We start from the raw sequence: 72,089 nt of genomic DNA, 5'->3' as shown, positions 1-72,089 counted from the left end.
CTTACTCCTTCAAGTCTAGCCACAGGTGCAAAAGTCTCACCATAGTCAATTCCTTCTTCTTGGGCATAACCTTTGCAAACTAGTTTTGCTTTATTTCGAATGACCTCACCTTTTTCATTCAGCTTGTTTCTAAAAATCCACTTTGTATCGATTACATTTTTGTCCTTCGGTCTTGGGACTAGTGTCCATGTGTCATTCTTCTTGATTTAATCAATCTCTTCTATCATAGCATTTATCCAATCTTCACTGTAAAATTCCTCTTTCACTATCCTCAGTTCAAATTCAGATATCAGACATGTGTTTTGTCTCAGTTTGTTCCTTGCCATCACTGGATCATCCTTATCTCCTATAATCTGACTTGATGCATGATGTCTTCTGACATACTTGGCTAATACAGGCTCGGTAGGCTCTATATGATCTTCTTCATCACTCAGTAACTGGATATTTTCTTCATTTTCTTCACTAACTCTCTCGGTAGGACTTGTCGGTTGAACATATACAAATCCTTCATAATTTTCTGGTTCTTTGGAATTTCCTTCATCATTTCTTTTTGCAAATTCATCAATTTTCACATTTGCACTTTCTACTATTTTGTTAGATGATTTGATCAGACATTTAAATGCTTTGCTTCTAGAAGAATAACCAAGAAATGTTTCTTCTTCACTTTTCTGATCAAACTTTCTATTTCTATCATCTTTGTGTACATAGCATCTACTTCCAAAGATTTTAAAATAATTTACATTAGGTTTCTTGTCATACCATATTTCATATGGTGTCTTCAAAGTTCCTTTCTTCAGTTGTACTCGGTTCAGGGTGTAAACTGATGTGCTTATTGCTTCTCTCCAAAATGTTTGTGGCACTTTCTTTTCAATCATCAGGGTTCTGGCACAATCCACAATAGATCTGTTTCTTCTCTCAGCTATTTCATTTTATTGTGGAGTTCTCGTTGCAGAGACTTGTCTTTTTATACCATGATCATTGCAGTATAAGTTGAACTCATTAGATGTGAACTGTCCTCCTCTGTCTGATCTAAGACATTTTAGTTGTCTTCCTGTTTCATTTTCAACTCTTGCCTTGTACTATTTAAACATTTGAAAAGCTTCTAATTTTTCTTTTAAAAACATAACTGACATCATCCTTGAATAATCATCCACAAATAATATGAAATATTTATCACCATAATAACTTTGAACTTTCATAGGACCATAAAGATTAGTGTGCACAGGATCTAAAATTCCCTTAGAAGTGTAGGACTTACTTGTAAAGCTTGATCTTGTCATCTTACCCATTTGACATCCTCGGCACATAGCATTCTCAGGTTTTTCAAGACTTGGTAGACCTCTTACTTGGTGCTTCTTGCTTATTTTGATCAGATTATCAAAATTTACATGACAAAACCTTTTATGCCATAACTAGGTATCATCTATCTTTGCATACAGACACTTATTCCGAGTTGAGTCAAGGTGAAATGTGTTACCTTTTGTTTATGTCTTGGTAGCAGCTAACTTTCCATGCTTGTCATGAACTTTGACAATTCCTTTCTGAAATTCTATTCAGTAACCTGTGTTTTGTAGCTGTGCTACACTCAACAAATTATATTTCAAACCTTCAACCCAATAAACATCATTACATTTAGCATTGTCAAGGAGTGTTATAGATCCTTTACCTTTTACTGGACATGGTGCATCATTACCAAATCTTACATAGCCTCCATCATAATCTTTTAACATAACAAACTTGTGTTTAACACCTGTCATGTGATGTGAGTATCCAATATCTATGATCCAAGAATCATTAGTATTTATGTCAGATATTAGGGATTTTTCTTCATACCTTTCTTCATCTGATCTATCTTTGATAGCCACATAAACTACTTCCTCTATATCAGTTTCATCTGATTTATCATCATTGGATTCCTCATCAGCTATTAGGCATGACTTTCTATCTCTTCTTCTGAAATGTCGGTGTCCTTTGTAATGATTATCTTTTTGTCTGTCATCTCGATAATGTCTCTTTTCTGTAGAATCTTTGTCAGGACAGTTAGAAGCCATATGTCCTATCTTATCACAATTGAAACATTTCAAAGGTAGTTTTCCTTTATACTTACCTTTGCCTCTCGGTAACCTTCTGGCTAATAGTGCTTCAAACTCTTCTTTCTCTCTGATTTCCTCATAAAATTTGTGTAGTTCTTCCATGTTTTTCTGAAATCTTTCACTTGCTCCACTATGATGCCCTTTAGTGTACTTACTTATTCTATCATTGTAATCATTAGATTCACCAATATGAAAAGAACTAAATGCAGATTCAACTTTATTTACTGATGACCCGCTGTTATCAAAATTACTTAACTCAAATGCATGTAGCTTACCAATAGTATCATCCAAAGAAACTGGCATATTGGGTATAGACCTGAATTCATTGATTGCAGAGACTCGGATTGCATAAGCTAGTAGAAGGGTTCTTAACAACTTGTTATATCCTTTTCTTCAATAGTTCCACTTGCTCCTTTGATTTGATTGACAATCTCCTTTAGTCTTGTACTGTACTGGGTTATGTTCTCACCTTCATTCGTCGTCAGAGATTCAAGTTGTCCTCTTAGACTATCCACTTTTGCTCTTTGAACATGCTCATCACCGCCATACACAGATATTAGCTTGTCCCACATTGCCTTGGCATCATTGTAGCCTTCTAGATCATTAAACTCTGAGTCGGTCAATGCAGATGTTATTTCAATCATTGCTTGTATATGTTCTTGTTTTGCTTTTATCTCTTCCAATGTCAATGGATAGGTGCTCGGTGCAATGAAATCATTCTCCAAATAATATACAACATATTCTCCAACTCCTGATAGGTGCAGCTTCATCCTTTTCTGCCATGTAGAGAAACTTGACTTGTTCAGCTTCGGTGCATCTCTCTTATACATCTTTGGATCTTTTCTCAAGTACCTTTAAACTTTTCTTCCGGAGTCCAGAACTCTGATACCAATTGATAGTTCTGATACATAATGTTAAGTACAGATGCCAAGCTAACAAGATGAGATGGGGGGGGGGGGGTGAATCATACAAACTTAATCTTCCATAAAAATAACAGATTCAACCTTGGTAACATAAACTTCAGTAATATAACCAAAACTGCTAAAAATGCAAACTCAAAAGCATATAAACATCATAACACTCATAAAACCAGATTTAACGTGAAAACCCAAATAGGAAAAAATCACTGTGGGATTTCAGACCCACTAAGAAATATACTCTTCTAGAGTATGTTCGGTTAAAAACAAATCCTGTTAAAGATTACAAACACATTGCTAGATGTGACCTAGTTAAGGGATTTCCCTCAGATCTGTTAGGATCTTCACCTTGTTAGAAGTGACCTTGTTAAAGGATTTCAAACACTCAATCAGAATGTCACCTTGCTAGAGGGTTTTACAAATAAGACTGTTAAGTCCACTTGGTTAAGAGATTTTCTGTCACTTCACAAAATAATAGTAATAAAAATCTATCTACAACTTCATATCAAAAAATGCTAAAGTAGATTCTTATTTGCTCAATACAATAAGACTTATCTTGTCCATCTATTGGTCTCTATACTCTGTTATTCAAACAAGTCTTCAAGATTCTGTGCTCGGTAATCACTACGTAGCATCCCTGTGCATACACTTGCCCGCATGCATTGTTTATCAACAGTTCCTTATTTATAAACAATTTGCCAACCGATTAATCTCCTTGATCACATATCCCATGATCAATCATAGCCATCAGATCTTCAATCTTGACTAGGTTCAATGTATCCTTCGATCTGAAAACGTTTTACCCCACCTTGGAACTTACATACATTTCTTGGAACTTGTGCTAGGGTATTGCGGTTCAATCTGAGCTGTAGATCTAATGGTCGATTTTCCTTTGCCATAGATTCTTTAAAAAACTTCATGCATGGCATACCAATCATTTAATCAATTCCAGCTTATCAGCTTCCTTCATTAAATAATGCTTGTAGTCACATAAATCTGTCCAGTTTAATTAAATGAATATTTGCTATTTATTTGATTAAAAATCCACTAGCCATCAGTTAATTAAATTAATACTTAATTAATTCATCTTCAAACATTCTCCTATTAATTAAATAAATAAATTAATTTATTTTAATTAATTCCATGACATGATGCATTTTATTTTAAATGCCTAAATATGATTAAGTAAAAATTATAATGTTATGATACTACAACTTATGGTTTTAATAACTGCACCGTAATGCAATTAAAAAGGGATAATGAATGCAATGTAAATGAATCCCAAAATAAGCATAATAAGATACTTAATAATGGATGAATGAATGCACCTTTTAACTAATGAATAGATAAATGAATGTATGCAATGATAAATGATAAAGGATAATAAAATGATAATGGATAACTGACACTAAATGAATCCATATTAAATGGTTTAATATAATCAAGGACAATTTGATCATATGAATGAGTCTAACCCTCATGTTTATGCAATGATGCAAATGAGTAATGAAGGCTAATGTTAATTAAATGAACTTTTATGCAACTTAATTTAAAATGACATGAATGTGCAAAATGCAACTAAATGTGATGATGATATGATTATGAAGAATGCAAGTTTTTTGAGACTTTGCATGATGAATTGATGATGTATCAGAGTACTCGGTCATGATTGTATCCAAGACCAGCTTAATGTTCACATAACTGTTCATATGAACTGCGTTCACATTTGCATATAAATCATACATATGAATGAGTGAATGGATGGGTGATATGCAACAGAATGCAATATATAATCAGATGAGATGAAATGACGATCCATAGTGCTCTATTTTCATCATTGAGCTTTTAAAATGTTGGAAGAGAATACAAGCATCTTGACATAATGATTCAAGATGACTTGAGTATTTCTTTCATGGATTTTGATATAGCAAGTTAATACAAACAACTTGATATAAGGGTCAAGTCGACCAGAGTATTGCTTGCAGAACAAACAAGGATCATCTCCGTTCATGCATGACTTGGATCGTCCTCCTTGATCTTGATTTGATCAAATCCCGAGACAAGTTCATACCATAATAAGAAACAAAACCTTTATCCAATTGGTTGAGGAGGAACCAAAGAAAGAGCATTGTTCTTGTAAGCAAATAGTATGTACATAAAGAATAAAGAATATGGATCCTTGATCAACATCAACAATCAAACTATCTTCAACAAGGATGCATCCTTCCTTACCAAAAACAAAGACAAAATATCATTTTCTTTGACAAGAAAATTGTGTTAAGTTATCAAATACTTGGTTGATTTGTGAGTAATTCATTCATTTATATATATCAGGTTCCTACAACATTGTTTGTGTATCTTCGGTGCATTATTCCGATGAAGTTCTAGGGCATGTACTAATGGTGTCTATGTGGGAAGTTCACTAAGCTACGTGATCTTATGAAAAATGCAGTCATAGATCACTATGGCTTGCTGACTATAGCGTATACCTCAACCATATGAGCATGAACCATTACAAAGGATACATATTCTTTATTCTTTATGTACATACTGTTTGCTTACAAGAACAATGCTCTTTCTTTGGTTCCTCCTCATCCAATTGGATAAAGGTTTTGTTTCTTATTACGCTATGAACTTGTCTCAGGATATGATCAAATCAAGATCAAGGAGGACGATCCAAGTCATGCATGAATGGAGATGATCCTTGTCTGTTTCGCAAGCAATACTCTGGTCGACTTGACCCTTATATCAAGTCGTTTGTATTAACTTGCTATATCAAAATCCATGAAAGAAATACTTAGGTCATCTTGAATCATTATGTCAAGATGCTTGTATTCTCTTCCAACATTTTAAAAGATCAATGATGAAAATAGAGTACTATGGATCATCATTTCATCTCATCTGATTATATATTGCATTCTGTTGCATATCACCCATCCATTCACTCGTTCATATGTATGATTTATATGCAAATGTGAACGCAGTTCATATGAACAGTTATGTGAACATTAAGCTGGTCTTGGATACAATCATGACCGAGTACTCTGATACATCATCAATGCATCATGCAAAGTCTCAAAAACCTTGCATTCTTCATAATCATATCATCATTACATTTAGTTGCATTTTGCACATTCATGTCATTTTAAATTAAGTTGCATAAAAGTTCATTTAATTAACATTAGCCTTCATTACTCATTTGCATCATTGCATAAACATGAGGGTTAGACTCATTCATATGATCAAATTGTCCTTGATTATATTAAACCATTTAATATGCATTCATTTAGTGTCAGTTATCCATTATCATTTTATTATCCTTTATCATTTATCATTGCATACATTCATTTATCTATTCATTAGTTAAAAGGTGCATTCATTCATCCATTATTAAGTATCTTATTATGCTTATTTTGGGATTCATTTACATTGCATTCATTATCCCTTTTTAATTGCATTATGGTGCAGTTATTAAAACCCATAAGTTGTAGTATCATAACATTATCATTTTTACTTAATCATATTTAGGCATTTAAAATCATAAAAACCCATTTGTCTCCAAACATTAGTTCATACCATTTTACATATCCATTATACATATGCATTCATTTAGACCACATCATATAAAGTTTTGTACTTTACATTTTGTTTATCCATATTACATCCATCTAACAACATCTAGATGCATACACATACATAACATTATTTATCCAAAAATTGCATTAACATCATTACATGTCATTATCTCATCATTATATCAAAAATAGGAAACACCAAAATTCTGTTCATAAATCCTCATAAAGCATACATTATCATCATGGCATTACATACATAAAGCATCACATCAAATCACACAAGAACACATATATAAACCTGCATTCATATATCAGTATCGAACATTATCAAATCTTCATAAAAAATGCACATAGGAATCATCTCATAAATGCATACATATACACGTATCCATCTAAGCAATAAAAACATACAATCACCATCCTGCATAGCATCCATACATATCAAATACATATCATCAAAAAATGGGATCTCCTCATATGTATCATCTCATGTATCTGAGTACAATGAAGTCTACAAAATCAACTACCAAGAGCCATCCAAGATACAGTCCAAAAATAACATTGATACAATACATATATGCAAAAATGCTCTCTCAAATGCCACTTTGACTAGATGCTACACCACCATCACCACCTGCTTCCCCACTGGTCACATCACCACCTGATCCATTTCTCTGTGGAGGCCCCATCAATCCCCCACTAGCTCCTGCACCCCCTGACCTATCTCTCCATAGAGGACCCATCACACCCCCACTACTCTGCATCCTCTGTGATCGCTCTAATCTAGCCTATCGCATCTGCGAATAGCTCAGTGCTCATTGACTGGATGGTACCACCTGCTCATATAGGCCCCACCAATAATCAACCTCTCCACCTACCCTCCGTACCTCCCTCGCCAATGCCTCCATAGATGGCCCTTGTCCCTGTACTCCCTCCAGCACCCTCACTCTCTCCCGCAACTGGATCACCCTGTCCATGGCTTGATCTCTCTCCTGCAACACTACAGTCAGCTCTGACTCCCGTGCAAACAACTGCACATCCCTAGCTGCAACCTTTGCCTCCAACTCCTCCACCCGTGCATCAAATGCCTCAAGTTGAGACTGGAAATGTACTATCAGTCACTCCCACATATCTCCACCTGATCCCTCTCCTGTCTCCATAGCTGCCTCACTAGTATGCCCCTCTCTAGTGGCTCCCTCCCCTCTCTCCATCAGTATCTCCCTCTCCATCTCTCTCCCGCCCAATCTCACTCCTCCCTGCATCAATGGTCCTTGCGATATCCACAGTGGCAATCTGCCTCTCCCTCTCTGCTGAATCCGACTCCCCAACCAACCACCTCCTCCATCACCTCCTCCTCCATCTCTACCATCTCCTCTCCCTCCTCCACCTGCCATCAGTCCTCGACCTCCTGCCCTCCTCCATCTCCATCCCCTCTCATCCTCAAAATCAGGCACCAGCTCTACTAGATCGGATATTCGTAGAATCAGATGTGCCGCCAGGTACTGCGTGTACTCATCTGATACCCCTGCATCCACGACCCTTGGTCGTATGTCCCAAGGTCTCACCTATAGTGTCCGAAACTCTGCCAGTGCCTGGTCATAGGCAGCACTAGCCCCCATCCATATCTCTCTCATATCACCTGAGCATACTCCCCTGATCCACTCGGTAACCCCTGTCGCCACCCAAACTGTCTCAGGACTCTCCTGGGCACCTATCTCTCTACATGGTACGAGGTCCTCCCAATGAGGAATTGGGTCATGAACACATAGAGCAGTGCCTCTGCATCATCATCCCAAGGCTTGCACTCCAGGTACAGTCTCAATATAACTGCATCCAAATCATCTAATGCCTGCCGCCACCACTCTAACTTCCCCAGGTGGGGCTAACCCATCATACCACTATACATAAACATATATGGCTGATCCACTGCGCGGAACCTAAGACTCACTGGTCGAGTCACTGGTAGATGCTCCCATGCCCAGATATGTAGTAGCATCACTCCCACTGCTAAGGAGCCCCTCCCACCATATACCATCTCATGCAGCTCTTGATAAAGGTGCGCCAGCACGCACAGTCCCTAGGTGAATCGGGTCCCCTCTATGATCATCTGCTCTATCACCTGTCCCCATCCAATGGCTAGACCATGAAAGCACTATCAGGACATAGTAATCCTCCCACAATGTCAGATACGACTGCTGGTAAAGGCTCATATAGGGTCGTAATCTCCTCCCACGAAATGGAGCCATCATCAATAAAAACATCCTCATCGAAGAACCTCTGTACTACAAGAGTCCCCTAGGATCTGTCATATATCACCAACTCCCCCCGAATCAGAATATGCAGAATGCACTAAACATCCTCTAGGGTCACTGTCATCTCCCCCTGTGCAAGGTGAAAGGTGCACGTCTTGCTGTGCCACCGCTCTGCTAATGCCGTAATCAATCCGTGATTCATCTGAATCACGGGCATGTGCATCACATCATATAATCCAGTTGCGGTAATATAATTGATCTTGGCCTCTATCAGCCGATCCCGCAACCCCTGTGTTACCGGATGTCTCTCACGTAACTGCACCACGCGTAGATCCTCCTACACACGGACATCAATCACTCCTCAATCAGTTGTTTTGTTTTCAAAACTTTCTTAAGTTTAAACCTAATACTATCAACAGATACTTTGATCAAGTATCTTCGGGTCTTAATAGGTAAGCAATCATGACACACCTAGACTTCAACAGACATTTTTTTCTCCTAAATGACCTAAGTCTCATCAAGTTGCTATGGTTCAAAACAACTCCCACTTCGCCTCCCTATCCATCCATCTTTAGCATCGAGAGATTTTCACACAAATTGGGGCATTCCTTATCTTGCAAACAAAAGCGCTACTTATCTACAATAGCTCTAAAACCCTAACCACAACACTTTAACAGCTATCCAAAAGCGCTAAAAATACAAAAACGCTACAACAACATGACAACAGTGCTGCTTAAACACAAAAGTGCTCAATTAAGCACTCCATAGTGCTTAAACATCAAAAGCGCCTAAAATAGCCTACAATAGCGCTAAAAATTGCAAAAGCGCTCAAACAACACCTCAATAGTGCCATTGCAGCACAATAGCGCTAGTTAATTGGACAATAGTGCCAAAACGTATTTTCAGCACTATTGTTCCGACTCAACTTGGACTCAGCAAAAAGCGTATCAAAATTACATAAAAATTAAAATTTCAAATTTGTGTACCACTGGTCCGTAGTCGTCTGGCCGCTGGAACCAATGGACTCGCTCAAAATGGTGCTCTGCAACTGGTACCGATATCCTGACTGCTGCTCGCTCCTCTCAAAAGACAATCTCAGAGCTCTGGTTTCACACCGGTCGCGGTAACAAATGATCCTGTTTTCACCCCTTTTTCCCTATTTAAACCCTTCACAGTCACCATAACTTTCCCCCGCTCACTGCTGTGGTCCCCGTAACCTTTCCGAGCCTCCCATTTCTCCATTTTACCCCCGATTTCTTCTATTTTTCATCCGCGTTGCTAACTTCTCCTCTTCTACCACCCTGCCAATTTTCATTCTTTTTCGAGAGATTGCCCAATTTTTTGAAATTTTTCAGCTCATGTCTCGAGGGGGCATACCACCCATTAAATTTACATTTTATGGGGCATATTTCTTCACGCTTATTTTTTCTTTCTTTGAAATGACACGATAAACCGCACCATCTCAAAGAGGGGCAAATGTAGTCACATCAATCTGTTCAGTTTAATTAAATGAATATTTGCTATTTATTTGATTAAAAATCCACTAGCCATCAGTTAATTAAATTAATATTTAATTAATTCATCTTCAAACATTCTCTTATTAATTAAATAAATTAATCAGTTTATTTTAATTAATTCATTAAACCAAATTCACAATCAATTAAATGAATAAATCATATTTATTTCATTTAATCCCCTATTCCTCTTTTAAATAAATTAAATCAAACATTTATTTAAATCATTATCCCCCCCACTTGCATTTTCCTACAAATGCAACTTGCACACATTTATTGAAATAAATTAATTTATTTTAATTAAAAATCTTATTTTCCCTCACCCACCAAACCCACTTGCAAATCTAATCCCCTTCTAGATTCTTCTAAACCCCTTCCTAATTAGCCTAATCCATCCCCTAATTATTGTCACATTCCTAAGCAACTTAGAGTCACTTCTCAAAGACTTCAAAGTCTTTGAAAAACATTTAATTCTTTGTGTGTTCAACAATTTAACCTCCAAAGTCTTCCAAGATCACTAATAGCTCTTACATGACCATTAATGGCTCTTGCATAACCATTTATGGTTATTTCAACTTGCACTCATATGTCTCCTCAAGCATTTATTGCTTTGACCATATTTATCCCTCTTGCCTTTGCACAAGAGTTTACCCATTGGATAAAAGCTTTATTCTTTGAATAAAGAATTTATTCATTCAACTAACCTTGACCTTAACTCCCAAAGCCATGTCAAGCATTTAATGCTTATTCCTTCTCCTCTCAACCTATCTCACATCAACACTTGTCATCTTGGGATTGGGTTGAAAGCCCTCACATGGATCTCAAACCATTCAATCTTGACCCCTGTTGAGATTGCTCAATCTCAACCATCCATTGCTCCATTTTTCCAATAAATAGAGCCCATTTCTTCATAATCCAGATCCTAAAAACTTGTATGCATTTAAGCTATATGCATTTTGAGAGAGCATTTTTAGCATAATCAACTTATATATTGTCATTTTGGTTAAAATAAATCATTTTAGCATCAATAGCTTAATATTAGCTTCCTTATTTACATTTAGAGCAATATTTCAATCTCAAACCTCCATAAGCATCCATAGTGCAAAAAATTGTTGAGAGCTACACTATTTTGGAATTTGGAGAGGAGAGGAACAAGGGAGAAGAAACCAAGAGCACGTTAGGAGGTATTTGGAGATGCCTCATCATATTTACCTTCTTAGTTAGATATTTTATCATGCTTTTGATATCTCTTTTGATATGCTTGTGTAGGAAAGTATTTTGTTTGTGATTTCTAACACTAACGGTTTCCTTTCTTTTCTTGTTTGTGTCTTGACATCATGGACTAACCTTCCCTTTTTGCAGAGCATCAATGCTTATATTCATTCAATGCATTTTGTTAATACTCGATTGCAACTTGGTAAATACTAAACTTCACTCGGTAGACATTCTACCTTCATTAACCAATAGCGATAACCTTAGGGTTTACCAACTAGGTTCCTTAGGTTTTACCAACTAGGTTATTTGCTCGGTAACATAGTATAGTATTAACCTGACAATCAACAACATATCTAGGATATCAAAACAATCTAAACATCACGATCTTATCATTTTCTAACTCAGTAATAGTTGCCCATTGAATAACTTATTCCTCCCCTTATTCATCACATTCTTTCTGTGTCTTTTATTGACATCTTTATACTCATCAAATCATACTTCTTAAGATATGGCAACATCATACTAAATTAGAAAATCAATTTATTGACATCAATGACAAAATAATAATATTACCACAGTAAACATCCTTGATCAGTTATATCCATAATTATCAACAACCTTCTCAATATCTTAATTGAAATGCCAACAATCTCTCCTTGTCTATTATAATGCCAACAATCTCCCTCTTTGGCATTGATGGCAAAACCAATTGATTTGACCTAATTAATTTAGATTGCTGTGAGATTCTGAAATGTTAAAATGCTCTCCCCCTGTTATCAGTCTTCTCCCCCATACATTAGTCTTCTCCTCTTTTCTTCAGTCTTCTCCCCCTTTGACAACAATGCCAAAAAGTAAAGAACTAAAACATAATTTCTTCATGTATGAAGTGATTTCCTACTGTTATGTGTCAACTTAGTCTCGGTAAAAGCATTTTGTCTTCAATTCTTGTTCCCTGTTATTGTTTCCAACACACCTTTAGAAAACATCCTAAAGTGTGTAAATCAGCATCAACTCCTAAAAGATATAATGTGGAGTCATTGAGTTGATGCGTTCACCGAACTCAGTTAGTGAATAGAAGATAGGGGTAGGACCCCTAACTTACTTTTGAGATACTCAAAAGTGTCCCTTGGTAGTGGCTTGGTTAAGATATCTGCTATTTGTTCCTTTGTGCTAACATACTCCAACACCAGTTTCTTCTCTTGAGCTTCTTCTCTAAGATAATGATATTTGATAGAGATATGCTTTGTCTTAGAGTGCATAACAGGGTTTCTTTGAAATGTTAATGGCACTAGTATTGTCACAGAATATAGTTACTGGCTCGGTAACTTTCTCATTTATACCATCCAACAGTTGTTTGATCCATGCTATGTTGGTACAATTTAATGTTGTAGCAACATATTCTGCTTCTACTATTGACTGTGAAACACATCCTTGTTTCTTGCTAAGCCAACTCACTAGTCTTTCTCCTAAAAAGAAAGCTCCTCCACTTGTGCTTTTTCTATCATCAATGTTGCCTGCCCAATCAACATCAGTATAAACTTTCAAATTAAAGTCATTTCCTTTCTGATATACTAAGCCATAATCTTCAGTGCCTTTCAAGTATCTAAAAAATTCTCTTGATTGTTGTCATGTGTGTTTCCTTAGGATCTGCAGAAAATCTTGCAACTATACCTACTACATGTTCTATAGCTGGCCTGCTGTGAACAATATATTATAGCTTTCCAATCATGGATCGGTAAAGTGTCTCATCAACAGATGCAGATTCATCAGTCTTTGATAATTTACAGTTGGTAGTCATAGGAGTACTTACTGGTTTTGAATCCTCCATTCCAAATTTCTTCAAGATTTACTTTATGTGCTTCGATTGAGTAATGAAAATCTCATTTTTCATTTGTAGTATCTGTAAACCTATAAAATACTTTATCTCACCGATTAATGACATCTCAAATTCTTTGCTCATTTCATTTCTAAAGTTCTTGCATAGAGAGTCATTTCCACAAAAGATAATATCATCAACAAATATGGCTAAGATCAGTATTCCATTTTCATCATTCTTCATGTACATATTGTTGTTTTCACTTGTTCTTATGAAACCAATCTTGATTAAATAAGAGTGCAGTCTTTCATACCATGCCCTAGGTGCTTGTCTCAGACCATATAAAGCTTTGTTCAATTTACATACCTGATCTTTATTCTTGTCTTCAAAAAATCCTTCAGGTTGTTCAATAAAGACTTCTTCTTCTAATATACCATTCAGAAATGCAGATTTGACATCCATTTGATATACCTTGAAATTTTTGTAAGCAGCATATGCCAACAATGTTCTTACTCCTTCAAGTCTAGCCACAGGTGCAAAAGTCTCACCATAGTCAATTCCTTCTTCTTGGGCATAACCTTTGCGAACTAGTTTTGCTTTATTTCGAATGACCTCACCTTTTTCATTCAGCTTGTTTCTAAAAATCCACTTTGTACTGATTACATTTTTGTCTTTCGATCTTGGGACCAGTGTCCATGTGTCATTCTTCTTGATTTGATCAATCTCTTCTGTCATAGCATTTATCCAATCTTCACTGTTAAATGCCTCTTTCACTATCCTCGGTTCAAAGTCAGATATCAGACATGTGTTCTATCTCAATTTGTTCCTTGTCATCACTGGATCATCCTTATCTACTATAATATGACTTGATACATGATGTCTTCTGACATACTTGGCTAATACAGGCTCGGTAGGCTCTATATGATCTTCTTCATCACTCGGTAACTGAATATTTTCTTCATTTTCTTCAGTAACTCTCTTGGTAAGACTTGTCGGTTGAACATATACAAATCCTTCATAATCTTCTAGTTCTTTGGAATTTCCTTCATCATTTCTTTCTGCAAATTCATCAATTTTCACATTTGCACTTTCTACTATTTTGTTAGATGATTTGATCAGACATTTAAATGCTTTGCTTCTAAAAGAATAACTAAGAGATGTTCCTTCTTCACTTTTCTGATCAAACTTTCTATTTCTATCATCTTTGTGTACATAGAATCTACTTCCAAAGATTTTAAAATTACTTACATTAGGTTTCTTGTCATACCAAATTTCATATGGTGTCTTCAAAGTTCCTTTCTTCAGTTGTACTCAATTCAGGGTGTAAACTGTTGTGCTTATTGCTTCTCTCCAAAATGTTTGTGGCACTTTCTTTTCAATCATCAGGGTTCTGGCACAATCCACAATAGATCTATTTCTTCTCTCAGCTATTCCATTTTGTTGTAGAGTTCTCAATGCAGAGACTTGTGTTATTATACTATGATCATTGCAGTATAAGTTGAACTATCCTCCTCTGTCTGATCTAAGACATTTCAGTTGTCTTCCTGTTTCATTTTCAACTCTTGCCTTGTACCATTTAAACATTTTAAAAGCTTCTGATTTTTGTTTTAAAAACATAGCTGACATCATCCTTGAATAATCATCCACAAATAATATGAAATATTTATCACCATAATAACTTTGAACTTTCATAGGACCACAAAGATCAGTGTGCACAAGATCTAAAATTCACTTAGAAGTGTAGGACTTACTTGTAAAGCTTGATCTTGTCATCTTACCCATCTGGCATCCTCGACACATAGCATTCTCAGGTTTTTGAAGACTCGGTAGACCTCTTACTGGGTGCTTCTTGCTTATTTTGATCAGATTATCAAAATTTACATGACAAAACCTTTTATGCCATAACTAGGTATCATCTATCTTTGCATATAGACACTTATTCTGAGTTGAGACAAGGTGAAATGTGTTACCTTTTCTTTGTGTCCTGGTAGCAGCTAACTTTCCATGCTTGTCATGAACTTTGACAATTCCTTTCTGAAATTCTATTCGGTAACCTGTTTTGTTTAGTTGTGCTACACTCAACAAATTGTATTTCAAACCGTCAACCCAATAAACATCATTACATTTAGCATTGTCAAGGAGTGTTGTAGATCCTTTACCTTTTACCAGACATGTTGCATCATTACCAAATCTTACATAGCCTCCATCATAATCTTTTAACATAACAAACTCCATCATAATCTTTTAACATAACAAACTTGTGTTTATCACCTATCATGTGATGTGAGCATCCACTATCTATGATCCAAGAATCATTAGTATTTATGGGAGATATTAGGGCTTTTTCTTCATACCTTTCTTCATCTGATCCATCTTTGATAGCCACATAAACTACTTCCTCTGTATCAGTTTCATCTGATTTATCATCATTGGATTCCTCATCAGCTATTAGGCATGGCTTTCTATCTCTTCTTCTGAAATCTCTGTGTCCTTTGTAATGATTATATTTCTGTCTGTCATCTCGTTAATGTCTCTTTTTAGTAGAATCTTTGTCAGGACAGTTAGAAGACATATGTCCTATCTTATCACAATTGAAACATTTCAAAGGTAGTTTTCCTTTATACTTACCTTTGCCTCTCGATAACCTTCTAGCTAATAGTGCTTCAAACTCTTCTTGCTTTCTGATTTCCTCATACAATTTGTGTACTTCTTCCATGTTTTTGCGAAATCTTTCACTTGCTCCACTGTGATCCCCTTTAGTGTACTTACTCATTCTATCATTGTAATCATCAGATTCACCAATATGAAAAGAACTAAATGCAGATTCAACTTTATTTACTGATGACCCACTGTTATCAAATTTACTTAACTCAAATGCATGTAGCTTACCAATAGTAGCATCCAAAGAAACTGACATATTGGGTACAGACCTCAATTCATTGATTGCAGAGACTCGGATTGCATAAGCTGGTAGAAGGGTTCTTAACAACTTGTTCTATCCTTTTCTTCAATAGTTCCACCTGCTCCTTTGATTTGATTGACAATCTCCTTTAGTCTTGTATTGTATTGGGTTATGTTCTCACCTTCATTCATCCTCATAGATTCAAGTTGTCCTCTTAGACTGTCCACTTTTGCTCTTTGAACATGTTCATCACCGCCATACATAGATATGAGCTTGTCCGACATTGCCTTGGCATCATTGCAGCCCTCTAGATCATTAAACTCTGAGTCGGTCATTGTAGATGTTATTTCAATCATTGCTTGGATATATTCTTGCTTTTCTTTTATCTCTTCCATTGTCAATGGATAGGTGCTCGGTGTAATGAAATCATTCTCCAGATAATTTACAACATATTCTCCAACTCCTGATAGGTGCAGCTTCATCCTTTTCTCCCATGTAGAGAAACTTGACTTGTTCAACTTCGGTGCATCTCTCTTAGACATCTTTGGATCTTTTCTCAAGTACCTTTAAACTTTTCTTCCAGATTCCAAAGCTCTAATACCAATTGATAGTTCTTATACTTAATGTTAAGTACAAATGCCAAGCTAACAAGATGAGATGGGGGGGGGGTGAATCATACAAACTTAATCTTCCATAAAAACAACAGATTCAACCTTGGTAACATAAACTTCAGTAATATAACCAAAATTGCTAAACATGCAAACTCAAAAGCATATAAACATCGTAACACTCAACAACAGATTTAACGTGGAAACCCAAATAGGGAAAAACCACTTTGGGATTTCAGACCCACTAAGAAATATACTTTTCTAGAGTATGCTCGGTTAAAAACAAATCCTGTTAAAGATTACAAACACATTGCTAGATGTGACTTGGTTAAGGGATTTCCCTAAGATCTATTAGGATCTTCACCTTGTTAGAAGTGACCTTGTTAAAGGATTTCAAACACTCAATCAAAATGTCACCTTGCTAGAGGGTTTTACAAATAAGACTGTTAAGTCCACTTGGTTAAGAGATTTTCTGTCACTTCACAAAATAACAGTAATAAAAATCTATCTACAACTTCACATCAAAAAATGCTAAAGTAGAATCTTATTTGCTCAATACAATAGGACTTATTTTGTCCATCTGTTGGGCTCTATACTCTATTATTCAAACAAGTCTTGAAGATTCTGTGCTCGGTAGTCACTATGTAGCATCCCTGTGCATACACTTACCTACATACATTGTTTATCAACACTTCCTTATTTATAAACAATTCGCCAACCACTTAATCTCCTCGATCACATATCCCATGATCAATCATAGCCATCAGATCTTCAATCTTGACTAGGTTCAATGTATCCTTTGATCTAAAAACATTTTACTCCACCTTGGAACTTGCATACATTTCTTGGAACTTGTGCTAGGGTATTGCGGTTCAATCTAAGCTGTAGATCTTCTTGCTGATTTTCTTTTGCCATAGATTCTTTAACAAACTTCATGCATGACATACCAATCATTTAATAAATTCTAGCTCATCAGCTTCCTTCATTAAATAATGCTTATATTCATTCAATGCATTTTGTTACTACTCAGTTGCAACTCGGTAAATACTAAACTTCACTCGGTAGACATTCTGCCTTCATTAACCGATAGCGATAACCTTAGGGTTTACCGACTAGGTTCCTTAGGGTTTATCGACTAGGTTCTTTGCTTGGTAACATAGTATAGTATTAACCTTACAATAAACAACATATGTAGGATATCGAAACAATCTAAACATCATGATCTCATCATTGTCTAACTCGGTAATAGTTTCCCATTGAATAACTTATTCCTTCCCTTATTCATCACATTCTTTCTGTGTCTTTTACCGAGATCTTTATACTCATCAAATCATACTTCTTAAGATATGGCAACATCATACTGAATTAGAAAATCAATTTCTTGACATCAATGACAAAATAATAATATTAAGACAGTAAACATCCCTGATCATTTATATCCATAATTATCAACAACCTTCTCAATATCCTAATTGAAATGCCAACAATCTCTCCTTGTCTGTTATAATGCCAACACTATATAGAGCCCTTGGCCCTCAACAAACAACATGAAAGCATTATAAAAATCCTAGCAACCACTTTGGATAGGAATCTCCCAGCGTGGCACTCCGCGACACACTACCCAGCAAAAACAGGCTTCAAAGTTGTTACCTCAACTGCATCATGGCAACCTGTATACCTGCCAAACAAGAAAATAGTGGCACAAGCAACATTTTGGTTCATGAAATATCACGGAAGACACATGGCAACTCGTGGGAGACCCAAAGTCAAGCACAAAAAGAGGACTAGAACATGCAACGTAGGGGCACCAAGTGTCACTACCTTTACACGGGGGATGGTGGGGCCAAGAAGCACATGTTGAGGAAAAGACTTGAGCCACGTGGTAGCTCTATGTTCTCTCAACACTAGGTGAGAAAGGAGAGCCGCTTAGAGAAACGATGAGTCAACACCTAGCATGCACGCTAATGAACAGGAAAGCGGGTCAAAAATAAAAAGAAGGCGCTGCCACTTAGCGAAAAAATACCGTTCATGAACGATCATGAAATAATATTAATAGTAAGCTTACAAATTTTGAGTTGAATAATTTTGACAATAGTGTGACAAAATCTACTGAATCTACCTTTAAAGCCTAGTTACCAGTTCATCTACTAGAAAAGGAAAAGATATATGTCAAAATCATGAGTGTAGGTCAAGTCATGGAAGTAACCGAGGAAATGAAGACAATGAAGATCAAGTGATGGAACTTGAGTCACTGTTAGCAAAAATATTTCCAAGAGGCACTGGTAAGTATAAAGGAAAGCTACCTTTGAAGTGTTTTTCTTGTAGTAAAATTGGTCATATTGCTGCTAATTGTCCTAATGTTGACAAGAAAGAGAAATTTAAAAATTATAAAGGAAAGGGCAAAAAGAAATGTTATGTTGCAGTAGATGAAGGTGTGATTGATGAGGAGTCTGAAGATGAAGATGACAAAGAGGAAATTGTGTTTGTAGCCATGATAGAGGAACTGATAGATGAAAAGGCATTGGTATCTCATATGGAGAATAGTGATGAATGAATTATAGATAGTGGTTTCTCACACCACATGACTGGAGACAAAAGTAAGTTCATAACCCTTGATGAATTTGATGGTGGTGTTGTTAGATTTGGAAATAACTCTCCCTGCATGGTGAAAGGTAAAGGTTCAATTTCTCTAAATGGGAAGAGTAATGTTGATGATGTGTTTTGGGTTGATGGTCTAAAGCATAATCTTTTAAGTGTTGGTCAGCTCAATGATAAAGGTTATTGCTTGAGTTTAAAAGTTGAGTCTGCAGAATTCTTGGAGGTAATGGTGAACTAATTGCTACCAGGAAGCAAACTAGAGGTAACTTATTCCATTTGAATAGTAATGTTGATAATTGTCTAGCTGCAAGAATTGAAGATAGTTGGTTGTGGCATAAAAGGTGTTGTCATGTTAATTTTGATAATTTTGTTAAGGTAAGCAAGTCAAGTGTTGTAAGAGGATTGCCCCAACTTGCTAAACTAGATAATGTGATATACAAAGATTGTCAAATTGGTAAGATGACCTCTATTTCTTTCAAGAGAAAGAATTGTACTTCTAAGAATATTTTAGATTTGGTACATACTGATCTCTGTGGCCCTATGAGAGCAAAGAGTTATCATGGTGATAGGTATTTCATGCTTTTCATCGATGACTATTCTAAAATAATGTGGGTGACATTTTTGAAGGAGAAATCAGAAGCATTTAGTAAATTGAAATCATTTAAAGCTCTCCTTGAGAATGAAATTGGAAATAACTTGAAGTGTTTAAGATCAGACTGGGGAGGAGAATTCACATCTGATGAATTTGTTAAGTATTGTGATGAACATAGTATCAAGAGACAGATGTCAGCTCCGAGGACACCATAATAGAATGGCATACCAGAAAGGATGAACAAAACAATAGTTGAAGCTGCTAGAACCATGCTATTACAAGGTAATGTACCTTAAATGTTTTGGAGAGAAGCAGTTAGCACTGATGTATACACTTTTAACCTGGTACTAGTAAAAAGAGGTAACAATAAAACACCCTATGAGTTATGGTATGGAAAAAATCCTTGTGTAAGTTATTTCAAAATTATTGGGAGTTAATGTTTTATTAAGAAAAATATTCACACTAAGAAATTTGATGCAAAATCTGATGAGAGAATCATTCTTGGTTACTCTACTAGAAGTAAGGAATATAAATGTTACAATAAGAAAACAAAAAATATTATTGAAAGTGCTAATGTGAAGGTAGATGATCTCTCTAGAAAGTCAGAAGGTACTAGCAGATCTGAGCCTAAAAAAGATGATGAGAAACTTGTGTTTATTGAACCAAAAGCACAAAATAATGAAGAACTGACAAATGGAGAATTAGGTGCTCAACTAGTAAGTGATGACAATGATGAAGAAAAAGAAGATCAAGAAGCAGAAGATGCAGAACCAGTACCAGTATTGCCTAGGTATGTCAGATTAAACCTTTCACAAGAGCAGATAATTGGTGATAAGAATGTTGGTGTGCAAACAAGGAGGAAAATAAGAGAAAACTCCTACTTGATATCTACAATAGAACCCAAAACAGTAGAGGAAGCACTAAAAGATGATGACTCGGTTAATGCAATGAATGAATAATTAGATAAAATTGAGAAGAATCTAACATAGTCACTTGTTCCTAGATCGAAGGATAAGAATGTAATTGGAACAAAATGGGTCTTTAGGAATAAGTTGGATGAAGAAGGAAAAAATGTAAGAAAAAAGGCAAGGTTAGTCTGCAAAGGGTATGCATAGGAAGAAGGTGAGGATTATGGAGAGACCTTTGCACCGGTTGCTAGATTAGATGGAGTGAGAATACTACTAGCATTTGCTTCATATAAGGGATTCAATGTTTATCAAATGGATGTCAAATCATCCTTTCTGAATGGGATCTAGAAGAAGAAGTCTACATTGAACAACCAGATGGATTTTATCTATCTAATGATAAAGACATGGTATGTAAATTGTATAAAGCATTATATGGTCTAAAGCAAGCACTGAGAGCATGGTATGAGAGATTACATGCACGTCTGATCAAAATTGGATTTCAATGTACCAGTGAGGACAACAAAATTTATTTGAAGACTGATGGAGACAAGATGCTGATAACATAAGTGTTTGTAGATGACATAATTTTTGGTGGAAATGATGATATGTGGATGGATTTTGCTGATGTAATGAAAAAGGAATTTGAAATGTCTCTAATCGGTGAAATAAAGTTCTTTATTGGGTTACAGGTCCAACAACTAGATAGTGGTATCTTTATTTGTTAGAGAAAGTATGTCAAGGAGGTGTTGAAGATATTCGACATGGAAGACTGCAATCTGGTAGGAACACCGATGGTGACAGGATGCAAGTTGTCCAAACAAGATGATTCTCCCGCTATTTATGAAAAAGAGTACAAGTCTATGATTGGTAAGTTGCACTATGTTGTTCATAGTAGGTCAGACAAATTGCTCATGTTGTTGGATTAGTTGCCAGATTTTAGAAAGAGCCTAAGGAGACACATTTGGTGGTAGTGAAGATAATTTTTTGGTATCTCAAAGGCATAGTAGACTATGGTTTATGGTATCCCTATAAAGGAGGTTTTACTTTGGATGTCTTTACTGATGCAGATTGGGCAGGTAATGTGGATGACCAAAAAAGAACAATCGGTGGAGCCTTTCTTCTTAGTGGAAGATTACTGGCATGGACGAGCAAGAAACAAACATGTGTTTCTCAATCTATAGCTGAAGTAGAATATATTGCTGCATCCATGAATTGCATGCAAGCAATGTGGATGAGACATGTGCTAGAAGGATTCAAAATAGATATGTCTGAACCGGTGACTATTTATTATGATAATACAAGTGCAATAAATATTTCTAAGAAACATGTACTTCATGCTAGAACCAAGCACATTGAATTGAAGTATCATTTTCTAAGGGAAAGAGTTCAAGAAAAATATGTCAAGATGGAATATGTGAAGAGTAAAGATCAGATAGTTGATATCTTTACTAAGCCCTTACCGAAGACTAGCTTTGAGTTTCTTAGAGGTAAACTAGGGGTTAGACCCCTACATTGGAAGAACTAGAGTGATGGAGATGCATCAATCTTGTGGATCTAATGTTTATTCTTCATTAAGGATTGATGAGGTGCAAGATATTCTGTAGGGGGAGTAGCTCGGATATAAAGCTCTGATTTAATGATTGGATATAATGTTCTGATTTGGTTAGCAGACATGATGATGACAAAAGCATTAGTAAAGAAGATCAGTGATGCACATACATATTTGGCATTTCTATCAAAGGGGGAGAAGAACAAGATTAGATTTGGGAGAAGAAAAAGATCAGATTTGGGAGTAGAACAAGATTATATTTGAAAGAAGGAAAGGATTAGAGAAGTTGGAGAAGTATTGGTTTAGGGGGAGAAGACAAAAGGAGGAGATCGACAGATAATATGATACCAACAATAAGTAGCAGTGATGGTGTTGAAATCTGATGGTGTTGCAATCTGATTGGTATATCTAGTTGGTGTTGTCATCAATGCCAAAGGGGGACAATGTTGGCATGATTGGTATAATTGATGTAGATGAGGTGATGCAGTTGAAGAGTGATGACTGAACCGGTAGAGGATAGAAGACTATTTGTGGTGAAGAGATTGAGATTTTATGATTAGATGACTTGATTAGTTATTTGTGTTGCCATTGATGACAATGGATGATTAATGATGTTATCTGATGTTTGGTTTGCCATCTAAGTGATTTAGTCTATCGGAGATAGAGTTTACCAGCAATATAAATAAGACTATGAAATAGGACTTTAACTGGTATATGTAGAGATGTTTTACTTGAAGCGGATGATTGGTGATTTGCAGTTTGGAATGTAAGCTTTTATCATGGTAATGAATATCTGACCAGAACCGCATCTTGTGATGACTATCAGAATGCATGTTTCTAATTTTTGATGAAGTTCTAATAGGGTTTTAGAACTAGTGAATAAATCATCAAACCAATAATGATTTTTGGTATGGCTGTGATCGAAATCAAGTTTAATATTGATAATAACATGACACAAACCACGTGAAGTGTTTAAAAGATGTTTTGGCACGTTTGGAGAGCAAATTTGTTGGGAATGTGCAAAGTGCTTAGCGGAATAAGCTAAGGGTTTGACTTTGTACCAGATTGGCTTGTTATGACGACTTATGATCATTCAACGATTGATATTGCATTGTAATTTATTGTAATGATCTTGATATTGATCATATATGATCTTTGATGAATTGTATTGTAATTCATGATGTAATTTAGGGTTTAGTGTTTGACCTAGTGGAAAACATTATTTATGTTGGCTTAGTTAATTTTCATTATGTCGGTGGTCTTAGAGAAGATGGTGAAGCCGTACCAGAGAAGAGTGAGATCTACCTGAGAGTTGCAGATAGTGGATCATAACTATATTTGATTTAGCAAGATGAGAAGTGCAAGTAACATATCACTTTTTCACTATGTTTCCTAACAGTTGCAACTAATTAAATACCTTAACTAGGTAGGACCTGATAGGCCTTAATCTTGTAAATCCTCTAACAAGGTAGCTCTCAAAAAGAGTGGTGAATCCTCTCACGAGGTTGATCCTAATAGGTTATTAAGCTCCTAATCAATTTGCATATCCAAATCCCTTAACCGGGTGACTCCTAATAGGGTCTGCTCCTAACAGGGCATATTTTAAGCTCCGAACAGGGCGTACTTCAAAAGAGTACAAATCTTTGTGGGTACTTCCCTATTTGGGTTTCCACGTCAAAAATATGGTGTTCATGTGTGGAATGATTTTCATGTGATGTTATTGATTATCTTTAGTTTATTCATTATTTCTGAATACATTGGATATAGCAGTTTATTAGAGATTTATTAGTGGTTACCGATGTAGACACCTAAAAATGTCTCATTGATCATGTACTACTTATTTCTCAAATTGGTTAAATAATTGTTTAATTATTTAATTAAGTTAATTAATCTTATTCTTCTAATTTCATATTTCCTCATCATCTTACTAATTATCCTATTTCAATTCTATCATCATTTAATCATTCAAACCATTTTCTAATATTAATTAAATATTTATTATTTAATTAATTATGATTTTTAATCCCTCAATTTAAATAATCTTTATTAATTAAATAAATTCATTTTCAATTACTATCATCATCTAGTCATTAACTCTCTTTTGAATACTAATTAAATATTTGTTATTTAATTAATTGTGATTTTAATCCTTTAAATTAAATAATCTTTATTATTTAATTAAAGTCCATTTCTAAATAATTAAATAGTTTCTTTAAATTATTTAATTATTTAATTAACTATTCTAATTCAAGTTCCAAATCCTCAAATGCTAATTTAATTTCATTAATTCTTCTTCTAATTTCATTAATTTTTTATTCTTCTAATTTCATCGAATTTAGTTTAAATTTCATTTAATTTCATTAATTCTCCAATTTCTTCTAATTTAATTAATTTGTTATTCTTCTAATTTCATCTAATTTCGTTTAAATTTCATAATTCTTCTAATTTTGTTTAATTTCATTAATTCTCCAATTTCTTCTAATTTCTTTTAATTTCAAATGCATGTGCATGATTTCAAAAATCAAATTGAAAATCAAAGTCAAGTTCTAAATATATTCAAATACCAAATTGAATTTAAAATAAATTCAATATTTGAATTAAATATCATGCAAAGATTAAATTGAAAATCAAAGTCAAAGTTCAAGCATATGCTAAATTAATTAATTCAATTATCTCTTCAATTCCTATTTCTATCTTTTAGTTAGCTTTTTCTAAATAAAGCTCTCAATCAACTTTCAATTAGTTAACTATCTTCTCCTCTTTATTTCCTCCAAGCATCCTTCTTCATCTTTCAATCAACTTTTTCTCAATCAGTTGACTCATTTAATCTATTCTGTTTCACCTCCAAATCAGTAATTCAACTATCAATCAACATATGATCTCACCTGAGTTCCACCTCTTGATCAATCTGTTCGACCTTTCAATCAAATCTCAATCAATTATCTATAAATTGTGCATTCAATCCTTCACAATTCCTCAAAAATACGAACTTTGAATCTTTGTGTCATTTGCAGGTTGCTAGCGCGATATCTAAGAGTCACCATACCACAAAGAAGAGAACAACAATGGAAGCCATATGAAGTCTTAGAATAGGGGGAATTGATTGATATATCTTATATTCCTGTTTCTTGTTTAACATGATCTCATTGATTGTTTGTTTGAATTACAATTAGGATAGTGATTCTTGATTTCTCCCTTTCATTCCTATTTGATTTACACATAATGAATTTCAACATACGAAATTTTGGTGAACCTGACGTGAACTAACAACAATTTAACCTTATTTTTCTTCTGTGTGATTTTGTAGATCGTACGAATTTTTTTAATTTTTTTGCACGTTTGTACGGATTATAGAACAAATTTTGAATCATGCAATCACATTTACATCGTCACGCAATCAGATAGACAGGCTCAAACAATTGATCACACAGGGTCACATATTCGTGTGAAACCCATTATGCAAAAGCCTTTACAGTGTCATGCAATCGCTCCAATAGGATCACACGTTCATCAGGGTTATTTCTGTGTCTATTTATTGGCTTTTTCTTATTTCCTTCTCTCCATTCTATTAAATTCTGTATGAAATTGGGTAAATCTAAATAGATGCAAAAATATTACACATAATTGAATCTAGAATTGCACTCTTGATAATTTATTGAATGCTTAATTATGACATTTTATGGCACGTAAGGTACAATTTAGAATTTTAGGTGCTAGGAGGATGAAGGAATAAAGAAGAGAAGCCAAACACTATTAGCAAATCCTAAGGTTAGAAAAGAAAATATGAGATCTAGAGGATCAACTAGGCATCGATAGATACAACAACCTAGTTCTCTCATATAGAGTGAAATATGATTTTCTTAACATAGAATGGATGATGAGAGATCTTGCTAGGACATCACAATCTGTTTTGCAGGTTTCAGATGAAAATTAACTCTCTTTTTTATTTTTTTGTTTGGTCTATCTATGTATCACGCAATCGCTCTATCAGGATCACACAATCACTCTGTTAGGATCTGTTGGCCATTTGGTAGAATTAATTATGTTTAGCATTGATGTTTTGTCATTGATGTCAACACTTTCCGTTTGGATGCTTTACCGACACCCTTCTGGTCCCAGTAGGTTGAGTAGTCTTTGGTTAACTTGGATCCGACATGAACCGATTGACTAGATGGTATAATCTGGTGATGGAATTGACTTGTTCATAATGCTTATACTCATATTTGGTCAGTTGGTTTTGGTCTAGTGATTGGATGATATCCTATTTAATATGAAGATTGGTTTCTAGTTCCAACGAGGATTTCACTTACAGAGCTTTTGGTGGAGATCTTTGATGCATTGCATACTTGGTGTTGGTGCAACTTCTGATAGAGTTTTGGGATGCTGTTGGTGATCATGTTTGAGACTTAGCATTTGGAGATCATTGCTGAAGCGTGTGGACCTATACTTGGTCCCGGTTGATCTAGGTTATGGACTGACATTGATGTAATGTGTGGATAGGACCTATTGTTGTATTTTTGGAATGTCTTATGTGTTGGATATTATCTATTTTGGTCTAAGGCCGACATGGTTTGTAATTATGTAATTGGTTTATTATTTGGTGGCCGACTTGATTGTTTATGGTTGAGGGTTTGTATAAATAAGATGTAAGATCTCATTGTAGATCATCATGGTTATTGTATGAGGTCATGGTCAAGGAATGTAATGTGCAAATAATGTAATATCATTCAAGTAGAGGAGTTGGTCTATCATTAGAGATCGAATTGGGTCTAGAAGAGGATTTAGGCCTCCGGTATTGAGCTTAACCGGAACTGTACTTAAGCATAGGAGATGATATCTTTTGCAATTCAACACTTCTCCAGATTGTAGTTTGGATTTGTATGTAGTCAGTAAGACTCCTTTTGTGATGAGCAGTGTGCTCTAGGCTATTGGCCTTCCTACAAGTGCAGGCCCCTTCATTATAAATTCACATACTTACTACAAAAGTATTATCTCACTGTGTGTAGGCTTCGCACAATGGTTTTTCCCTTCACTGGGTTTTCCACGTACAAATCTTGGTGTTGTGTGGATGGATTTTATTCTGTGATTACTATTTATGATTAATTGGATTAACTACTGTTCTGGTATTATTGTTTTTGGTTTTGGTATTGTTTTTTCAAATTGCTAAAGCTTCTGGTAATCTATGACAACTGATCCACCCCCCCTCTCAGTTGTCTTCCAGTTATTTAAACTGTCTAACAATTAGTATCAGAGCTTTGGTCCTATCTACAGAAAGCTTAACTACTTGAGAAATATCTTATGGCAACTAACAGTTCAAGTTCATCTAGTTCTTCTAGAGCTATCTTTCGAAGGGATATACTAAGGCTTGAAGGAACCAATTATAGAGTATGGAAGATTTGGATGGAGACTCATTTGAGATGTCTTGGCAAGGAGATTTGGGAGGTCACACAAAATGGTGTCACACCCTTTAATTCGGGATCTGGAAATCCTCCTCTGGAAAACCTGGACAAGGATCTTGAGAATGATTGTAGAGCAAGAGAAGCCCTCTTGTGTGTACATTCTAATCAACAAATTATGGGATTAACCGACAAATCGTCTGGAAAGGCTATATGGGATAAATTGTAGACTCTTAATGAAGGTGACCCTATAGTGAAGATTGCTAAACTTGATGGTTACTGGGTGAGATATGAAAACCTGAAGATGGAAGAAGATGAAAGGATTACTACATTCATGGAAAGGGTAAATGAGATTGTTATGGGAATTCAATGTTGTGGTGGAACTCTGAGCGAAGACAAGATTGTTTCTAAAGTCTTGAGAGCCCTAACACAAACTTACAAAATGAAGGCTACTACTATTACTGAGTTGAGAACAATAAGTAATACATTTTTCAACAAAGATACTTTGGTTGGGAAACTATCTGTTCTTGAGCTTGAGGAATTTGGACCTTTTGGAGTTGTGAAAACTTAACCTGCTTTTTATGCATCTACATCTACAATCGGTAAGCAAGATTGGAGAGATTTATATGCAAAAGAATTAGAATATATGAAGAGAGAAGATGATGAGTTTGAGCAAATTGAAGCACTATTTGCTAGAAGAGTACCGAAAGGACCGGTAGGAAGTAAGTATGAAGGAAAAGAACCTTTTAAATGTTTTGCATGTAATAAGATTGGTCATTTTGCATCTAGATATCCTAAGAGAAATTCAAGATTTGAAGAAAGAGTTAAAAGATCATTTAAACCTAACCCTAGATATTAGAACAAGTATAGATTCAAGAAACATAGAAACAAATCATGCTACATAGTGGATGAGGAAGGCATTACTGATTTAGATGATGAATCGGTAGAAGATTCTACTAGTGGATCTGACAATGGGAAATAATGGGTATTCTTGGCTATCAAGGAAGATGATCTAGCACTGGAAGAGAATGTGCCCAAGGAGAAGGCACTTGCTGCTAAAAGTGAGGATATGGATGAATGGGTAATTGAGAGTGGCTATTCACATCATTTGATTGGAGATAAAGGGAAGTTTCTATCTTTGCAAGAATTTGATGGTGGACTAGTTGGATTTGGAGATGACAAGGCATGTATGATTAAAGGAAAAGGAACTATATCATTGGATGGTAAGAACAATACTGACAATATTTATTATGTTAAAGGTTTGAAGCATAATCTTTTGAGTGTAGGACAATTGGTAGTTAAGGGATTTCAATTACAGTTCAAGAATGGAAAATGCAAAATCATTAACAGATCTATCTTGGAGATTGCAATCGGTACACAGACAAAAGGTAGCATATTTCATTTGAACTTCGATGAGAAAACATGTTTGATAACACAAATTGATGAGAGTTGGTTATGGCATAAAAGGCTATCTCATGTGAATTTTGATTACATTGTGAAGATTAGTTCAACTAAGATTATTAGAGATATACCTAAGATTATGAAGCCCTATAATCCGGTACGTAAAGAATGTCAAATGGGTAAACAGGTCAGAACCTCTTTTAGGAGTATACAAAATAAATCAAATGATGTTCTTGATCTTATTCATACTAATTTGTGTGGCCCTGCTAGAGTTAAATTTTTTCATGGTGATAGATATTTCATGCTAATCATTGATGATTATTCTAGAATGATGTGTGTTACTTTTTTGAGAGAAAAATTTGAAGCATTTGAAAAGTTCAAAATCTTTAAGGCTAATGTGGAAACCGAGACAAGATTGAAGATTAAATGTTTGATATCAGATCATGGTGGAGAATTCACATCCGGTGAGTTTAATAACCTTTGTGACAAGCATGGTATCAAAAGACAATTTTCTGCTCCCCGGACACCTCAGCAGAATGGAGTTGTGGAAAGGAGAAACATAACTATCTTGGATGCTGCTAGAACAATGATGATGGAAGCTAATCTACCTCATATCTATTGGAGAGAAGTAGTTATTACAATAGTTTACACATTTAACAGAGTACATATCAAAGGAGAAATTGGTAAGACACCTTATGAATTATGGTTTGCAATACACCTATAGTTAAGTATTTCAGAATTTTTGGTAGTAAATGTTATATCAGGAGAGATGATACTATTGGGAAATTTGATCCTAGAAGTGGTCAAGGCATATTTCTTGGTTATTCTAATGAAAGAAAAGAATACAAATGTTCTAACAAGAGATTGAGAAAATAGTGGAGAGTGCTAATGTCAAAGTAGATGAGCTGAGCAAAAGTCAAATCAGAATTTATGAGAAGGAACCGATAGTGGAAATGATTATATCTGAACTAGTAGCACCTTTACCGGAACAAAGAGTTGAACCAATTACTCCGGCAACATTAGAGAATTCTACAATAACCGAAGAATAGGGAAGAGGAACAAAGAGTCAGAAGACTCCTAGGCATGTGAGATTGAATCATTCTGAAGATCAAATCATAGGGGATAAGAGAAATGGAGTGATGACAAGAAGAAGACTGGCAACTAATGAGGTATGTTTAATTTCACAAGTTGAATCGGTATGAGTAATTGAGGCATGCAAAGATGAATTTTGGTTAAAAGCTATGAAAGAAGAATTAGATCAGAATGAGAAAAATAACACATAGACTTTGGTTCCCTAGCCTAAAAATAAAAATGTTATTGGAACTAAATGGGTTTTTAGGAATAAATTGAATGAGGATGGTCAAGTTATAAGGAATAAGGCTAGATTGGTTTGCAAAGGACATTCTCAGAAGGAAGGAATTGATTATGGAGAAACTTTTGCACCGGTAGCTAGGATTGAAGTTGTAAGATTATTTCTTGCCTATGCTTCATATAAAAACTACAAGGTTTATCAGATGGATGTTAAATGTGCATTCTTGAATGGGGATCTTGATGAGGAAGTTTATATTGCTGGTTAAGGAAATCTTTATATGGATTGAAACAAGCACCTAGAGCTTGGTATGCAAGGTTGGATGAATACATTTTGAAGCTTGGTTTTACTAAGGGCAATGCTAACAATAATTTATATTATAAAATCACTAATGAAGATATACTGATTGTTGAAGTATTTGTTGATGACATTATTTTTGGAGGTGAAGATAAATTATGCATAAAATTTTCTAAGAACATGGAGAAAGAATTTCAGATGTCTATGATTGGTGAGATGAAATTTTTCTAAGGTTTGTAGATTACTCAGATTGACAAAGGTATTTTTATCTATCAAACTAAGTATTCTAAGGAATTGTTGAATAAATTTGGTATGGGAGATTATAAACTGGTAAGTACACCTATGGTTACAAGTGAGAAATTGACAAGGAAAGATGTTTGTGCACCGATAAATCCTACAAGATACAAATCTATGATTGGAGGTCTACTTTATTTGACTCAGACTAGGCCTAATATTATGAATGTTGTTTGTATTGTTTCAAGATTTTAGAGTGATCATAGAGAAAATCATGAGATGGCAGTGAAAAGGATTTTTAGATACTTGCAAGGTACATCAGAATATGGTTTGTGGTATCCTAGGGATGATAACTTTACTTTATGTGCATATACAGATGCTGATTGGGTTGGAGATGTTGATAACTAGAAAAGTACTTCTAGTGGAGCTTTCTTTCTTGGAAAGAAGTTTATTTCATGGATCAAGAAGAAATAGTTATGTACTTCTTTATCTACTGCTGAAGCTGAGTATGTTGTTGTTGCTACTAATTGTACATGAGTTTTATGGATGAAGCAAATGTTGAAGGATATAAAGGTGGATTGTGATGCACCAGTAGTTATTCATTGTGATAACTCTGTTGCTATTGATATATCAAAGAATCTAGTGTTTCACTCTAAGACAAAGCACATATCTATCAAGTATAACTTTTTGAAGGAGAAGGTGGAAGCAAATGAAGTCAAATGGTTTATGTGAACAATAAAGAACATATTGCAGATATTTTCACTAAACCTCTATCCAAGGAATCATTTGAGTACCTGAGAGATAGGATTGGGGGTTTCTACACCTCTAGAAGAGACTTGATTGATGTGGTTTGGCATCAGTCTAGTATGCATTATTAGAGATATTATTCATCCCGACATTGGTGTGGGATGCTACTGCTCAGGGGGAGTAGTCAGCCTTGAGATTCAGAGGCTTATGTTTTTGCTCTGATATTTCTGTCAGATTTCTGGCATTGATGTCAAAGGGGGAGGGATAGTGATGTGAAAAAAAAATTTAGAACTTTACAAAGATATTATTCATAGGGTGAGAGAAATTGATATTCAAAGCTATATGTAGGAGATTGTTGGCTGTCTTCCATAGGGGGAGACTTATTTTGCATTTCTTGGTACTTAGATATTTTTCACATCTAGTATTTTCGTCAATTCCAAAGGGGGAGATTGTTGGCCATTTTGTGCAATTGATTATGTGTTGCATTGATGTTTTGTCATTGATGTCAACACTAGCTATTTGGATGCTTTACCGACACCCTTCTTGTCCCAGTCGGTTGAGTAGTCTTTGGTTAACTTGGATCCAACATGATCCGATTGAATCCAGTATAATCTGGTGATGAAATTGACTTGTTCATAATGCTTATACTCATATTTGGTCAGTTGGTTTTGGTCTGGTGATTGGATGATATCCTATTTACTATGAAGATTGGTTTCTGGTTTCGGCGAGGGTTTCACCGATAGAGATTTTAATGGAGATCTTTGATGCACTGTATAATTGGTGTTGGTGCAACTTCTGATAGAGTTTTGGGATGTTGTTGGTGATCATGTTCGAGACTTGGCATTTGGAGATTATTGCTGAAGTGCGCAGACCTATACTTGGTCCTGGTTGATCTAGGTTATGGACCGACATTGATGTAATGTGTGGATAGGACCTACTGTTGTATTTCTGGGATGTCTTATGTGTTGGATATTATCTATTTTTGTCTAAGGCCGACATGGTTTGTAATTATGTAATTGGTTTATTATTTGGTGGTCGACCTGATTGTTTATGGTTGAGGGTTTGTATAAATAAGATGTAAGATCTCATTGTAGATCATCATGGTTATTGTATGAGGTCATGGTCAAGGAATGTAATGTGTGAATAATGTATTATCATTCAGGAAGAGGAGTTGGTCGATCATTGGAGATCGAATTGGGTCTAGAAGAGGATTTAGTCCTCCGATATTGAGCTTAACCAGAACTATACTCAAGTATAGGAGATGCTATCTTTTGTAGTTCAACACTTCTCCCAATTGTAGTCTGGATTTGTATGTAGTCAGTGAGACTCCTTTTGTGATGAGCAGTGTGCTCTAGGATTTTGGCCTTCCTGCAAGTGCAGGCCCCTTCATTGTAAATTCACATACTTACTGCAGAAGTATTATCTCACTGTGGGTAGGCTTCCCACCGTGGTTTTTCCCTTTACCCTATTTTCCACGTACAAATCTTGGTGTTGTGTGGATGGCTTTTATTTTGTGATTACTGTTTATGCTTAATTGGATTAACTGCTATTCCATTATTATTTTTTTTGGTTTTGGTATTGTTTATTTTAAATTGCTAAAGCTTCCGGTAATCTGTGACACCCCTCTTAGTTGTCTTCCAATTATATGAACTGTCCCACAAGATCATGCAATCACTCTATCAGAATTATGCAATCACTCTATCAGATTTACGTAATGAATCATATAGTATCATGCAATCGATAAGGTATCATTACGCATTCTTGTTTTTCATAATTTAATTTTTTGTTTTCTATGGGTTTTATTGGTTTATGATTATTTGTTTACAACATGTGGTGAATTTACAAAGAGGATCAGATATCGAATGATAAACACTCATGCTCTCACAATTTAGTTTTGGGTTTAAAATAAACCTATTTAAAATGGACATGCATGTATCACACTTCAGTTTTGGGCTTAAAATAAACAATGGTTAAAATTGACATGCATGCAATCACATTTCAGTTTGGTGTTTTAAGATTGACATGCACATGTGTATCTTACACCTAAATTTGGGTTTTAAAATGAACGTGAATGTGATGCTCAATAGAATAACTCACATTTCATTTTCTTAAGGGAAATAAATTTTTATCATGTTTGGGGTGGACCTACTATTGCATTGACTACCTTTCCACCCACCTTCGGGGTCTTGGGAGAAAGGGAGAAGGTGATAACAACACCCAATTTTTTTTATTTTAGTAGTGAGGGGTATCTTTGACTGGGGATTTCATCACCCCATAGAGGTACTTCAAATTGGGATGCGTTGGGGATATCATCTCCCAACATACTCTCAAGCAAGTTTTTTGAGCCGCTATATAAATATACTGGTCAAGCGGCTAGAGTGTTGAGTGAATTTGATGTATGTGGGGGCCTTCCCTATACCAATAAGCTCAACTAAAGTCTTAAGTGGCCTACTATGAGAATCCGTCATCGGATCAGGACCCCTCAAAATTTTATAATAATAACCAACTTAGTATCCCAAATCCTACATTTAGTGATTCTGGTAGTGCGGATCATACCCCATAGATTCTCTTCATGTACCTTTCATTATAAGATAAAAATCCCTCGGTGATAAGATCTTTGGATCTTCAGGGTAAGATGGACTGGCATGCCCAAGAAGTGTGTGCCATGGAGTGGAGCCAGTGCTACCAGACTCTCTAGCTGTTCATCTTGTTTCGGTATTTTGTAAGGGCCTCATTTGAATAGTTTCCAATTTTCAGCCTAAGATTGTCTTCTGTGCTTTTATATGTATTGTTGTGTCAGATCAGTATTGAGTCAATATTGGACTATTTCAAGCCCTACCCTGCGTATCTCTAAATTCTCAGAGTTTGTTTGAATATAGTTCAGTCAGCTATACCTATCTTCAAACTACTGTTCTCAGACTTGGAAAACAAGAAACTTGTCCTACGCACAAAATTACTGGAAACAAAGTCCATCTTGAAAAGTGAGACGGTCCTACAAACTCAAAATTTTACATACTTGTGACCATAGACAGTCCTTGCATAGTCCTCATTTACATCCAAATTATCGTCCTTAGAACTTGCATAGTCCTTGCATAGTCCTCATTTATGTCCTTAGAACTTGCATATCCCTTGCATAGTCCTCATTTACATCCTTAGAATGTGCATAGTCCTTGCATAGTCCTCATTTACGTCTTTATTATCATCCTTAGAAGTTGCATAAGTCCTCATTATTGTCCTCATATACCTCCTTAAATTTGGTCCTTATTAGACCTCATATATGTATGTCTTAGTCCATCATCATTTGCATGATCATCCTAGAAAGTCATAGCATGCATCCTAATGGGTCTCCCAAGTGATGGTTAGCTCCCCTTCAAGCAACCTAATCTAGTGCCAAAAGGAGGTCAACAAGAAATCATTGACGGTTTAAGTAACTTGGCCTAGTAATTAAAGAGAAACACACCTTATTATATAGGAGTCTAGTACGAGCTAAATATAGAGTATAAAATTTCCTGTAGAATTGATAGAGAAATTTCTGTAGAACTTCTACGAGAAGAGCTTGAAAAACTTGTGTTGTAAAAATCTTGAAATACTCAACAAGTCTTGCGTCAAAATCCTCAATAGAGAGTATGGTCTAGTGTTGCAAATTCCATATTTAGGTCCAGAGTCTTACATTATTGTCATCTTGCATTAGGTTCTAAACCATCCTCATATAGAAGTCTTAAATGGCCATCACAAGGTCAAAAAAAGAAAAAAGTAAAATGGACCCAAACAGTAACCTGTCAGTAAATCTAACTTGGAACATGGAAATATCAACTAGTCAACAATCAAATTCTCAGGCAATGCCCACAATACATGAGCTACAACAAAATTTAACATGCAAAAAGATTGAATTAGCTCAACAAGACCCACATGTCCTTATGATCTTAGACGCTCTTATACATATTGATAGAGACAAATATCTCATTGTTATTGTAGACACCTAAAATTGTCATGTCTAATTAAATAAATATTTTATTTATTTAATTATCTAAGCCTAATTCTTCTATTAATTAAATAAATCTTTATTTATTTAATTAATTCATTTATCCTCTTCTAGCCTTATTTCTCATTTAAATAAATACATTTATTTATTTAAATTATCCCTTTCCTAAATTAAATAAATATTTTATTTATTTAATTGTCCTACTTCTTCTATTAATTAAATAAATCTTTATTTATTTAATTAGTTCATTATCTTTTTCTACACATGACACATGTCATTCATCTCTCATTTCCTACACTACCTACCTCTTTCATTATTTTGGTATTTCTTATACCTACCCTCTAATCCTAGCCGACCTCTCTTTTTACACCTCTCAATCTTATCCCTCCATTTCATATTGTGTCTTCTATTTAAGGAGATGCTTTCTTCAATGACAAGGCCTAATGACTAATGACTGATTTTGGGGTACTTGGCTACACTACGATCCTACTTGCAACCACATTCCGTTCTTTGTTGAGCTCTTGTGCATATAAAAATCTGAGAGCAAGCATATCAAACAAGATCAATGGAGATAGGAAGAATGGAGATCAAAACCCTATTGGACATGTGATGGTATAATCTTTGTGATTTTGAGTTATTTTGCATTGTCTTAGGTTATCTTCATATGTTATGGTGGATCTTTGTTCATTGTTAGGCTAGGGTTTGGTGGTTGAATCCATTTTAGTCTTTCAATATTGTTGTTTATTGCTATCCATTTTCACCATATACATTTTGGCACGCCCGGTGGGACTCTTGTCCCTTTGCATTTAACATTTTTGTTGCAGATTTTGCATTTTTGAAGTTGCAGATCAGACGATTTCGACGACATTTTAGGGTTTTTCCGCGTCTGCGAGTGTTCGGATCGCGTTTCTGTATTTCAGAGGCGTCTGTGATATCCTGGATCGCGTCTGTGTTTCTGTCATTTTTATTTTTGCAGGTTTCCGAAAGTCGCGTCTGTGATCCCGAATCGCGTCTGTGAACCATCTGATCGCGTCTGCAGAGTAAAGAAGCGTCTGTGTTCTTAAATCACGTCTGCGACTCACATAACCGCGTCTGTGTCGGACAGACGCGTCTGTGTCTGGTATAACAGCGTCTGTGCATTTTGTTTTGCAAATTTTTCAAGTTTTTCGATTCGGGTTTTCGGATTTTGTATTTAGGGTTTCAGATCTGGTTTATTTTCGGCTAACCTTTGCAGATCTAGCTAACCTGGTTTGGGCAGCTTGCTTTGGAGGCAAATACGTTTTGTTGAAGGCCCCTTTTCACAAAGTCTTTTTGGGTTTTCTTAAAATTTACCTAACTTGTGTGCTTGCAGGAAGGGGTTATCATTTGAAACAACCCAAACTACTAACAATTTTGTTGCAGGGCCTTGGCTAGGGTTTTGTCATTTTTATTGTGTGCCTTGTTTTCATAGCTTAGCAAACACTTCCATTGGTGCACTAAAATTGAACCATTGTCTTTTGTGTCTTGAGCAATAGGCTCTTTTTGTTTATTCTTTAGAGGGCCTGTCTTCCCGTGTGGTCATTAGGACTACTAGTGAGAAGAGAATGACCCAAGTGGTAGCGAGGAAAACCCACCTCATCCAAACCACTATAATCAAATATATTCATGGTGAAAACTATGAATAACGTGTGCTGATTAGTTCATACCGACACTATGTCTCCCCATAAACCCGTTTGATCAAATTTATTTGATCATTTGTAGGGCGTAACCCCTACCGGCTGGGAGCCTTCTGTATTTACAGAGCTGAAAGTGCCGCATGTATGGCCACACGAGCGGATGCCCTTACTAGCACCTCATTGTTTTAGATGCCCAAATCCTTCTAGTTGTTGAGGCAGGAGGTCGGACCTCTGGTAGCGGCCCACACACATACGGTTCTTAGTAGAGATACAAAGTTCGCCATGGGGAGTTTTCATGGGGACTGATGCTTGGCTGACCCGAGAAGTGAGTGCCGAGGGTGGAGCCAGTGAGGTCAAGCATCTAAGTATCCGCTCTGAATAGCGTAGCCTCGGGGGTAAAACCCCATGTGGGATCAACAATTATTGTCCTGGCCAGCCATAAGAATTGTGCTTGACTTATGATAAACATTCAAACAATCAAGACAAAACAGCAAAACATTGTGTCTTTTGTGTCTTCAAGTGTATGCAAAAACTTTTTACATCTAACAACACACTTTTTGGAGTCTAAACAGTCTGCAAACATTGGGTCATCAACACTGTGTCCTCTTGTCACGAAAAACAGTCGAAAAATCAGATTTGGTCACAGCAAAACAAATTCACAGATAGGAAAGATTGCATTAAGGTTACAGAAACGCGTCTGTGTCAGTTCAAACCGCGTCTGTGTCGGATAAACGCGTCTGTGAAGTACAGAATAGCGTCTGTGTTTTTATCAGCGTCTGTGTCGAACAGAGACACGCCTGTGTCTTGGAATCACGTCTGTGAAGTATACAGGCGCGTCTGTGTCCACAATTGCAAAAAACTGTTACAGTCCCAGCAAACATCAACAGGAAAATCTCAGAATCATGTCTGCGTCCAACAGAATAGCGTCTGTGTCTTAAAACCGCGTCTGTGAAGTATACAGAGGTGTCTGTGTCAGGATTTGAAATTTTTAACAGTCAAGCAAACAAAGAAAATCAGTTTCGGCATACTTGAGCTTCCTAGGTTGTCTCTTCAGGTTTCATCTAGCATTCAGCCTATTCTAAGGTCTTACACAGTCCATCATTGCTTCACATCTCATTTTACATTCATACTTGTCTAAACTTGAGTCAAAAAGTCACTTGCTTGTCCTCATCATAACTTTGTCAACACACTACTACACTTTGCTAAGTGGTCCCTCATCAAGGTTTCTTACCTTTGGGTCTCATTTGGTCTTACTTAGAGTCAAGGTCAGCTTACCTCATCAAGAGAAACTATCCTCTCTTTGGAAGTCACACCTACTCTACTACATACATACTTGGTCTTACACTTTGGACATTGCAAGTAAACTTCAGATTCATTTACATTCCATACAACTCTTGGTCTTACATACTCTTGTCATTTTCATCTAGTCTCTCACATATTGGTCTAACACCTAGTTCATGGTTGAAACCCGTCTTCAAAAATCTAGGAGAAAAGCTAAAGAAGCTCAAGGGTCCGTAAACATGAGTTCTTATGAGTATGACAATGATGTCTTCTACAATCCTGAGCACACTACATTACCAGACATGAATGTTTATAGACACAATCCAAATGTGGAAAGCGCAAATGCTATACACAACGCTACACACAATGATAACGTGGACAATTCTTCAATACTATCAGCAGACATACAAGAGTCTATAATGGATCCTCAATTCAATAGATTGGTTGAAGAGATAATGAGGAGAGATCGTCAATATTTCCTAAACATGATGGCACAAAGTGGAGCTAAAATACCACATGATTTTGACTTATCTCAACTTATGGAAAGTAGACCTTCACAACAAACTCAACCAAATAGTGGAGGACTAAATAATATGATGCCGGAGTCACCATCAGTTTTGCTTCAGAAACCAGCAATCCCACATACACAAGCTCAAATGCATGATACTTACACTCAAAGACCATCATGGAGGCCTTATGCTCACACACATGCTCAAGATATGGGTCAACCAAGACAAATGGATACTCAAGGACTTCCTCAAAATTTTGACACAGGAAGACCTCATGTCAAAATTGGGGGCAACACAATGGAAAATGAAAGGCCCATTGAATATGGTTTATACACACAAAACAGATATGGGGTTCCCCAACAAGAAGTTATGCCAAGTGCTCCATACATGTCGCAACAATATAGACCTCCATATGGACATGTCTACGATCAGTATCATCCATACATGCAACAAGCTCCTCCTCAAATGGGTATTTCAAACATGGGATATGCTACAAGAAACCCATCTCCTCCCAAAAATAATCTGGAGCAACAAATTAGAGATCTACAAAAGAAAGTGGAAGACATGGGCACATCAAAACCCACATATACTATGAGAGATATATGCCCTTATCCCTTTGATAAGAGCATTCTAATGCCTCCGTTTCCTCCGCACTTTGCAACGCCGAAATTTGACAAATATAGAGGGAGAGGAGACCCCAAGGCACATATAAGACAATTCTTCACAGCTTGCATTGAGGTAGCCGCAGAAGAAACATACTTAATGAGGTTGTTCCCACAGAGCTTAGGAGATCAAGCGATGGAATGGTTTTCTCAATTACCTCCCGGTATTAAGTCATGGGGCGACTTGGCAGAGGCATTCATCCAACATTTCTCTTACAACATTGAAACAGATGTCTCAGTTACTACCTTGTGCAATACGAAACAAAAAGAAGGAGAATCTTTTGCGTCATTTTTACAAAGATGGAGAAACTTAGCTAGCAGATGCTCTTGTGAGATCCCGCAAAAACAAATGGTGGAAATGTTCACACAAAATGTTAACAAGGCTATTGGCTATGATCTCAGAAAAGCTTGTTTGTCTACATTCAAGGATGTCATTGAAAAGGGCCTAGCAACAGAAAAGGTCTTAATTGAACAAGGAGTTATCAAACTATTCAAAGAAAACAAAGAGGACTTTAAGGGAAAGGACAAACCAAAATTTTGGAACAAGAACAAGAACACAGTTAATGATGGTGTTGTTGATGCCAACACAGTGAGACCAAAGTTCGTCTTTTCTGGATCAAGTTCTACCAACAATCAAGTGAACAATCAAACGGCTGCTAAACCACGAAGGAAATATACTCCATTGGGAGAACCACTTGAATCAGTATTCAAAAAGCTTGTAGAAAACAAAGTGATCACGGTCCCAGATTTTCCTCCATATGAACCAAAGGTCAAACCAAATTGGTGGAATGATGATGAATATTGCGAATTTCATAAGAGCAAGGGTCACAAGACAAGTAATTGCCATCGATTGAAAAACATTGTACAAGATCTCATTGACAGAGGAGATATTGAGATTGAGGGACATTCATCTAACCAAGAGCATGAGGTGTTTAAGGAACCATTCCCAAAACATGACAAGGGAAAAGGCAAAGTCACAGATGATCAAGCCAATTACACCAGAACATCTTACAATTATGATTCCACTATTAATCACATCTCAATGGACAATCATATTTCTACCATTACTATCAAAAATAAAAATCCTGAGAATCCTCCTCAGCGACCTAAAATTGTCCTAAAAGGTGTGGGATCTTCGTCCGCATCTACCTCTGAATGTCATGTTACAACCCGTCGAGGTAAGATCACATTGCCAGGTACCTCTACTAAGAATACCAATCTTCCGTCAACTAAGCCTGAGTACGATCTTGTAGAGCAATTAGGGAAAACACCCGCACTCATCTCTATTCTTGAGCTCTTACGTATATCCCCTGCACATAAAGCTATCCTTGATAAAACCTTGAGAGATACTGCTGTCCCTACTGATCTAAACGTGGACCAGTTTCAAGCCATGGTGGGATACTTATCCATTCCACACTCTCTCACATTCACAGAAGCCGATGACGCCTCCATAAGTCAGCCTCACAATGCACCTCTACATATTGAAGCCTTTATACATAAACACCGAATAAAACGAGTCCTGATAGATGGAGGAGCAGGTCTTAATATTTGTACATTGAGCACCATCAGACAATTGGGATATTCTGACAAAGCTGTGAATGCTACAAACCAAATCACTATTAAGGCTTATGATGATGAAGAGCGTTCGTCCAAGGGCACAGTCATCTTACCACTCAGAATAGGGCCAGTCACAAAGGACGTGATTTGTCAAGTCCTGGATCTAGACCTCACATATAACATATTGCTAGGACGCCCGTGGATTCATGAAATGAGAGCAGTCCCATCAACATATCATCAGTGCATTAAATTCCCTCATAATGGAGTCGAGGTAACGGTCAATGGTGATCCAAATCCCTTCATATATTGCAATAACTTGAGATCACATACTGAGACTATCATTCCCAGCAATCGTGAGGCTACTCCTTCTTCAGCATATATTGATCCTGAGTCATTAAAGCCCTCGACATCCAAACAAGGTGAACTTAGAACCAAGTTTCAAGACAAAGGCATGGGAGAATACACTCTGAATCAAACAATGTTCTTACGACAAGTCATGAACTCCCCTAAGGAATATGGGAGACCACATCCTAACAAGCAAATCTCCATTATGCTACTCAAATGGGATCCTACCGTCTTTCAAAAATGGGGCGAACTAGAGGAAGAAAATTTATATAAAATGCTATACAAGGACGCTGAAGATGATACACATGATCCTGTGAGAACTATGGCAAAGGTTTCAAAATTCTGTAGAGATTCGGGTATGATGGAAAGAGCCCTCTCGGACTACGCAAAGAAGGTATCGTGGAGCCTCTACAACCTGAGCTAACTACAAGAAGGGAACGCTCCAAGGGGCTTGGTTTTCTAAATCCCAAGATTCAAAATAAGAGAACAAAACAGATATGGCGAGTCAAAGTGGCTGAAGTCCAACAAGAGGATCATTATTCTACAGACTCCAATGAGTGGGAATGGGGTTCAGACAAATCCTCTAGCGACTATGAACTCAATGAGACATTTAGAGAGCCAGATGAACCTACAAAGGAGGAGGAGTTTTACGAGAAATTCAGAGTCGATCAAGAACCGACCCATAAGGATCCCGCACAAGCTTCGTTTCAAGGCCCTAGGTCTGGATCACATAGGATGAGGACACCTATCCCTGAGGGTGCTACTAGTGATGATAATTTGGACTCACTCACGATCGAAACTGATGAGGAGAGTTCCATTGACGACCTCGATGACTATCTTGACATACCTGAATATAACCACATCTTCACTATTAGCCTTGCGGACTCTAAAAACACTAAAGACCTTTCCCTCGTTCACCCCCAACTCATTGACTGGGATCAGGATGGACCACCACAGATTGATACATTTCAAAATGACAAGGCTATTGTTGATTATCTTGGCATTCGCGATGATCTTCCTCTTGGAGACCATAAAGCAGGATACGCCATAGAGCTAAATAACATGGCATACTTTGGTGAGGGTGTCGGGCCTTCTAGTCGCAAAAATGTGAAAATAAAGACAAGACAAGGGTCTTATGGCGAAAACCACACTGTGGCACTATCTGACTCTAAAAAAGTAAAAAGAAAGGACGTATCTGAGGGTGAAAACCTCTCTGAGGCGCCCGAAGATGGAAGGCTTGACATTCTCCCAGCATCATACGAGGAAAAATCGTCCATGTTGGTAGAGGAGACTATAAAGACAAACATTGGTACAACAGAGGTTCCACACAACATATTTTTGGCTCAATCATTGACAGAGGCCGAGAGAGAAAAATTCATAAGCTTCTTTAAGGAACGACAAGTCAACTTCGCATGGTCTTATGCTGATATGCCTGGACTAGACCCCGATTTAGTAATGCATCATTTAACAGTTAAACCGGGGGCAAAACCAGTAAAGCAGAAATTGAGGAAAATGCATCCACAAGTGGCATTATTAGTCAAGGCAGAACTGGAGAAATTACTAGATGTCGGATTCATACGCCCAATTGATTATCCTGAATGGATCTCCAATTTAGTACCTGTCAGCAAACCAGATCGCAGCATCCGAATATGTACAGACTTCAGGGATATCAACAAGGCTTGTCCGAAGGACGATTTCCCATTACCAAACATTGATTTAATTGTTGATCTCACAGCAGGCCATGAGATGTTATCTTTAATGGACGGATTTTCTGGATATAATCAGATCAGGATTGCACCTGAAGACCAACATAAAACATCATTCACTTGTCCATGGGGAACCTTCTGCTGGAATGTCATGCCCTTTGGGCTGAAAAATGCAGGTGCCACGTATCAGCGAGCCATGACTACTATCTTCCATGATCTCATGCATGTAACGGTGGAAGATTATGTTGACGACCTTTTGGTTAAATCAATAGACAGAAATACACACTTGGACATACTTTCAGTTACTTTTGATAGGCTGGAAAAATACAAGGTAAGATTAAATCCAAAGAAATGTGTCTTTGGAGTAACCTCTGGGAAGCTCCTAGGATTCATTGTGTCTAAAAGAGGAATAGAAGCTGATCCAGCAAAAGTCAAGGCTATCTTGGACATGCCGCCACCCAAGAATATCAGTCAACTTCGGTCTTTACAAGGGAGACTCCAGTCCATACGAAGATTCATAGCACAACTTGCAGATAAGTGTAACCCTTTCCAGCACCTGCTACACAAAAACATTAAGTTCAAATGGGATGAGAACTGTCAACAGGCTTTTCAGGCACTTAAGGACTATCTTTTGAACCCGCCAGTTTTGATGCCACCAATTCAAGATCAACCATTGCTACTTTACATATCAGCTACTCCAACAGCACTGGGGGCACTCCTAGCACAGCAAATACCTGACGGAAAGGAAAAAGCAGTCTACTATATCAGTCGCACATTGGTGGGATATGAGCTAAACTACACACCAATTGAGCGTGCATGTCTCGCTGTGGTCTTCGCTTCACAAAAATTACGACATTATATGCTTACTCACAAGACTAAGTTGATTGCCAGAATTGATCCACTAAAATATCTTCTCAACAAAGCTACACTTACTGGGCGGCTGGCCAAGTGGGTAATGATTTTGAGTGAATTCGACATCGAATACGTGGACAGAAAAGCCATAAAAGGACAAGCCATCGCAGATCAATTGGCAGATGCTCCCATGATAGATGATGTGCCTCTACAGTCAGAATTTCCAGATGAGTCCATTCTAACAATATCACCTGCAAAGCCATGGCAACTATACTTTGACGGCTCATACACACAGCACGGGGCAGGAGCGGGTATACTCTTTATAACTCCCCAAGGCGATTCTATACCAAAGTCATACCGCTTATCATTTCCTTGCACCAACAATATAGCGGAATACGAGGCATTAACAACGGGGCTAAGAATTGCAGTTCAGTGGAAGATCCAGGAACTTCGCGTTTTTGGCGATTCCCAACTTGTCATCCGTCAAGCAATTGATGATTATCAAACAAAAGATGAAAAGCTAATGCCTTACAAACAACTGGTAGATGATCTGAAACAACACTTTGCAAAGATAGAGTTTGAGCAGATACCAAGAGAACAGAATCATGCTGCTGATGCCATGGCTACAATTGCTTCGCTCATTGATTTACCGCAAAATGAGACTCGTTATGAGTTCCTGGTTGACAACTTGCTGATTCCGTCATATGAGATCACTCCTACGGAAATGATATGTGTTGTTGGTCCTGAATCCCAGTTATATGGTTCCATATTCACATACCTTCGCGACAATATCTTACCTCCCGATTTATCGAACAACCAACGCCGCACTTTCATTCGCCAATCCTCCCGATACGTTATCCTAGCTGATATCCTATACCGACGAGGTCTAGATGGCACCCTCCTTAGATGTTTAGAGAGTGACTAAGCTTAGATTGCGTTACGAGAAGTACACGAAGGGATATGTGGTCCGCATACTAGTGGTCCTACCTTGGCTAAGAAACTCATCAGGACTGGATACTACTGGCCTACTATGGAAAAAGATGCATATCAGTTTGTCAAGAGGTGTAAGCAGTGTCAAATTCATGGAGACCTTATACATGCACCAGCACAAGAACTACAGCCACTTGCATCTCCTTGGCCCTTTTGTCAGTGGGGACTCGATCTCATAGGCAAGATTCACCCTCCTTCTTCCAATGGACATAAATTCATTATCACAGCCACAGAGTATTTCACAAAGTGGATTGAAGCCATGCCTCTCACGCAAGTTACTGGGAAACAAATCGCTACTTTCATCCTGAACTACATCATTTGCCGATACGGGATTCCTACTTCCATTATCACTGACAACGGGCGTCCTTTCAAGAACCAGGATGTTCGTGAACTCTGTGAGCGCTTCCATATCTCTCATCGTTTCTCCACACCATATTACCCCCAAGGTAATGGCCAAGCTGAGGCGTCTAACAAAACAATTCTCAAAATACTTAAAAAGACAGTCGACGACGCTGGCCGTAACTGGCATGTCCAACTCAATCCCGCACTTTGGGCCTATCGTACCAGTGTCCGCACACCTACAGGAGCTACACCTTACTCACTTGTCTACGGCGCTGAAGCCATCTTGCCTATTGAGGTCGAGTTACCTTCTTTACGGGTCTCCTTGAGAAACATAATCGACGACGAAGACTACAGGGTCTCTCGCTTACAAGAACTAGAACTGCTGGAGGAACGATGACGCACTGCTTTTAATCATCTCAAGGCTTACCAACAACGAATGAGTCGCAGTTACAATCACAAGGTCAAGCCTCGCACATTTGAGGTAGGTGACTTAGTCCTCAGAGAGAACCCCAAGAATCAACAAGACAGAGATAAGAAGGGCAAATTTGAACCCAACTGGCTTGGTCCTTACATCATCACAGCAGCATATGGATCTGGGGCATATCAGCTCTCAACTACAGAAGGTGAACCCTTGGAGGATCCTATCAACAGCATGCACCTTCGCAGGTTCTACACATAAGCTCTTCAGAGTATCCTAATTTCAAAAATACAAAAAAATCAAAAAATTTCAAAAATACAAAAAAATTATAAAACAAAAAAAAAAATCGTTACTTGGTGAAAACCTGGTAAACAGGCGCCTTGTGACAACAAAAAAATTGAAAAATCCAAAAAAGTAAAGAGAAATAATTTCGTCCAACGGTGAAAACCACTTCGGTGGCGCCCTGGGCAAGTACCATGGTGAAAATTGGGTCACCAGCGCCATGCGTAGGGACTTTGCTCCTCCCTCCTTCAGGATTCACTTTCATCCTTTCACTTTGCACGCACTCACAACCTATTCGTTCACAATAAACTTGCCCATTCCCATCATGGCTTGTTATTGATCTACCTAAGATTGGTTAGCCATCCATAACCCTCCCTTTTCACTCTCTTTTCCATCCATAATAAATCAGATCCTATCTGTGACTACGGCCAATTCCTATGTCTAGTAATGGGTCTGGAACTGAGAACATCACATGTTTCGAGGAGTGCAGCTTTCTTCAGTCTATCCGCGCACAATCCACAATAAAAGTTTCGTCTTCTTCACAATAAAGTATCAGTTTCATGGATTCAGTCAGTTTCAAAGGAGACACAGCAGCAACAATGAGCTTCAACAAAATCAAATCTTTCAACAGACTCAGACAACATTATGGTTCAGTGCTATCTATCCTTTTTGTGAAAGTGAACATTGTGACCACAATCGAATAAGACTTATACAAGTGACAAGAGACACTAAACTTGAGGACTACAGTGGATGTTGGTGTCGAGTCTTGGTTTTCTTTTGATTTTATCTTTTGGTGACATGTCTTTTAGCTTTTCCGGGATGTCTTTGACTAGAGATTCTATCTCCAGGATGTCTTTGACTAGAAAGGCGAGGATGGGGTATCGTCACCTTTTTGCATTTGCTGTCTGTGGATTGTCTTTTAGTAATGCTATGACTTGTCCAAGGATATGAGGACACTGTGGGTCTAGTATGAACTGGGGCATTCCTTGTTGGTGACTGTCTTATCTCCATGCAAACAGGTACAATGAATTTCTGGGCCGAACAAATGCCTTGATTGTCATAACCTATTTTGCCATAATAAAGCTCAATGATGATAACGCACAAGAAGCTCTTTCACCTTCATATCTTCTGTCTTTCATCCCCCTTTCTTGATTGACTTCCATCGTCCTTCTCGAGTCCGCGTAGCCCGCTATCACATGACTGAGTATAATGACACACCAAAAACATTTGCATTTCATATAGCTACATCTGCATCACCACATATAAGCATTTCATACATACATATAGATATCACAACTGCATCACATCCTGCATACAACATTTGTTAGCACAATTTACATTTGCATTATCATATTCATCTGCATTACTTACATTCGCATTTACATCATGCATACACATATACAACATAAAAGAACAAAAATATATTGCATTGCATCATATAAGCATCCATATCATAAGCATCACATAAGAACATCTCATCACATAGGTACACATGCATATAGCTGCCGCAAAATGAATCATCTCATATATATAATCAAATGTGTCATAATACAATGATGTCAAAAGAATCATATGGCTACAAAAGAATCACCCGCAGGTGTCTACAATACAACAATGATACATCTACTGATACAATGGGAGCCCACTATAGCTATGAGGAACTCCCTCCCTCGGAGCCGCCTCGCCTCGACGGAGTCTGAGCTGTAGATGGCCCTGCCCCTGGATCCCCCTGTCCCTCTGGTGGTGGTGGAGGCCCCATGACTCCACCGCTGGATGCCTGTCTCCTGCGGCTCCCTCCCGTAGCCGTCGCTGTGCGCGACAATCTCTGGAAGCTCCTAGCCCGCTGCTCTGCTGGCACGGCTGCATAATATAGATCCCTCCAGTAGGCGATCTCCTCTCCAGCTTGCAAAACATAGGCGTAGCCCGCCCCTGCATCCTCTGCTGCCCGCCTCCCCGCCCTCAGAGCTGTCTCGGCCTCGGTATATCTCTGAATGGCCTGATCCCTCTCCCGCTCTGTATCTCGGACCCTGATCCTGAGGTGGTTCCTCTCTCGAACCAAATCCTCAATCTCATCTGCCTGGCCCTGGTAGATCTCCCGCAGCCTCACCACCTCCATCCCCTCCTCCATCATCATCCTCTCCTCCACCCTCTCCATCCAGTGGCTCCGCTGGATCTGTCAATCTAGGAAAGGGATGCTCTGCCCAGTACGCAGAGTACTCTGCATCCATCCCTGCATCATCTACCTCTGGCCACATGTCCCATGGCATCGACGTCATCTCCGCTAGCTGCATAACTGCCTGATCATATGATAGCAGTGGGCCAAACTGCACCTGATCTCTGACCGTACGGGCATACATGCCCGAGCCTCGCGGCATCCTCTGAATCCTGCCAAACTGCCTGCATACCCTGTCCACCAGCTGTCTCTCTAATATATAGGGCGTCCGCCCAATCAGGTACCTGCTCCGGAAGGTGTAGGGCAGCTCCAATGCATCGTCCTCCCACTCCTCGCACCCCAGGTACGACCTCCAGATCACCATATCAATGTCATCAATGACTCTCCTCCAGTGCTCCAATCTCCCAATCCGAGGCTGGGATGTAATCATGGCATACAAATGAACAAAACTCTGTCCCTGTCCTCTGCCTCTGAAATGAATCGGCCTCGTCACTGGAAGGTGCTCATAGGCCCATACCTGCAATAGAGTCACACCGCAGCCCAACCCCACTGATCCATGGTATACAAACTGATGCAGCTCATAATACAAATGTGCTAGGACACATGGCCCCCATGCATACCTAGTGTGCTCTGCCATCAGCGTCTCCAAGGCTCCTCCCCAACCCACTGCCAATCCTCGAGTGGCCTTGTCTGGACACAAGTATCCACTGATAACTCCCCCAACAACTGCCGGCAATGCTAATCCTGTGGCAGTCATGGTGTCCCAGGCTACATGCCCTGCTCGCATCTCCAACTCAGGATCCTGAAAGACCCATCTCAAGGCCTCCCTGTCACCGTCACGGTCATAGGGGATCAACTCTCCGTCAATGGGAACATGTAATATCCTGTATACATCCTCCAGTGTCACTGTCATCTCACCCATCGGTAGGTGAAACGTGCATGTCTCTGAGTGCCATCTCTCGGCCAACGCAGTCAGCAACCCCATGTTTGCCCGAAACTCGGGCACATAGAGCATATGTGTGAGGCCCATCTCCTCAACGGAAATCATGTCCTGGATAGACAACTCTGGACGCAGTCTCTGAGTCGACGGGAATCTCTCCCGTGACTCCAACATCGGCAAATACTCCTGCAATTAAGCAAATCAATCTTGTCAGTTATCGTGGCATTCACTGTTTATCACAAAATGCTACTTGCTACCTAAATGCATATGGTTATCTACCCTAGTGACACTCACTGTTCATCACAAAGTGTTGCTATCTATCCTAGTAGTGCTCCCTGTTCATCACAAAGTACTACGTGTGTGACATTCCCTGTTCATCACAAAGTGTCACTCACATTCGCACTCCCTGTTCATCACAAAGTGCTGCCTATCCTGGTGCTCCCTGTTCATCACAAAGTGCCTTAATCTATCCTAAGCTTCCTAGAGGACCTGCTTGAGTGTATCCTCTCAGCAGCTTATCCAATCGACAGCGTATGTTCATCACAGAACTGCCGATTTGACCTAAAGGACTAAAACCATGCATTTAAACACACAAACGCACTTTTACCACACACACGCGCTTTTAACTCCTAAACGCGCTTATAGACTGCATAAACGCGCCTCTGCAACACAGACGCGCTTTCTGAACACAAACGTGCCTATGCCAGACACAAACGCGGCCAGGGAACACAGACGTCCCTGAATGACATAAACGCTCCTAAAAATCACAGACGCTGCTACATTTCACAAACGCGTCCGCAATAAACACAAACGCGGTTCCAGGCACAGACGCGCCTGGATCCGACACAGACGCGCCTGTTGGACACAGACGCGCCTGGCACTGACACAGACGCGGTTGCGCATTTTTGCACTTTTAAACTATCCTATTCCTAGCGCATTTATTGCTCCTAAACATGCATTAATGACAAAACTCGAAATGCGTGAAAGTACGAGGAGGTTTTCAGGTACTTACCGGCTCTCCTGCATCGGCTGGTCGCTGGAATCGACAGACACGGTCGAATCTATGAACGAATGCCATCGCTGCTGACTGCTGCTGCTCTTTTCTTGCTCTGCACTGTGATCTTCTATGGGTGTGGATGACAATGAGGATATCTTTTGCCCGTGGTCTATCTTATAGCCTACCTAGCCCTGCCCTTCATTTCCCGAGTCAGTATTCTTCGGTCCTGTGACTTGGTCACTCTATCCAGTCAACCCATTCTATCCCATCTTTCTTATCGAGAGATTGTCTGCACTCTTTCCAGACATTTTCATCCAATCTCTCGAGGGGGCATATAATTCCCATCCTGGGGCAACTTTGTATCAGTTCATCTTATCTTCTTTGAAACAACGCGACAAGCCGCATTGTCTCAAAGAGGGGCAAAATGTAGACACCTAAAATTGTCATGTCTAATTAAATAAATATTTTATTTATTTAATTATCTAAGCCTAATTCTTCTATTAATTAAATAAATCTTTATTTATTTAATTAATTCATTTATCCTCTTCTAGCCTTATTTCTCATTTAAATAAATACATTTATTTATTTAAATTATCCCTTTCCTAAATTAAATAAATATTTTATTTATTTAATTGTCCTACTTCTTCTATTAATTAAATAAATCTTTATTTATTTAATTAGTTCATTATCTTTTTCTACACATGACACATGTCATTCATCTCTCATTTCCTACACTACCTACCTCTTTCATTATTTTGGTATTTCTTATACCTACCCTCTAATCCTAGCCGACCTCTCTTTTTACACCTCTCAATCTTATCCCTCCATTTCATATTGTGTCTTCTATTTAAGGAGATGCTTTCTTCAATGACAAGGCCTAATGACTAATGACTGATTTTGGGGTACTTGGCTACACTACGATCCTACTTGCAACCACATTCCGTTCTTTGTTGAGCTCTTGTGCATATAAAAATCTGAGAGCAAGCATATCAAACAAGATCAATGGAGATAGGAAGAATAGAGATCAAAACCCTATTGGACATGTGATGGTATAATCTTTGTGATTTTGAGTTATTTTGCATTGTCTTAGGTTATCTTCATATGTTATGGTGGATCTTTGTTCATTGTTAGGCTAGGGTTTGGTGGTTGAATCCATTTTAGTCTTTCAATATTGTTGTTTATTGCTATCCATTTTCACCATATACAGTTATTACAAAATAGGGCCAAATTACTAGAAGATTTTGATGTCACAACAATCTTACCACTAGAAAATACTCTAGGTCAAAACAACAGTAAAATACCACATATGACACAAACACAAGTGATGACCTCAAGTTTTCCTCAGAATGTATCAATATCATCTATACAAACAAATGTCAGTTCAAATGCAAATTCTCAATCAAGTGCATCATCCTCAATAATAAACGTTAGCGCATCAACACAGGCTATACCAATAATGTCAAGTGTCTCAACACCTATTCAAACACAAGTGCCTCATACAATAAGTGTGACTCAACCTCTAGTTTTCTATTCCATAGGACTTACATACAGTCATCAGAATACAAACCCATGTCTCGCTAATACAATGAGTACCATAGACACATAAAAATGTCTCATTGATCATGTACTAATTATTCCTCTAATTGATTAAATAATTCTTTAATTATTTAATTAAGTTAATTAATCTTATTCTTCTAGTTCATATTTCTTCATCATCTTACTAATTATTCCAATTTCAATTCCATCTTCATTTAATCATTTAAATCATTTTCTAATGTTAATTTATTTTTTATTTTTTGGCAAGGTGGTAATGCCACTTGATATATTTTATTAATAATATATAATTTTTACAATATATTTAAAAATTGGTTCAAACTGAGCTCCCAAAGAAAAGAACCATCAAGAAAAACTCTAGTCATTGCTCATCAACATGACTATAGAAGAGAAGTAGTGAGCAATCCTCTAGCCGGAGCTCGTTACAAAATAGAGATCAACAAAGGAGCATGCAGGCTCATTTACAAATAGGAGCATGCAAGCTCATTTTATAGAATAGGAGCATGCAAGCTTATTTACAAAATAAGGACATGAAAAAGAAATAACATAGGCTGCCCAGTGAATGAAGAAGAGAGCTCCAAAAAGCAAGAGGACTAAACCAACATTGAAGGAGAGATCCATCTTCATGGGATATCTTGAAGGCCCTACAACAAAAAACTCCTGCAACCAAAATTGACATGCCCCTGCACCAAAAAACACCTGCAACCAAAATATATATATACTTCAGAATGTAGAGAATTTACAAGAAACATAAGGGTTCAAAACATGACTGACACCAACGACATGAGATCTGCGGTCCCATTATAGACAAATTCCAAAGGAGAAGAGGTGAATGTGGAAATGCTAGAGAAAAATGAAGCCCAAAATTTTTATGCCATAAATGAAAAGAAAGAGGAGATATATCATAAAAAATCTAACAAACCAAAAGAAGTGGCGTACATAGATAATCATGAAAACAATGTCACGCCAAACTTTAAATGACATATGAAGGACAGATTCCCAATGTGAAAATAAATATCTCTAGATTTCACACTAGAAGAGAGTACCAAACACACGAACAACATCAATAACAACCAACTCATCATTAATGAATGCCAAGTGATGAACGAGTAAACCAAAGTACCTCAAATCAAAACCAAATGGAATTATGAAAATGAATACCTCACCAAGAGAAGACAATATCAACTCATATAAACGTGCAATCATATAATAAGAACAATTAAATACTCGACTCCCTACATGCTATACTTAATAGGTTTGGGAAGCTCATCAAATCACACCCAATTGAGAGGAATCAATAACAGTTTTGTCACAACCCATATTAGTGAGGCAATCAGCCAATGCATTACCTTCACGATAAACATGTGAAATGATGAGGTGCTCAAACGTATCAAGAAGAGTCCATATTTGTTCAAGAATATACCAAAATTTTTAATTATTAGCTTTTCTTTCCTTGCAAGCATGATTGACAATAGTCGAATCACCTTCAATATGAAGCTATTTTAAATTCAAATCCTTAGCCATAACAAGACCTTCTAAAAGAGCACAAGGCTCGGCCATATTATTTGTGCCAGAAGAAATTTGCATAGCTTTTAATGCTAATAAAGAACCCAAATGATCACAAAAAACTACCCCTATTCATGAATCACCAAGATTTCCATGGGAGGATCCATCAAAATTCAATTTACAAAAAGGGGCATTAGGAGAATGCCATTTTATAGAATTTCTGTCTACAGGTGTTTTCCGAATCCTTGGAAAGGCGAGTGATACAGGAATAATGATACTTTTCCGAGAAGAAGTCATCAAATTATCCCAGGAAGAGAACTCTGAATTCATATTAAAATATTTCTGAACATGAGCATTAACTTGCTCAATAATACTTCTTTCCAAAATCCCAAGAACACTAGATAAATCTGATGAGTCACATCTAAAAATGTGCTTGTTTCTTTCCCATCAAATGGCCCATATGACTGAAGAGGGAATTATAAACCGCAAACAAGCAAATAGAGAAGATGAATACAAAACTGGCCAAGACTGAAACATGTCCCATAAAGATAAAGGCAAAGAGAATGAAAGAGATAACTTTTGGAGGACAAAATACCAATAACTATTTGCAAACTCACAATGAAGAAAAAGATGATTGACATCTTCAAGAGCTTTACCACATAAGACATAAGAAAAGGAGGTTGCAATATTCAATGTAACTAAACGATCACTAGTCAAAATTCTATTTTGTAGTGTGAGCCATGAAAAAACACCAGCTTTAGGTAATACTAAATTATTCCAATAGAACAAAAAGGCATAATGAGGAGCATTTTGATTGGTGATTTGCTGAACAACAAAATATCCTTCTTTAATAGAGTAGTTTCCTGATTTAGAAGGGCACCAAATAAGTTGATCTTTGATGTTAGAAAGGAAAGCCACTCGGTCTTGCAAAACAAATTTAAAATTTTGAATTTTCTGCAAGGACAATGGAAGAGTAGAGGGATCCTTCCATGAGAACTTGTGAGAAAAAAGATCAACACTATCTACATTAATCAACCAATCTAACTCCGCATGATTGAGAAAGAACAACTAAAATAGAAGCAAGAGAATCATGCTAAGAAAGAGGGGGAAAGTTATTCCAAGAGTCTTTCCAAAAAAGAATATCCTCCCCCGAATGGACCTGCCAAGAGAGAAAATTAGAGACCACTTCCCTACATGAGATTGCTAGGCCCAATATGGAAAGCTAATGTACTGAGAGGGGACGGGTGAATCAGCACTTCAAATCTTTTCTTCAACAATAACTTTACTATTAAGCATAAACCAAAAACTGTTGTAACATAATATAATGCTAAAACAAATAAATAACAATCATACATGATTCACTCCATAACACATATATTTTGGTTACGCAGAAACTCTTGGTTAGAGAGAAAAAATGCCGTGGGGATGGCACCCACAACTTCACTACTGCAATAATACAGGTTGCTCGATTAGAGCTAAATGTTTAGCTATTTCTGATAGCTTACCCTGTTAGGAGTATCAAGATCTTTAGATCTACCTTGCTAAAGGATTTTACAACACTTAATCTAAATGCTGCACCTACTTAAAGGCTTTACAATTTATAGACTTTGTTAGAGTCTTTTACCCTGTTAAAGGTTTCTCTTACAACTCAAAATATTACAGTAAAATCTTTACAAATATCTGCAACTTTACATCTGAAATGTTATAGCAGATTCTATGTGCTTAATATAATATTACCTTGCTCATAGCATACCTCGGTAATTGATAAATCAACTCGGTAAACCCTTCTGTTTACTCTGTCCCTTAACTGTTCTCTAAAATCTTTCTCGGTGACCTCTAAATATTTCTGACAGTCATAACACATTATGCTTTCTCATGATATTGCTTTTCAACTTATCTATCACACATGTCTCATACTCTTTTTCTCATCTCCGATCCTTAAATCATTCTGCATATAAATAGATCTCTTAGTATGGTGATCTTGTTCATGCATCGATCTTACAAACAAGATTCATCAAATAAATAACTATACAAAATATTTCATTGGATAGATGACCTCAAGATCATACAAAATCTTTAAGGTGCAATTTCCTATGTGATAATGGTTCTTTGTTCCTCGATCTTGTAACACATTTCCACACATGTGTCCAGGTTCAATGAATCTGGTAACACATTTTCACTTGGTGTGTGTTCACTCGGTATATCATTTTTGCTGCTCGGTAGACATAGAGTGTTACTCGGTAGACAACTTGGTGTATACTAGACTCTTTGACTTCTATCTTCTATAACCAACTGCTTTAGTGCTTACTGACTGAATGTTCCGGTAGTATTAACCAACTAGAGTATATAGGATGACTTTGGATATAAAACTAATGACAACTTAGGAAATAGTAACAATCTCCCCTTTTGACATTATTTTTGAAATGTTTGACAAAACTCCTTTCAAAGTCATAACTCAAAAATCTATATACTTACAAAATTTGACTAAACTAATAGTATATACAATAGTCAATAAATAGTATACTCAGATGTACTCCCCTTATCAATATACTGTACATAATTCTGATTTTGCATGCTCAGTGATTAATGTTCTGTGTTTACTGCACTTGTTCTTTTCTCTTTGATCACTGCTCGGTGTTTATTGCTCCCCTGTCAAAGCATTTGGATACTCTGTTCTACTCGGTATACTCCCCTTGTATACTACACTCCCCCTTTGATACTTTGATACTATACTCCCCCTTTTTGACAAACATCAAAACTAGTTACCATTCGGTGGAGGCAACTGGTCAAAAATGGATTTATACTTTGTCCTTGCATCGGTGAGTGTGGTAGAGAGGGCATCCTTGACACTATCCATGAGTGAATTCTGAGCTGTAATGTTAGCTAGGAGGGAGCTAAGACCATCTAGTGTGCTTCCCTCTGGTTGAGTGGATAAATGAGTGGCTCGGTTGATCTGCTCTAGAACAGATGAAAGATAAGGAATGAATAATGTCTGAAGAGTCATTATATCCATCTTGATCTTGTGCTCTTCATTTTGAAGTTCCAACTGTTGAGGAATAAGATTTTGCAATTTGGTGTAGAAATTCTAAGTAGAATTTGGCTCGATAGTCAATGTATTGGAGAGATTGGTGATCTCTTGTTCAATGATTTTGGTTTTATTTTTGATATCCTTAATGAATAAAGAGAATGTACAGAGCTTTTGAAACAAATAAGGAATATGCTTAAGTTGAGGGGAGAACTCAGCTATGAATTTGACTAGTTTGACTTTACTGATAGCAATCACTTTCTGTACCTCTTCAATCATTTTTGCAGTTAGCTCTTTATCCTTTAGCTTGCTGAGGTATTCAAATGCGTCTACTCCTGATGCTTCTACTTAAGTGAGGAGTTCATCCAGTTGCATATGGATGGCAGCATCTTTATTCACGGTAGCTTCAGGTAGCATGTCTGACAATAATGCCTTAACCTTCTGAAGTACACAGTTCTTTTTTTGAATAGCCATCTGTCTTTCCTATTCAGCTTTGGCTTTGCATAGCTCTCCGAATTTAATGAGTGCTTGCCCTTTCAGTTTAGAAATGTCAACATTTGGCAACACAATTGGTTTTGACAAATCTATCTTGGAACTATGCCTTTTCATTTTCTTTTCTTTAGAGGAGGAGGCTTTCATCGGTTTAACTAGTACAATGGCTTGGGAGGCTTTTTTATCCTCGGTAGGTTGCTCAGTAGAGGCAACACTTTTGTCGGTTCTTGTAGCCTCTATTGTGTCCTTCAGTGCTTCTGTGCTTGGGGTCTTGGTAGCAACAATTTCTGTGCTTGTAGGTGCTTGAGAAGTTTGTTCCCTAGTGGTCTAAGAAGTAGATTCTCCTTTGGTAGACTATTGACCCCCTTTTCCTTGATTAGTATCCTTAGGATGCTCGGTTGGGACTTGTTGAGTGACCAGAGGATATGACTTGACTGTTCCAAAACTAATTTACTGGATACCAGTTTGGCATAGGCATTGCCTTTTATCATTTCTTGTCCCTGATCCTCAGAAGCCATGACATCCTCATCTAATTGAATAGTTTCAGCAGGATCTTGTTTGGTGATGTCAACTATTTCAACTTCACTTTGAGGTTCAGCATGAGGTTCATCATTCTTGAGTCAGAATATTTCTTGCCATTTTTCCTTTGTTTCATTCTCGACTTCAAGATAAAGACCGTTCATCGTTTACAATGCTCTCTGCTTTACTTGAAAGTTTGTTTGTGAGGTCTTTAAATGTTCTTTAATGTCATTTACCGACATGTCTAGAAAGAGATGTACCAAAATTCTTTCTCTAACCTGTTTCTTCGAGTCCATAGCATATTGCCACCTGGTGTCAATATGTGAATACAATGTTTTAGGAAGGAAATCAGTCACTTCCAATGGGACTATTCAGAATTTAAGTAGTGTACATACTACCGCTTCTTCTATTTGCCTCTTTTCATCTTCATTTTTGGAATCATATTTCACATATCTAAAAGCTCCAAATCCACCATATTGTTTTAGGTTAGCACAAAAATTATCAACATTATGTACATCTTCCTTTTGTCTCTTAACAATCTGAAATTTGCTTGCATCTTCAGACTCTGTGTCACTTGACTCTTTGCTCAAAATGAGTCTCTGAGGCATCTTCTTATAAGTCCTTGTGACCATAGGAATTGCAACATTTTTCTACTTCTTACTCGGTGACACTGCAGATGATCTAGTATTAGGTCGCTTTGCTGGAGGAGTCGGTGATACTTGTGATGAATCCTGTTTCTTTCTTTTCAAAATTTTGCCTTTTGGCAACTCGGTGATCAAAGTAACAATAGCTTCATGAGCTTCAGATTCTTCCTCAATTGCAAGTAGTTCACTCTTGACAGGAGTGGAGGAAGAACCTTCTCCAAATTTTTCAGTTAACACTTTAATCATTTTAGTTGCTTTCCTTGTAGCCTTAGGTACTACAATGCTCATCTTAACTTTTTCTTTAACGTCTTCATAGGTTCTATACCTGATTTCTATAGCATGCCTTGGAAGTGCAAGAAAGGCATCTATCTGCTGTTGTGAAAAGTCAAAATCAATCTCATAACCCATAGGTGACCAAGATTGAGTTCTCGGTTCCACCGCATTGACATAGCAGTAGTCGGTGTCTACTTCAAAGCATATATCATCCTTGTATTTCTCCACTAACTTGGGTAGAATCCTATACCTGTTATGCATCTTTTCTTGAAACTTGCTGAAGTAATCATCCATAATTTCATTGAAGTTATCACCTAGCTGTTTGATGAATACATTGATTTGATGGGTGATTGGTTGGTGTAGCTCCCAAACTACATTACCGACAGATGGAAAGAATTTCTAAAAATAGAAAAACATGTATACCAAGAGTGATCCAAACTTCAGTATGTTAGCCGAGTTGTTCTTCTTTGGCTTCCTTATGGTATTTAGATTTTCAAGCAGATTCTTCAACAACACTTCACAAAGATCAATCTTCATTCCCTTCTTCACAATTTTATATGCTAAATCAATAGTTGCACATGATACACTATTTTCCCTTGCCAATTGAAAGAAACAATAACCTATTACTCTAATGGCAAACTTCAACTCTGCATTTGTGACATTATTCAGTTTTAGACCTCTGCAATTAGATTCAACTCCAGTTAAAGTGATCAATTCCTTCTGTGAAATAATTTTCTGAGCTCGGGCATGGTCATAAATAGGGCATCTAATTATCAAGTAAATGATTTCCTTGGTGATTTTGAATGGTTTCTCCTCTAACCACATGAAATCATCATGAACTCTGCTCAGAACAAACTTGACCCATTGGGGTTTGAAGACATGGGGATAGGTTAGGGATTTGGTCAATCCCTTGACTTTAATGTGTTCAAACTTGTTATCTAGTTTTCCATCGGTACATAATTCATCATATGTGTCCTTGATCTCAACATGACCTAGTTCCTCAACACAACATTTGGTGAAAAATCTAATATCCTCAACCAGCAGAACCCTATCTGGAATGAGTGAAAATGCCGTTTTATCATTCGGTTCAGATGCTACTTTGGGAGGTAGGGAATATTTCAATGAGGGCTTCTCAATGGTTTCAACAATAGTGGGTTTCTGAATCTTTGGAGCCATTACAAACTCAGGATATCTACTAACAAAAAAAGCTTAGTAAATATAAAACAGATAATCACACTGATATTTCCCGGTTAGCTAGCTCTTAGAAATGCTTGAGATCGATGTGTAAATACCTTGAAATTTTCTCGGGAAGTGTTTGATCACCTTTGAATCGCTTAGTTATGCTTTTTGAAAACTTGGTAAGTGTGAAATGATTGCACAAAATGCTTTAAGTACATATTTTACCTTGTCGGGCTCTGTGCGGTCAGGTCAAAAAACATTAAATGCACTCGGTTCCACTTACTTTTTATGCTTTTACGGAGTAGCTAGACTTCCTATATTTATCGACTAGATAGGCTTCCTGTATTTACCGACTTTACTAGTGCTCCAAAAGACTAGATAGAATTTCAAACTCACTAATGCATCTTAGCTATGCAGATTTTGGAATTAAGTACATGATAAAATAGGAACTATTAAGATTTAACCTTGAGAGAATGTAGTCCCTTCATACCTTTACCGATTAATTCGAAGTAAATGCACCTAACTCGATAGGTAAGGTTCTTTCTTCATTAGTTGATCCATTTTCTTTCTTTTTCCAAATCATTTGTAATTTGCTTCTTATTACCTTAGTATCTCCTCTGGGTTGATCTCTGCAATCTCTAGCCAAGTGTCCAACTTTGTGACAATGAAAACATGCCATTCTAGGATTTCTCCATGATCTTCGGCTATTCATTCCAAACCTTATAAAGAAGTTGGCACTTATGTGTCCATATCTTCCACAACATTCACACCATCTCCTTGTATTGTAATCCCATGGTACTACAACATATTGTCGGTTAGGATCTGTGTGAGTTCGGTAGCTTCCAATGTTTGCTCGGTGTGCAGACCACATATAGTTCTTCTACTTAAACTAACACTTCTTGGTACTATGTCCATATCTATTGCAGTTTTTACAAAACCCTTTGAATTTTGCCTTCTGATAATTGCTAGCAGACTTTGTCCTACATTGGTTAGATGTGTGACTATATTTATTGCAATTGTAATAATAACCATTAGACCTTGTGACATTCGGTTGCTTACCTTTTCTGATTTGGCACATGTTGGCAGTATGACCTTGATTTCCATAGTAGTTGCAAATAAGTTTCTTTCCTTTGATGTTCTTCTTGTTTCTAGCTTGCTTTGATGATTCTCCTCTCTCCGTAGTGTGGATTCCCTTCTCGGTAGAGTCTTTTCCTTTGTAACTGAGTCCTGCAACTTTGTTGGGTTGTTTTGTATTAAGTTGCTCATCCAACATCTTTGATGCTTCATAACTCTTCTTCAGTGTTTCTTTGGATTTATTTTCTTTTTCAAGTTCATCAGTCAACCTTGATACTTGAAGTTTCAATGCTTGATTCTCATCATCTTTCAGATGTGCTTCATGATGTGCATAACCCAATTGATTTGACAGATTTTGTTGAATTCCAGTCAACCTTGTGATTTCATCATTCCTTTCGGATACTAATGCTTCAAGTTGTTGTCTTTCTCTTTCTAGATCTCTTAATTTATCCTTGGTTGTTCTCAATGCATCAAGATTTTCAGTCATCTGTGTGCTGAAATGTTCATGTTCTCTTTTCATTGCTTTTAGCTGATCAGTCAATGCTTTTTTCTTTTCTTTCAGGTCTCCAATCATTTCTTCAGTTTCTTTAGATATACTGTTCTCAGATGATGTCTCAATTTGTTCCACTAGCTCTTGTGAGTCCTGTAGATCATCAGGCAACCTTCTTATGACTTTCAATGATTTTTGCATTTGTCTTTGCATGTCTGCAATCACTTGATTAACATGATCCAACTCTTCTTGCAAATACACAATTCTCCGAGATTGTTTATAGCCTTCCATTGATAAGATGTTTTTCTTTAGGCTATTAAACCCTTTTCCAAGATTGAAGCTCTGATACCAATTGTTAGGCCCAATATGGAAAGCTAATGTACTGAGAGGGGAGGGGTGAATCAGTACTTCAAATCTTTTCTTCAACAATAACTTTACTATTAAGCATAAACCAAAAACCGCTGTAACATAATAAAATGCTAAAACAAATAAATAACAATCATACATGATTCACTCCATAACACATATATTTTGGTTACATAGAAACTCTTGGTTAGAGAGAAAAACTGCGGTGGGGATGGCACCCTCAACTTCACTACTGCAATAATAAAGGTTGCTCGGTTAGAGCTACATGTTTAGCTATTTCTGATAGCTTACCCTATTAGGAGTATCAAGATCTTTAGATCTACCTTGCTAAAGGATTTTACAACACTTAATCTAAATGTTGCACCTAGTTAAAGGCTTTACAATTTATAGACTTTGTTAGAGTCTTTTACCCTGTTAAAGGTTTCTCTTACAACTCAAAATATTACAATAAAATATTTACAAATATCTACAACTTTACATCTGAAATGTTATAGCAGATTCTATGTGCTCAATATAATATTACCTTGCTCATAGCATACCTCGGTAATTAATAAATAAACTTGGTAAACCCTTCTATTTACTCTGTCCCTTAACTGTTCTCTGAAATCTTTCTCGGTGACCTCTAAATATTTTTGACAGTCATAACACATTGTGCTTTCTCATGATATTGCTTTTCAACTAATCTATCACACATGTCTCATACTCTTTTTCTCATCTCTGATCCTTAAATCATTCTGCATATAAATAGATCTCTTAGGACGATGATCTTGTTCATGCATCGATCTTACAAACAAGATTCATCGAATAAATAACTATACAAAATATTTCATTGGATAGATGACCTCAAGATCATACAAAATCTTTAAGGTGCAATTTCCTATGTGATAATGGTTCTTTGTTCCTCGATCTTGTAACACGTTTCCACAAAAGTTGGGATATTGGACAGATTTATGGAATGTAAAGTTTCATGAGGAGAAATTGCTCCCTCATGATTTTATCGACCCAGAACAAAGCCTCCTTATTGAGGAGAGATGATATGAGGAAGGAGAATTTTAAGTCTTAAATAAATAGCCTTGGTGAAGATTTTGTAAATAGAGTTGCACAAAGAAATGGGTCTAAATTCAAAAAAAGTTTGGGGATTCTTAGATTTTGGGATAACGGTAATATAAGTGATTTTAAATTTTTTAAGGATATACCCACCCCTCCTAGACTCTTCCAAAGCCATTAATAAGTCAAAACTTATAAAATCCCAATATTTCTGAAAGAACAAGATAGTAAACCCATCAGGACCCGGAGCTTTGTTAGGGGCCATGAAAAAAACAACAAAATGAAGCTCATCTAAACAAAAAGGCCTCATAAGAAAGTTATTATCCTCATGAGAAACAAGGGAGGTGATAGAATCTAAAAGCAAATATATATGATGATCCATAGAGGAAGAAGAAAAAGAAGGAGATAACAATTCCTTAAATAAAGACACCCCCTCCTCTCTAATCTGTTGATTTGAATTAAGGACAGAACTAGACTTAGAATCCTTAATACTAAAAATTGTAGAAGCAACTTGTTTAAGCTTGGCTGCAGCTTGAAAGAAGGTAGTATTCCTATCACCTTCTTTAAGACAAACCTCACGAGACTTTTGCTGCCAATAGATTTCAACCTGGGAGCAAAGGATCTCCCAGTAAGCTTGCAATTTATTTTGAGCATCATTAGTGGAGGAATTAGTGCCATTTCTAATAATCTCCTCATTAACAACCTTCAAATCATTGGCAACTGCCTGTTTTTCATGAAAAATATTCTTAAAGACCAATTTATTCCAAGCCATAATTTGAGATTTCACAAATTTTAGTTTGGAATAAAATTGAAACATCTTAGTACCTTTGCAAAATGGAGCACTTATCCACCATTGCTTTAATAAAGAAAGAAAATGAGGATGAGTGAACCACATTTTCTCAAACTTAAAAGAAGGTCTAATAGAGGGAACATGATCCAATTTATCAAAATTGAGCAAAATTGGGAAATGGTCAGAATCTAAGGAGGTAAGAATCTTAGAAGAAAAGGAAAAGTTGCTCAAACGTAGGTTTAGGGAAGTAAGAAATTTGTCAAGGCGAGAGGCAATCTGGCATTTAGATCTCCTATTAGTCCAAGTGAAAGAACCATTAGAAGGGAAAATATCGAATAACGCACTGTCTTGTACCAAGGAAGAAAAGTCATCAATAACTTTCTGAGCTGTAGGATTACCCCGTCTTTTTTCATCCGGGGAAAGGAGAGCATTACAATCACCCCCAAGCACAATAAAAAAATTATCATATCATAAAAACAATTTAGATAAGGAATCCCATATGTTGGTTTTATCTGAAGGAGAAGTCAGACCATAAATATTATACAGAACAAAAGAGACTTCAAACCAGTCAACCTTTAACAACTGCCAATGAGAAGCAAAAGATAACATCTCAACTTTGACTGACTTAGGATTCCATAAAGTTATCAGACCACCAGAAGCACCCAAAGAAGGAACATGAACAACTTTCCAAAGGGACCATTTGGAAATTATGTTATCAAAATAATCCTAAGAAAATTTAGACTCTTGCAATAAGATGATACCCACTTTTGAAGAATCAAGAAATTTCTTGATCCTTCCCCTTTTGTCAGGGGCATTTAAGCCCCTGTCATTCCAAGATAAAATCCTCATTTATCACAAGGAGAGAAACATGCCCTCCTTGTTTTGACTTGGGAATAAAATTTCTCTACAATAGGGGATTGAATACCAACCACAATCTCCTCCTTGATTTAAGCCAATTTTGGTTTCCGACCCCTCTTCTTAGGAGTTTCAACAATAGGGGGGAAACAGAAGGATATTGCTCCAAGGCTAACTTCTGAGAGAAATCAAATCCATACAAATTAGAAACAATTGAAGAAGGACTATCAATAAGATCTGCATCCACACCTTCAACTAAATTTAGTTAAGAAGAGGAAACATGACAATCATCATGGACAGGCCTCGAAGAGGTAGATGCAAAAGAAAAAGAAAATTTGAGAAATTCCTTTGCAACAATCTCATCAAATAGATCAGAAGAAACTGAAAAATAAAATATCTGAAGCAATAAGCTGAATCTTCTCTTCATAAATAGAAAGAGAAGAAGGAGACCTTGGAATGGGCAAAAAAGAATCACTATCAAAAATCAAACTATGAACAATTTTGGTATCATCCGCCAGACCCACAAAAGAAGAACAAGGAAAAAAATTAATAGAGAAATGATATGTGCAACCATTAGAAGGTAACAATAATTTTGGAAATGGAACCGAAGGATAAGAAATTTGAAAAAAAATCATAGAGGAGAACATAAAATGTTCAAACGAAATTCAGAAGACCAATAATCCTTGAAAAGACTAGGAAGAAACTTAACCAAGTTTGAAGAAATAGAACAAAATCGACGAATGACAGACAGAACAAAGTAGAACACTGCCAAAGAGCAGAGAAAATTAAAATCCATCAGAGGCACATCACATACGGTATATCTAGAAAAAGGAACAAGAGATGTAATAGAAAGAGGGAAAGGAGCAGAATCCTTAACATTATGATCCTTCAAAGACTGACAATCCTTACCTTAAAAAAAGGAACAATGGCAAAAATCAGATGAAAAATCTAAACAAACTTTTAAAGGTGCATCGGAATCACCACAACATTGAGAGGTGAAATGACCAAGTAATAGAGCATAAGAATGGATAGTTATCGAATCTTGAATTACCACAGGTTGAATCCACGCACCATAGTTAGAGAAAATAGTAATCTCAGAGGGAATGGGTTTAGACAGATTTAATAACAAACAAACCCTAACTAGAAGATGAGGCCATTTGAAAGGAACTAAATCATGCTTAAGAAAGATGCCCAATTTGTTTGCCAGGATTTCAACCATATACACATCACGATACTCCAAAGGAAGACCCGAGAAAGTTACCCAGAAGGGCATAAACTATGGCTTCGCCGATTGAATATCAAAATGAGGAGACCAAGCCTAGGTAAAAATTCCTATACTTTTCAGAATCGAAAATCACAGTGAAATATAGAGAATATTTATCAAACATAAATAAATCCTTCATACCATCCCAATTAGACTTTTCCCATGTTAACAATTTACCAAAAGAAACCGGAGAAATAAGCTTACCAATGAGGGAAGTAGAACATAATAACTTCATAGATTCCTCAATCATGTAATCGGGGAATATAACCTTATACTGCATAGAAGAATGTGGATTACCCCTTATCAAACCAGAAAATGCAGAGGGAGAGTTATGGGGAAGTGGATTTGGATGGAAGGGAGCTCGTTTAGCAACACAAATGTCATTCGAGGAAGAAAAGAAGTGAGGGTTAGAAACCAAAGTGTTATTTGGCCAGGTGACATAAGATGGGAGGGAAGGATTACAATCTTGGGAGGAGATCCAGAAGGAGCTTATGGGGAAAATCCATCAGAATGTGAGGAGCCATCACAAATGTCGAATGGCCATTGAGGCAAAATAGATCTACGCTTCCTAGGCTTTTTAAAACCAAAAAAGGAATGAAAACGCTTAAAAGGAGTCTTTGGGTGGTCAATAGGAGGAGGACCCAGAATGCCCTGAAATATTAATGCCTTGGGAACAGAAGATTTATAATAAGAACGTGAAGGTTTTGGAACAAAATTACCTGTAAATTTGTGAAAATATGACGAAGTTGGCTGGAATTTGTCATAAGCCAAGTCACACCAGCGACAATCTTTGACAACCCATTGAGGAGAATGATTAGAAGTTTGTAACTGAGCCAAATCATGGTTGTCAAATGACATATTTTCCCATTACATTTGCCTGTGAGGAAGGACCAGTGTTGTCATTTCCCAAAAATCATCAATCCTAGCACCATGCACTTGCTGTTTAGAAAAATCATAGAGTGTTGAGTGAATTCGACGTATGTGGGTGCCTACCCTGCACCAATAAGCTCAACTAAAGTCTTAAGTGGCTTTCTCTGATAATTCATCATTGGATCAGGACCTCTCAAAATTTTATAATAAGATCCAACTTAGTAACCCAAATCCTATATTTAGTGATTCCGAGAGTGCAGATCGTACCCCATAGATACCCCTCATGTACCTTACATTATGAGATATAAATCCCTCGATGATAAGATCTTCGGATCTTTGGGGTAAGAGAGTCTGACATGCCTGAGAAGTGTGTGCCATGGAGTCAAGCCAGTGTTGCCAAACTCTCTATTTGTCCATCTTGTTTTGGTATTTTGTTGCGGGGGCCTCATTGAATTGTGTCCACTTTCTAGCCTAAGATTGTATTCTGTGCTTTTTTATGTATCATTGTACTAGACGAGTATTGAGTCAATTTTTTGGGCTATTTTAGGCCCTATCTTACGTATCTTTGAATTTTCAGAATTGGTCAGAACACAGTTCAGTCAACTATACTTGTCTTCAAAAAATTGTTCTTAGATTTGGAAAACAACAAACTTGTCCTATACATAGAATTACTGGAAACAAAGTCCATCATGAAATGACAGATAGTCCTACAAACTCAAAATTTTATATATTTGTGACCATAGGTAGTCCTTGCATAGTCTTCATTTACATCCTTATTACTGTCCTTAGTCCTTGGATAGTCTTCTTTTACATCCTTATTATCATCCTTAGAACTTGCATAGTCCTTGCATAGTCTTCATTTACATCCTTATTATCGTCCATAGTCCTTGTATCATCCTCATTATCATCCTTATTATCATCCTCATTTACATCATTAGAATTTGCATAAGTATTTGCATGAGTCCTTGCATCATCCTCATTATCGTCTTCATAGAGTTCCCATATACATCATCATAACCTTCACATAAGTCCTTATTTGTGTCCCATTGACCTCCTAGTTCATTTTAGTGTTGTTATAATCTTTATTTTAGTCCTTGTCTAGACTTCATATACATTTGTCTTAGTTCGTCATCATTTGCATAATCATCCTAGAAAGTCATACCCCAAATTTTTAAATCACAATCAGAGGATCAATCAAACTCAACCTCAACTCAAACACGTTTGTCAAGTTCAACAAATCAAACATTGTCACATTCAAAGAAATGGAGAAAACATATTACATGTTGTGATCCTAGGTCAAAACCAATCAAGAAAACATCATGGATTGGCATTATACATTTTGTAGGGAAGGTGGAGAATTCATCCCTTCCATTCCTATTCCATCACCATCCATAGAAACCTTAGCTCAACACCTGAAGACTTTGCAACAACAAATGATAGACATGACTAGTCCTAACAACCATAGGGGCTAGTTAGAAAAAATGATGAGAGAAGTGATGACCATGAGGGAATCAGTATCAGGCCAACTTTCTTCTTCTTGTGAGACCATTCAAACATGCCAACCTTCATTCCTCAACAAAATCATTCCTACCTTAGTTCAACCAACATTAGAGTCATGTAAACCTTCTTTTTCTTTCAACCCACTATATCAATCATACCAATCATATCAACCCAACAATCAAACCCCTTTCAACCAAAATCAAACTCCATTCAACCAAAGCCCAAAACAAAATTCACATCAACCCAACATTCAAAGCACCCCTTTCAACCAAAATCAAACCTATTTCAACCAAAATCAAACCCCATTCAACCAAATTTCAAATCAAAATTCACACCAACCGAAAATTCAAACCTCTTTCAACCAAAGTCCAAAACAAAATTCACACCAACCCAACATTCAAACCTTTTTCACCCAAAATCTTACTCCTTTCAACCAAAATCAAATCCCTTTCAACCAAAGCCCAAATCAACCATATCTATCCACCATTTCCTCATACCTTGAAGTCACACAAGAGCAGTACACATCATCTCTATCCAATAAAACAACCTCCCAAGGGCTATCCATCGTACAAATCCAATCTAATTCAAGTCATGATTCAAAGGTTCTCATTCAAAATCCTTCCTCATCAGGCCAATGTGTTTCAAGAGGATAATCCAAAATATAAAAAGTAAGTCCTGAAACAAATAAAGATCAAGAACAAACACTTCTATCCTACCCAATTTCTTATCAAGATCCCACCGACCAAGAATCTTATCATGATATCCTCACTCTTTTCTATTCCATTCATAATAATACCCTTTTGTCTCAAGAACAAAGTGTCCTTTTGAGTCCCATCCAACATCCACCTCCTAATCAAGATCAGGACATCCCTTCCATCCTTCCTAATAATCCCTTTCCAAGTCAAGATCAAAGTATTCCTTCACCGTTATGTCCTAAGCAAGATCCCATTATTTCTCCAGATCTTGATCAAGATCCCTCCACCCCTTCATCTCCATGTCATAATCCTCCATGTTCCTCACAAGATTCCCTCTCAAATGAAGTTACCATTTCTCCTAGTCGCCCTCATGATCCCAATCCCTCTACACAAGTTTTTCATGAACTCCTTATCAATGAAATCACCAATCCTAATCATACTGAAAGAACACTTTATCAATGATTGAGTATTTACAATTTTCACATGCCAATCTGGTGATAGAAACAAGCATGACACCAACTAATAAAATCAACACCCAAATTGTTTCATCATCTTCTTCATGCACAAGCATAACACTAGCTAATGAGATCGACACCTGGTTGGCTTCATCATACTCTTCAAGTGAATCAATAAAAATAGGCATAGCACCCGCTCATGTCACAACTTCGAAACCAAAATCTATTTGCCTCATACATGCACACTTGATAGATTGGGGCAATAGAATCTACCACAATTGGATTGCTTTAAAAATGATAAGGCTATAGCTGAAATCATGGGTTCTAGAGCTAGATTTCTCTCTGATGATCCACAAAATCCAAAAATTAAGGAAATCAACATTGGAGATGCCGAACATGTACACTTAGCTCATTGCTTATGTTGGCATTATGTGAATCGATATAAGGACATAATGATATTGTATGTTGTCATTGATGTCAATATGTGATATGAAGTAAACTGGCATATGTGATATGTGAGAAGAGAGAACTAGCATATGTGTGAACCAGTATATATGCCAAAGTGAAGCGGTATATTTGTTCAAGATGAACTGGCACATGGAAGCACTGTGTGACTACTAGTTGGTAGGTAGTTTCCACTTCAGGATTTCCGGTTGGAGTACCTCAAGCCTGTGTGACTCAATCGGTGATATTTGTGTGATGAGTTAGTAGTATAATGGAGAACAGGTCGAGTTGCCACGTAAGCTCTGTGCGTGTGAAGGATCTTGCATGAAGAAGACTATTCCTATCTACCTCAAGAACGTGCGAAGTTTGTCAAACAGTGATAACGCGTGATGGGTTATCAGCCACCATGAAATCGATGGATAATGGACGATGGAGAATGTATTGAGACCGATTCAAGATTGTTTCATTTAATGCAGTATGATTCACTGGTCAGGATTGAACCACCTGAATTACTTAACCTAATAGGTTTAGGGTTTAGGGTTATTGCTACTGACCCATATGCTTCCTATAAGGTTGATGTTGTGTTTCTTTCTAAGGTTGTTGGCAAAAGTTGTGAGTGTGTATCCAAGGAAAGTGATACGTGATTCTTGCTAGACCAAAGGAGAGAAGAGATACCTGCAAAGTGAATGTGCAGAAGGTGAAGAGGAGCCAAAATGGATCTGCATTAGCATTGAGTGCTATTAACAGATTATTTTAATTCCTGTTGATCTCTAACCACTTCAATAGTTGTGAAATCCCTTAATAGGGTAGCCTTAACTGGCTTGATACAAATCCCCTAACAGGGTAGCTTTAACCGACTTGATTCAAATCCCTTAACCGGGTAACTCAAAGTTAATGAGTTCTAGGTAGCTATAGAGCTCTGGAGATCCTTTAGCTATTGAGTTCTTGAAATCCTCTAACAAGGTAACCCCAACCAGGTTTAACCCTTAACTAGGTATTGTAGCCATCCCTTAACCAGGCGATCCCTAACAGGATCGGTTCCTAGCAGAACCTATTGTAATTTTTTTAACCAAACAAGGCTCCTAATAGAGCGGACTTCTAAAGAGTTCAAAAGCAGATTGTGGGTATTCATCCCCACCATGGTTTTTCCCAGTTGGGTTTCCACGTGAAAAATATGTGTGTCATGTGTGATGCTTTTGTCTTGTGATGCTTTGTTATTACTTGTTGAACATATGATGGTTCCGTGTTTTATTCCTGTCTATAAAACATACTGAAGTAACTGTTGTGAAGATCAGACGATAGTTTACCTGTTCATGCATGAGGGTGTAATGGTACTATAGTATTGAGCTAAGAGGAAATCTCAGTGAGTGACTGGTTTATGATTGTTTTAGTTATTCTGGGTCTTACCGGTTGCACTCTATTCCAGCCAGTATCACCACTTGCCAGTCATTTGGAGTATTTGCTATCAAACCAATTTTGGACTGCATTTCTATTTGTACTGATTCACCCCCCCCTCTCAGTACCAGTTTGGTACTATTGGTTCATCATTGAGTTATCAATTGGTATCAGAGCACTCTAGGTTCTTTGTGTTGTAAGCTTAACCGCTTGAGGTAAAGATCCTAGTGAAATGATGAAGAGGGAAGGTCCAAAGTTTAACAGGGAAAATTTCGGTATATGGAAAGATAGGATGAAGATATTCATCAGAAGCATGGGTGCTCAACACTGGAGTTATGTTGAGAATGTCTATGTTGTCCCTACCGGTACTCTCACTGATGACCAAAAGAGAGAGATAGAAGAAAATGGGCAAGTCATGGAAGCCCTCATCAGTAGTCTATTCGACATCAAGTTTATTGATGTTTAGGACAAGATAAATCCCAAAGAGGTATGGGATTCTCTTGAAAATATCTATGGTGGTGATTAACATGTAAAACAGGCTAAGGAAGAAAGCCTGAGAGGGAAGTTTGAAGATATGCAGATGGTTGAAGGTGAGACCATTCAGCAGTATGGAATAAGAATCAAAACAGTTGTTGGAGAAATCAAGAGTGTAGGTGGTAAAATAGAAGATTCCACTGTGGTAAGCAAAGTCCTGAGATCCCTGTTGCCGGTCTATGCAATAAGGGTTGCTACTATCCAGGAGTTGAGATCAATAGACAAGTATAAGGTATCCTTGGACTCCATCATATCCAAGTTAACAGCCTATGAGGTAAATAGTTTTGATGGTAGTGTTCAAAAGACTGAATCAGCATTGAAAGCCTCTACTATACCATCTAGAAAAGGAAAAGAAGCTAGCACTAGTGGGGAACCTAGTTAGAGCAGAGAAATGAATGATGAGGAGATTCTGATGGCATTTGAAGCTCTCCTTGCTAGGAAGCTTCCTAAAGGAACTGGTAAATACAAAGGTAAGCTACCTTTGAAATGCTTTTCTTGCAAGCA

The sequence above is a fragment of the Cryptomeria japonica genome, chromosome 9 (genome assembly GCF_030272615.1).
Source record: "Cryptomeria japonica chromosome 9, Sugi_1.0, whole genome shotgun sequence".
Taxonomy (NCBI): Eukaryota; Viridiplantae; Streptophyta; class Pinopsida; order Cupressales; family Cupressaceae; genus Cryptomeria; species Cryptomeria japonica.
Note: the sequence above shows the minus strand (reverse complement) of the source record.